Below are 67303 nucleotides of genomic sequence, written 5' to 3'. Positions count from 1 at the left end.
ATGGGAAAAGAGAGGGAAAACAGGAGTGGGAAAAGAGAGGGAAAACAGGAATGGGAAAAGAGAAGTGGGAAAAGAGAGGAATGGGAAAAGAGAGGGAAAACAGGAGTGGGAAAAGAGAGGGAAAACAGGAATGGGAAAAAAGAGGAGTGGGAAAACACGAGTGGGAAAAGAGAGGAGTGGGAAAAGAGAAGTGGGAAAAGAGAAGAGGGTAAACATCCATCAGTGGCACAGAGGTCACTCCACCGGGAGCTGCGGGTTTATTTTATTTCTGTTTTCCCCCTCCCAAGGAGGAGGATGAGCAGAGAGCCCCGCGTGCCTCCGATCGCAGCACTCAGAGCTCGCAGGGCCTCTTGTCCCCTCGAGTGCCGCTCAGCCATTAGCGCTAATTAATCCTCTCCGAGTCCCTTTTCAGGCGGGTTAAGAGGGGCGCTGGGAGCTGGAGAGGAATCCGGGAGCGCTGGGAGAGGTTTGGCTGCGGCTCCCGGCGAGGAGGAGCCAGGCACGGGCAGGAGACTCGGGATTTTTGGGATTTTTGGGATTTTTGGGATTGGGGGCTTGTTGGGATTTTTGGTATCACCTCCACCAGGTACCCAAAAACCGCCACAAATCCCTTTTTCCTCCTCTGGCCATTTTTCGACGCTCCTGTAGAGAACGTTCCTGGTTTTATCCAGGATGTCCCAACCACAGACTCGGAGCAGTGCCCGACTCCTCTGGGGGAAGAACCTTTCCCTGGTGTCCAGCCCGACCCTGCCCGGCTCCAGCCGCTCCCCGGGCTCTGTCCCTGTCCCAACCAGCTCGGGAGGAGCCTGAGGTCCCCCCCAGTGTCCGATCTCAGCTCCCACCCAACCCAGGCAGTCCCGGGCGGTTTCTCCCGGCTCACGCCGTGTCCCCTGTCCCCAGGCTCGGCGCTCCGGGCCGCAGCGAGGGCTCTGCTATGATCTGTGGGCGCCGGGAGCAGCATGGGCAGCGTCAGCAGCCTCATCTCCGGCCACAGCTTCCACAGCAAGCACTGCCGCGCCTCCCAGTACAAGCTGCGCAAGTCCTCGCACCTCAAGAAGCTCAACCGCTACTCGGACGGGCTGCTCCGCTTCGGCTTCTCGCAGGACTCCGGCCACAAGTCCGGCTCCAAGAGCAGCAAGAATGAGGATTTCTTTTACATCAAGGTCAGCCAGAAGTCGCAGCGGCCGGACTACACCGCGCTGGGCGGCGGCGAGCTGGGCGTGCCCGCCGGGAGCAGCGGGCTGGACTTCGGGACGCCCACACCGCAGAAGTTGATTCCCTTCCCCAGCCAGCTGGAAGTGGTGAGTGGGGAAAAGCGGCCCTGGGAGTGCGGGGATGTCCCGCTGGAGCCATTCCGTCCTCAGAGTGTCACCACGGGGCTGTGCTGGTTGTGGGCCATGAGGAAACTCGGGGAGAACAGGTGGGGGCAGCTGGGGCACCCTCTGCTTTTGGGAGTGTGGATCAGCACCGTGACCCGAAGGGTTTGCATCCTTTAATCGCCAAACCCAGCAGTTGTAGCCAGCAACTTCCCCCTGCCGAGCATCCCCCAGAACCCTCGGGGGACATGGGCACTGTCCCACCAGGGGGATGCTGTCCTAGGGATGCTGTCCCTCCATGGGGATGCTGTCCTAGGGATGCTGTCCCTCCATGGGGATGCTGTCCCAGGGCTGCTGTCCCAGGGCTGCTGTCCCAGGAATGCTGTCCCTCCATGGGGATGCTGTCCCTCCATGGGGATGCTGTCCCAGGGGTGCTGTCCCTCCATGGGGATGCTGTCCCAGGGGTGCTGTCCCTCCATGGGGATGCTGTCCCTTCACGGGGATGCTGTTCCACCATGGGAATGCTGCCCCAGGGGTGGGAGGACACCGAGGAGGAGCCGGGCTCGGTGCTGACGGGCTCTGCTGTCCCCTGGCAGGCCGGGGAGAAGCCGCTGCCTCGTCCCACGGCCTTCAAGCCGGTGCTGCCGCGCTCCGGGGCCATCCTGCACCCGTCCCCCGAGGGCGCCCCCCTGCCCCCGCAGCTGCAGCCCCCGGAGAAGGGCAAGGAGCAGGAGCTGCGGCCGCTGCCGTGCTCGGGGGGCCTGTCGGACTCCGGCCGCAACTCCATGTCCAGCCTGCCCACGCACAGCACCAGCAGCAGCTACCAGCTGGAGCCCCTCGTCACCCCCATGGGCCCCATCAGCCGCTTCGGGGGCTCTGCCCACAACATCCTGCAGTGTGCCATCATCCAGGACAGCAACATGATGAGCCTCAAGGCCATGTCCTTCTCCGACGGCGGCAACAAGATCCTGAACCCCGGCAAGGCCGCCCACCACCACCCCGGCGCCGAGAAAAGCGCCTGCGTGCGCTCGCCCATCGCCACGGATGAATCCACCATCCAGCAGCTGGAGCAGAAGCTGCTGGAGAGGGAGGGGGAGCTGCAGGAGCTGCAATCCAGCTTCGAGGAGAAGGAAATCAGCTCCTGCCAGGCCTACGAGGAGAAGCAGCGGCGCTGCAAGGAGGAGCTGGAGGGGCTGAAGCAGAAGTGCAACAGCAAACTCAAGCAGACGTCGCAGAAAACGCAGCGGACGCAGCAGGTGCTGCACCTGCAGGTGTTCCAGCTGCAGCAGGAGAAGCAGCAGCTGCGGGAGGAGCTGGAGAAGCTCGTGAAGGAGCAGAACCTGCTGGAGACCAAGCTGAGGTCCTACGAGAAGGAGAAGACCAGCTTTGCCCCGGCGCTGGAGGAGACGCAGTGGGAGGTGAGAGGGGGGCTGGAGCAGGTGGGGTGTAGAGAGGGAGGGCTCCAAACCCCCCCCAACCCTTCCCTGCTCCAGACCTGGGAGGGTTCCAGGCTGTTGGAAATGGAGGGGAAGCCCCAGCAGAGCCCCAGGCTGTCCCCCAGGGAGCTGGGATTGAGGTTCTCACTGCCCCCCTGAACCCTTCCCCTCAGCCAAGGGAACGAGAGCAGCACAGAACCCCTCAGGCATTAAAATAACTCGGCATTCCCGGCCTCCAGCTCGGGTTTTCCTGCCTCACAGGAGCTGTAAATTTCCTTCTCAAGGAAATAGGAACTCCTTGGCCGTTTGTTAGGGAGTAGTAAAACCTTCCACCCTCTGCTTTAGCTTAATTTACTGAATTTACCACTCCGTGGTATCACTGAGCAAACACCATTCATCCGCTGGAAATTCCAGTGTTTGATCAGAGGTGTTTGTAATATTAATTATTAATAATAATTGTAATTAATAAAAAATAATTGTAATAGAGTTAAGTTTGGGGTCTCCACATGCTGAACCCCAGCTCACAAGGGGTACCCTGGGCTTTCCCCTAACTCAGGTGTTCATCCCCCACCAGGTGTGCCAAAAATCCGGGGAGATCTCGCTGCTGAAGCAGCAGCTGAAGGAGTCGCAGACCGAGCTCACCTCCAAGACCACGGAGATCCTGAGCCTGAAGGCGCAGCTGAAGGAGCTGAGGCTGAAGATGGAGGGGCTGGAGATGAAGAGCCAGGAGCTGGAGGTGTCGCTGCGCACCAAGGCCATGGAGCTGGAGGTGTGCGAGAACGAGCTGCAGCGCAAGAAGAACGAGTCGGAGCTGCTGCGGGAGAAGGTGAACCTGCTGGAGCAGGAGATCCTGGAGCTGCGCTCCGAGCTCGCCGTGCTCCGCGAGCAGCTCAGCGAGGCCCGCGAGGGGCCCCGGCCGGGCGGGGACGATGCCCAGGCCCTGCAGGGGCAGCTGGAGAGGCTGCGGGCAGAGCTGAAGGCGGAACGCGACAACAACGAGCAGATGAGCTGCAGCTTCCAGCACGAGCGGCAGACGTGGAAGGAGGAGAAGGAGAAGGTGATCCACTACCAGAAGCAGCTGCAGCAGAGCTACCTGCACATGTACAAGAGGAACCAGAGCCTGGAGAAGATGCTGCAGCAGCTGGCGGCGGGCGAGGACGGCAAGGAGCCCATCGAGCTGGAGATCCCCGGCGCCGACGTCCCGTACGAGGACATCATCGCCACCGAGATCTGAGCCCTCACCCGAGCCCCTCGGCCCCCCCGTCCAGCCGAGCCGAGCCGCGTCCCCCCGTCCTTCCGTCGTGTTCAGAAGTGACCAAGCCACTCGTGCCAATGGTGACGTGCCCGCAGCTCCCCCGCCCCGGCACCGCCCCGGCGCTGCCCCCTCTGCCCCCCAGGAGCCGCAGTGGGGCGGGCAGGGACCAGGACTGCAGGGAATTCTCTGCCCTCCGTGCCCAGCGCCCAGGGGATGCTCTGCTGCAGGTCGGGGAACCTGGGCTGGCACGGGGCTGGGGATGACATGGCTTTGGGGGTGGCACGGCTCTGGGGGTGGCACGGCTCTGGGGGTGGCACGGCTCTGGGGGTGGCACGGCTCTGGGGATGGCACAGCACAGCCCTGCCTGTGCCAGAAATCAGCCCCAGTGTGTGCCCAGCCCCAGGAATGGCACAGCCCCAGTGTGTGCCCAGCTCTGGGGATGCCACAGCCCCAGGGATGGCACAGCACAGCCCTGCCTGTGACAGGAATCAGCCCCAGCCCCCTGGAGGAAGCTCCCACTCCTCCTCACCCTCTGCTGTGGGGTCACAGAGCCACCTCCTGGCGCTGCCACATCCTCCCCTCGCAGCCCCTGAGGGCCTCAGGAAGGTCCCACCTGCACACACCCCCCAAAAATCCCCGCTCAGTCCAAGCCCAGCCTCCCTGCACTGCTCCCCCTGCACCCACCCCGGCATTCCCAGCTCCCACCCACAAGGACTCCGTCCCTTTTCCTGGCTGCTAGGTCAGCAGCTGCATCCGAGAATTCCCAGCAATGTCCCAGCCACGTGTGACCAAGGGATGGGGTTTGTGTTCACCCCACAGCACTCACTGGGGTTGTCCCTCCTGGGATCCCCAGCTGCCTTATTTCCTCCCTGATCCCACCAAGGGAAGCTTAAAAAATTCCAAACCAACCACTTTCACCTTAATTTCTACCCCAGCTCTTAAAATTTCCTTGTGCCACCAGTGAGTGGCTCCATGGATGAGGAGGTGTTGCTGCTGGTGACCCTTGTGTCCCCCTGACTGGGGAGGGAACCAGCAGGACCCAGTTTGTGGGGTGGGGGCTCCAGCCAGGACCCCTCCGTGCCAGTGCAATGATAATTTTGCTGCAATTATTGACCCACTGCCCCATTCCAGGGGTCTTTGGGGGGGGGGGAAGGTCTTGCACAAACCCAACGCCGCCAATTCGGCCAAGGGCTCCAAGCTGTGCAAAATTCCGCGTCCCTCGCGCCATTCCAGCCTGGAAAGGTGACACAGGAACCAGTCTGTGCCTTCTGTGCCCGGCCCTGAGCACCCCAAACCACTGCCCTGTCCTCCCAGCTGGGCCTGGTACTGCCCAGTTGGGCCTGGTACTGCCCAGCTGGGCCTGGTACTGCTGAACTGGGCCTGGCACTGCTCAGCTAGGCCTAGTATTACCTAGCCAGTCCTGGTACTGCCCAGCTAGGCCTGGTACTGCTCAGCTAGGCCTAGTATTACTTAGCCAGTCCTGGTACTGCTGAGCTAGGCCTGGTATTGCCTAGTCAGCCCTGGAACTGCCCAGCTGGACCTGGCATTTCTCAGCCATTCATGACATTTACAGTCAGCCCTGGCACTGCCCAGCCGTTCATGGCACTGCCCAGCTAGCTGTGGCATTTCCCAGCCAGTCCTGGCATTTCCCAAGCATTCATGATACTTACAGCCAGCCCTGGCACCTCCCAGCCTGGCCTGGTACTGCTCAGCTGGACCTGGCATTGCCCAGCCACTCATGACATTCACAGCCAGCCCAGGCACTGCCCAGCTCGTTGTGGCATTTCCTAAGCAGCCCTGGCATTTCCTAACCAGCCCTGGCACTGCCCAGCCATTCATGACATTTACAGCCAGCCCTGGCACTGCCCAGCCATTCATGACGTTCACAGCCAGCCCTGGCACTGCCCAGCTCGTTGTGGCATTTCCTAGCCAGCCCTGGCACCGGCACAGCCGATCCTCACCCACAGCCCACTGGAAAAACCCAACCTCATCTTCCTGTGGGCCCAGCCCTGCCCAAGGATGCTCTGGAAAACAGAAGGGTCGGGGATGGCGAGGCCAGCAGGGATTTTGTGCATCCCCCAGGGCACTGCCCCGTGCCAGGGCTCTGCTCCCGGACCCTCCCAAGCCGAGGGGGGCAGAGCCCGTCCCGACCTGGCCCCATCCCGGCAATTCCCTGCTCCTGCTCCCGCTGGCCTCGGTGGCACCGTCCCTGTCCCTGTCCCCAGTGTCCCCAGCTCCATGATGTGATCTCCAGAGGCCTCGCCGTGCTGCCTTTGCACAACCTTTGCTCTGTGTGCCCGTGGCATTCCAGGTGTGTCCTCCAGGTGGGCACTGTGGCCCAGCCCTGGACAGAGAGTTATTTTTCTGCAGGTTTTTTTTTTTTTTTTTTGGATGTTCTTTCTGGTGACTGATGTAAACTACTGGTTAATTTTATGTTTTTATTTATAAATAAATTTTTTAAAACTTCCCCAGCCTCTCTGGGTGATTTTCCATGCTTGAGCCATAAGAATTTATCGCGGCTCACCAGGGTCCCCTCTGGGGACATCCTTGCACCTGGCCCTGCTTTCTGCAGCCCTGAGTTATCTCTGCTCTGCAGCTGGGATAACCCGAGCATGGAAAAGCAGGGATTGGGCTCTGGGATCAGGGAGACTGGGACAATGGGAGACTGGGATCAGGGGAGAGTGGGATAATGGGAAACTGGGACAATGGGAGAGTGGGATAACGGGATGTAAACTGGATACTGGGAGAGCACTGGGTTGTAAACAGGATACTGGGAGAGCAGCAGTGTATAAAATGAATACTGGGAATGCACCAGGATGTAAACTGGGTACACTGGGGATGCTCCAGGAAAGCTGCCACCCCGCTGCTGCAGGAGACGGAGCAGGAAGGAGCAGCAAGGCCGGATAACCCAGGGGAAATCATTCACTGGGGACAGCTCCAGCATGGCCGGGGTGGCTCTGGAACCACCCGGGGGACACCGCGGGCTCGGGTTTTGGGGGGCAAACAGGAGAACGAGCCCGGCTGGAGCATCCCGGGGCCGGGGGGTCCCTGTCCCGCTCCAGCTGCCGCAGGAGCAGCGCGGCACTAATGAGCCCATGCTAATGAGCCCATGCTAATGAGCCCCGAGTGGAGAAAAGCCGATTTGTGTGTCCTTTCATCGCCCCGCCGGCACCGCACGCGTGTCTGGCTGTGTGCAGGGCAGGGACCCAAATCCAACCCCAGCCCCAAATCCAGCCCCAAATCCAACCCCAGCCCCAAACTCAGCCCCAACTTCAGCCCCAAACCCAACCCCAGCCCCAAATCCAGCCCCAAACCCAACCCATCCTGGACGGGGGGATTGAGCGGAGCCACCTCTCGCTCGCAGGGCCGGGTTTGGGGTAAAAAAAGCCGCTTTTGATGTGCAAATGAGCCCCGGCAGCTCTGCCCAGCAGCCCCGGGCTGGCCCTGCCTCGCATCTGCCACCGGCCCCAAAGCCACCCGGCGCTGTCCCCTCCCCTCCCGGCAGGGACAGCTGGCGTGTGCCCGCGGCTGCCACCGGCTGCCATCCCTTGGCGAGGGGCTGAGCCCCCGGGCGCTGCTCGTTACTCATTATGGGATCAAAAATTCCCAATTTAAAAAAGCAGCCGGCCTGGAAAAGCCCGGCAGCGGCAGCTGGGAGAGCAGAGTGGCCCTTGGAGCCGGTACCTGCTGTCCCCAATGTCCCCAGCCGGGACAGAGCCGTGCTAGGAGCTGTCACTGCACTGCCAGGGACACAGGGACAGCCCACGGCCTTTGTGCATCCCACAGCGCTGAGCAGGGCAGGGGAAATCCTGAGCTGAGCCCCACAGGGGCAGAGGAGAGGGGAACCAAAGCTGGGTTTGGGCATTCCTGGGTTTGGTTTGGTTTGGTTTGGTTTGCTCATTCCTGGGTTTGGTTTGGGCACTCCTGGGTTGGGTTTGGCCATTCCTGTGTTTGCTTTGGGCACTCCAGGGTTTGGTTTGGTCACTCCTGGGTTTGGTTTGGGCACTCCTGTGTTTGCTTTGGGCACTCCTGGGTTTGGTTTGGTCATTCCTGAGTTTGGTTCGGGCACTCCTGGGTTTGCTTTGGGCACTCCTGGGTTTGCTTTGGGCACTCCCGGGTTTGGTTTGCTCACTCCTGGCTTTTTTCATTCCTGGTTTTGCTCATTCCCAGGTATGGTGTAGTCATTCCTGATTTTGTTCATTCCTGGTTTTGCCATTCCCATTTTCCAGGGCCCTGTGCCAGGCTCAGGCTCAGTCCCAACCCTGGGCCCTGCCCAGGAGAGGGGAAGGGCCTGGGCTCACTGACTGACCCCCCCCTCCCCTGCTGATCCTTCCCAAAACCCCAAACTGGGCCCTAAAGCTCATTTCTGGGAGTTCCAGGATTGCAGCTGCCCGTGAGGACACAGGATCACATTCCCTGCACATTCCTGCAAAGCCTTTCCTCGTGACTGCTCTGCTGAGGCTGAAGGTCAGACCCTCCTCCTCCTCAGCCACAGCTCCAGGGACACCGTGGGGGTGGCTGCAGTGACCTTTAATCCACACTCAAGTTACTCCATTCCCATTCCCAGGATCCCTGGGGACACGAACACCCCGAGTGATTTTTCACCCCCAGAATCACCAAAGCTCCCCATTTGTTCAACACTTTCCATATTTAATTTATTTAGAGATTCTCTACATTAAAGTATTTTCATGCCTCCCATCCTGACCTCAGGAAAAAGAGACTGGACACAGCTTTGGGTGGAATGCACTGGAATAAAGTTGCTGTTGCAGCCACAGAGAACACGGGACAAACCAGAGAACTGCACGTGGGAGATGTCAGGGAAAGCTGGAATTAGCACATTCCAGTCATGTTAGCACCTTCCCCGAAGGCGTGCAGGGAGGTGCAACATGCTCTGGTGAGCCAGACCAGAGCTCAGACTACAGGAAAAGCCTGGGAAAAGCATGGAATTGTGCCAGCAGCAGCAGCAGCAGCAGGCCCAGAGCCTCGGCTGAACCCGTTGGAAAAGGAACAACACGGAATTGCCCCGCCAAGATTGCAGAGTTTGGGAATGCTGAGCTCAGGGCTGAGGCAAATCCGTGCCTGGAGTGCAAACCACAACAGCTCCAGCCATGGCACGGGCCCAGCACACCTCGAGCAGGTCTGAAATATCCTTTCTCACAGTCAAAGCTGCCTTTTTTATTAATAACTCCTGGTGCCTGGTGTAGTACAGGTCGTGGTTGAAAAGCTGAGCTCACCTGGGCCAGGTTTTAGTTTGGTTTTCACCTCTCAGGATCCCCCTCAGCAGCAGCACAAAGCCCTGAACAGCTGTGGTGACACTTCTGAGCTCAGACTGAGCTGCTGGCTCTGTTTGGCATCTCCAAAATTCAACCAAAAAAGGGTGAGGGAGAAAATCTGCTCTGCAAACTTCAATTTAAAACCTGTAATTCAATATTTAAGCTTTATCCTGTTACTTTCAGGTAGCACCTCACTGGCCTTTGAAAGGACAAGGATTTTTCCACCTGTGCTCCCCACTGTCACCTCCCTGTTCTCAGCTCACACAAACCTTTCAGAATGTGCAGCCCTGCTCAAAAACCTGCATTTTTCACCGAGCAATGTTGTCCTGCAAGTCACATCTCCTGTCTCATGTTTTCTAACCCATGGTTTGCAAGTGAAGATTTGCACTTTCTGGTCATGCTCAGCCTTGAAAAAAACCCACAAAAGGAACCACAAAAGTCTCCTTTCAAAGCCCAAACCTCGTGGTGGCTATTGCACATTTTTAAAGCTGGCCTAAACATCCTCCTGGAGAGCCAGGCTTTGGGAGAAGGGATATTTTCCAAACTGCTCTCAGTGGCAACACTGCCCCAAGTGTCACCTGCTGCTGGTTGGAGCTGGGAGGGCCACAGGGAAACACCAACACATGGAAAAGGAAACCAAACCAGCATCTCACAGAGCAGGGGCACAGGGAGCTGGGCTAGTGCTTGGCATCCCGAGGGTAGAACTCGGCCAGGGTGCTCTGGGGGATCCTCTTGAGCATCTCCTTGGGGAAGATCCTGAGCAGCTGCCAGCCGATGTCCAGGGTCTCGTACACCGTGCGGTTCTCGTAGGGCCCTGCAGGGACAGCCCAGGTGGGGATGAGGGGCAGGAACGGCACAGGCAGCTCTGGGACCCTGCTCAGGGCTCAGGGATCCTTACCCTGAGCAATGAAGTTCTTCTCAAACTTCTGCAGGAACTCCAGGTACAGGAGGTCGTCCGAGGTCAGCGCTTCCTCGCCCACCACGGCCTTCATGGCCTGCACGTCCTTGCCGATGGCGTAGCAGGCGTACTGGGGGGGGGACAGGGCTTGGAGCCAGCTCAGGGAGAGTGGAAGGGCCTGCAGAGCCCTCAGACCTCCCCTCATGGCAGCCCTGCCATGGCAGGGACACCTCCTGCAGCCCCAGGTTATCCCAGCCCAGCCTTGGGTGCAGACAGGGATGGGGCAGTCATGGGTTGTCAGAATTCCAGCCCAGAATTCCTTCCCAATATTCCCCCTCTGGCAGTGGGAGGCCATTCCCTGTGTCCTGTCCCTCCATCCTTTCCCCTCTCCAGCTGTCCTGGAGCCCCTCAGGCTCTGAGCTCTCCCTGCACCCTTCCCTTCTCCAGGTGAGCACCCACAGCTTAGCTCTTCCCTCCTCTCTAAACACCCACAGTCCCTGTTCAAACTCAAAACCTCTCCCTGAGTGCTCAGACAATCCCTAAAGCAGCCTCAGGAATGTTCTGGATCCCAGTTGACCCTGGCCCCTGCTCCCAGAGGGGTTTTCACCCACCAGCTGGTTGGACACATCTGCGTGGTCCTTCCTGGTCATCCCCTCGCCGATGGCCGACTTCATCAGCCGGGACAGGGAGGGCAGGACATTGATAGGGGGGTAAATCTGGAGAGAGACCACCCAGGAGTTATCAGGAATCCTTAAAAAATCAGAATAACCCCAAGCACCTTGTGAGCAGAGAGGCACACACCTGCCTGTTGTGCAGCTGCCTGTCCACGTAGATCTGTCCCTCAGTGATGTATCCAGTCAAGTCAGGGATGGGATGAGTAATATCTGTAAAAAAAAACGTTTTGAATATTTTCAGCCCTTTTATATCCATTTCAGCACTGAGCTGCAGCTTTTTGTTGCCAGGTTACTTCAGCAGTTGTGACTTCAGCAATTACTCCCTGCACAAATCCCAAGCTCTTGGATCAGGGCTGTGAGCACCAAGCCTGAGGGTTCAGAGGGTGAAGGCAGCCAAACCCTGGGATGTTCAGGGAACCTGGAGCCCCCTGTGCTGCTGTGTGCCCCAAGCAGAGCTCTGTGCAGCCCCCCAGGCTGGACTCACCGTCGTTGGGCATGGTGAGGATGGGGATCTGGGTGATGGAGCCGTTCCTGCCCTCCACGCGCCCGGCGCGCTCGTAGATGGTGGCCAGGTCTGTGTACATGTAGCCAGGGAAGCCACGGCGCCCAGGCACCTCCTCCCGAGCTGCTGACACCTGGCACAGCCACAAAAACAGTGCCAAGGACTCACACCCTGCCCAGGGAGCTGCTGAGTGCTCCAACAGCTCCTCCTGCCACCCCCCCGGGTGTTTGTCAGCACGGCCACGTGGGACAGGGCAGGGCAGATCCAAACTGCTGCTCCATGGAAGGGAATTTAAATATCAAAATACCAGCCAGTGCCACCCCTGCCAGGGCAGGGACACCTCCCATGCTCCAATCCCATCCAAGCTGGTCTTGGGCACTGCCAGGGGTGGAATTGCCACCGGTGGAATAAATCCCAGCCAACCAAGGACCAACTCAAACCCTCACTGGCTGCTCCCACCCACTCCAGTGAATGTCAATTCCAACAGCTTGAGCAGCAGCTTCGCTCCTCACCCCACAGCAGCCCTTTCTGCCAACACCCAGCTCCTTAATAAACACATTAATAACACCTTATGAGCCCCCACCTCTCTGAGAGCCTCAGCATAGGAGCTCATGTCTGTCAGGATCACCAGCACGTGCTTCTCACACTGGTACGCCAGGAACTCGGCCGTGGTCAGCGCCAGGCGCGGCGTGATGATTCGCTCGATGCTGCAACACAGGCCTGGCTCAGGGGGCTGCAGGGACACCTGGGGCCACCCAGAGCCACCTGGGGCCACTCACAGCCACCCAGAGCCACACTGGGGCCACTCACAGCCACCCAGAGCCACACTGGGGCCACTCAGAGCCACACAGAGCCACCCAGGAGCCACCTGGGGCTGCCAGGAACACCTGGGGCCACACAGAGCCACCTGGGGCCACTCACAGCCACACAAAGCCACCCAGAGCCACACTGGGCTGCCAGGAACACCTGGGGCCACACAGAGCCACCTGGGGCCACTCACAGCCACCCAGAGCCACACTGGGGCCACCCAGAGCCACACTGGGGCCACCCAAGGCTGTCAGGGGCACCTGGGGCCACCCAGAGCCACCTGGGGCCACTCAGAGCCACCCAGAGCCACCCAGAGCCACCCAGGAGCCACATGGGACTGCAGGGACACCTGGGGCCACCCAGAGCCACACTGGGCTGCCAGGGACACCTGGGGCCACCCAGAGCCACCTCGGGCCACCCAGAGACACATGGGGTTGCAGGGCCACCCAGAGCTGCCAGGGCCACTCCAGCACTGCTGTACCTGCAGCTCCACCTGCACTGTTTCACCTGCAGTTCCAGGAGCACTATGGCACCTGCAGCTCCAGCCCCAACCCAGCCCAAGTGGCAGCTGCAGGACACACCCCCAGCTGGCCTGTCCCCCCCAGGCAGTGGCACTCACGTGGGGTCGTTGGCCAGGTTCAGGAACAGGCACACGTTGTCCATGGAGCCGTTCTCCTCAAAGTCGGACTTGAAGAAGCGAGCGGTTTCCATGTTCACCTAAAGCACAGCTCTGGGGTTAACCTGGCACATCTCACACCCAACTAAGGGCTGATGAGCTCATCAATAACCCACAGCAAAGATCTCCATCCATCAGGCTCCTCTACACTCCCAGAATGAACAAATTCTGGAATTCCAGGCTGGACATCAGGCCTGAGATGCTTTATCCTGATCAGCCAGGTTCTGTTAAGTGTCATGGAATTGTGGATGATTCTGACATGGAATTGTGGGTGACTTTAACAGGTATCATGGAATGGTTTGGGGGTGGGAAGGGACCCCAAAACCCCCTCCAGTGCCATGGCAGGGACACCTCCCACTGTGCCAGGGTGCTCCAAGCCTCCTCCAGCCTGGGACACTTCCAGGGCAGCCCCAGCTTCTCTGGGCACTCTGCTCCAAAGGCACATCCCAGCACTTCCAAAATCTTTTGGTATTTTCCCCCATCCTTTAACTCCACACACACAACTCCCTGATTCCTCCAGCCCCACTCCCCCAGCGCTGTGGGCTCACCCCCATGGCAGCAAAGACGATGGCAAAGTTCTCCTCGCTGTAATCCATCACATCTTTGGATTTCTTCACCAAGCCAGCCTGGCGACAGATCTGAGCCGCAATCTAGGCAAGAAACACCCCAGGCTTTGCACCTGATGCTGTCCCATGGCCCAGAACTCAATCCAGTTTTGGCTCCCAGCAGGTTCAGAGCAGCTCTGAGCCTCACCTCGTTGTGGGGCAGCCCAGCAGCTGAGAAAATGGGGATTTTCTGGCCCCTGGCAATGCTGTTCATGCCATCGATGGCTGAAATGCCAGTCTGGATCATTTCCTCTGGGTAGATCCGACACTGGGGGTTGATGGGCTGGCCTGTGGGGTTTTGGAGAGAACACAATGTTAACCCCTGGACATGGTGGGAGTTTCCTCAAACACCCCCTGATAAATGGGCACAGTGTGACACCAGCTGCACCTGGTCACACCTGAGCCTTCCAGACCCCAAGGCTCTGGTGTTAAATGTTGGTGTCAGTGCTAGAAGTGACTGCAAACCCTGCCAGGTTATCAGCATTTCACCTTTAGCAGCTTCCAAACACTCCAGAAAATTCCCTGCTCCCTCATCTCCCTGCACTTGGATAATTGATTTGGAATTTGATGCCACACACAAACTCAAAATTGAGATGAAGCTCCTCCCAAGTTGGATCTTGTGTTCTAAATCAAATATATGAATTCAGAAAGCTGAAACCCTCCAGGTTTGACTTTCCTCCCCCTCAGAAAAGGATTAAGAACAAACCCATGATGTCCAGGAAATCCTCAGCCAAGACAATGGGGCCTCTGTCTATGGGTTTTCCTGATCCATTGAACACTCTGCCTACAGGGAACAACAATAAAAAGAGAATTATTGTGAAATGCAGCTAATTTGGGACAAATCTGTTCACTCCTCACATGTAAATCCTCACCAAGCATGTCCTCTGAGACTGGGGTTCTCAGGATGTCCCCAGTGAACTCACAGGAGGTTTTCTTGGCATCAATCCCTGAAGTGCCTTCAAATACCTGCAAATGCAGCAGGAGAAATGAAAATAAATCACAGGACACAAGGTTTGTGCTTCACAAAGTGAGCCCTGAACGCTGCTTCAGCTGCAGCCCCAGGGCACAAAGCAGGAGCTGCTCTGCTCCAAGGGCTGGCAGAAAACACCACAAACCCAAATTCATGAATTGTATCAGCAACAGCCACCAAAGCTGCTGCAACTCCTCTGATCTCAAGTGTTTCCCCTCCTGCCAAGTCCTTCAGATAAAATCATGTGAGCAAGAAGCAGCTCTTGAGGAGAAACACCAGCACAGGGCTGAGCTGGAATCCAGTGCTGCAAATCCCAGGGGATTCCTTTAATCCAGCAGCAAAGGAATCCAGAGGGGTGGAAACAAATCCAGAGAGGTGGAAACAAATCCAGAGGGAGTGGAAATAAATCCACAGGGAGTGGAAATAAATCCAGAGGGAGTGGAAATAAATTCAGAGGGGTGGAAATAAATCCAGAGGGGGTGGAAATAAATCCAGAGGGGGTGGAAATAAATCCAGAGAGGGTGGAAACAAATCCAGAGGGGGTGGAAACAAATCCACAGGGGTGGGAACAAATCCAGAGGGGTGGAAATAAAAATGTCACCATGCACTGCCAGAAATCTCCTACAATTATTGATGTCACTTGGAATAAGTAGGTGATTGGTTGTTTTAATTTAAAAAGAACACATCTCCAGACAGGTTTGGTTTGTTCAGGGCTCACCCTGGTTAATAAATGATGGAAAAAGAGAACCCTGCTCCTACCTGAACCACAGCCTTGGAGCCACTGACTTCCAGCACCTGCCCACTCCTCCTGGTGCCATCAGGCAGGGTCAGGTGCACGATCTCGGCGTACCTGGGGAACTGAGGGGGCACAAGGAGGAGGAAAAGCATTAAAATCCACCCAGCAAACCAAAACCCCCAGCTCCAAACCTGCAAACAACTCGGTTTTTAAGAATAGTTTAATCATCAGAACCAAACTCCTCCCCAGGATATTGAGTTTCCCAGGTTAAAGCCATTTTTAAGGGAATAAACAATATTTGTGTGGTTGGAGCTGCCAGGATTAGCTCTGAAAGCTCTGAGTCCCAAACAGTGCCAGGAAGCCCCAGAGCAGAAGGAAAACCTGCAGCAGTTTTGCCCTTAAGAACCTGAAAAGAAGCCAGGAGTGTCCACAGGTTCCTGTTCCAGAGCACTGGTGTGGAAACAGAAAGGTTGGGAACAAAACCAAACAGGTTCATCTCAGCTCTGAGTTTAATCAGCGTTCCAGGGCTCTGGGGAAACTCAAACTCGGTTCCCTTCCCTTCCCCAGTAACTCTGCAGCCTTGGAGGGAGGGATTTCCACACTCCCATTTATCCCAGCAGTCAGAAATGTATCAAAATCCCCCTGGGGGGTTTCCCAGCAGTCTGGATTTTACCTTTCCCAGCTTTTCCTCTCAAAAAAGCTTCAGAGCAGCTGAGGATTTACCTTGACCTGGTCCAGGATCACCAGGGGCCCGTTCACACCTGACACGGTTTTGTAAGCTGCAAAAAACCCACAAGGGACAGGTCAGGAACATCCCAGAGCCCATTTCCCATTTCATTGCTGTCACCAGGGCTCTGGGGTCTGATTTCTGTTTATCAGGAGCTCCACAGGAAGGGGCAGGGGCAGGATTGGGTGTGCAGAATTATTCCTGCTCCCTGGAGTGACTCTGACACGATCCCAGTGTTTGCTTCTCCATGACAGGAACTCATGGAGCATTTTCCTGCTCCCTGAAGTGACTCTGAGGTGATCCCAATCTTTTCCATAATAAAAATTCATGGAGCATTTTCCTGCTCCCTGGAACTGACTTTGAGGTGATCCCAATCTTTTCCATAATAAAAATTCATGGAGCATTTTTCCTGCTCCCTGGAAGTGACATTGAGGTGATCCCTGTTTTCTCCATGACAGGAATTCATGGAGCATTTTCCTGCTCTCTGGAACTGACTTTGAGGTGATCCCAATCTTTTCCATAATAAGAATTCATGGAGCATTTTCCTGCTCCCTGAAGTGACTGACATGATCCCTGTTTTCTCCATAGTAAGAATTCATGGAGCATTTTCCTGCTCCCTGAAGTGACTCCCACATGATCCCTGTTTTCTTCCCCACAGCAGGAATTCCCAGCTCAGGTTGGAGGGGCCTGGAGCACCCTGGCACAGCAGAAGTGTCCCCAAGGTAGGGGTGGCTCTAGTTGGGCTCCAAGTCCCTTCCAACCCAAACCATTCCATGATTCCGTGATTCCAAGGGAGGATTTTGCTGTCAGCTCAGGGAAGAAGCATCACCTGACCCCCAGATGAGGAAATCCTGAGTCAGAGCTCGCTCAGGGTCACGAGGAGCTGGGGCTGTTCCTCACTGGGACAGCAGGGAACTGGGACATGCAGAGCCCAGCCAGGATCCCAAATTCCTGCAGCAGCTCCAGGAGTGGAGCAGGAGCCTGGCAGCTCCCCAGCTGCTGTCTGCACTGTCAACAGCCCCGTGTTTACCCTGCAATAAAACTGCTGAAACTGTTGCAATGTCAGAGCTTTATGGCAACAACCAAACTGCTCCGGGGCAGGGGAGCTGGGCTTCAACTCCAGCGCTCAGTTTGACTCTAAAATCCTACTCAACACCCTGAACAGAGCTCTGTCTCTCAATGACTTCGGATCAGCTGCAGCATCTGGGCTGCTGCAGTGCCCTGAGCAGGGAGATCCTGGGCCCAGCATTATCCAGAGGAATCAGCTCTGAGAGGGGGGTTTGGATAAGATCAGAACCCAGGGTTTGGATCAGCTCACAGCCTGAGGGTTTGCAGCCCTGGAAAAGCTGACCCTGAGTGAGACATTTCACCCCATGACTGTCTCATGAGCACTTCTTCCTTCACCAGTTCCATGACAAACCAAAAGCAACCCAGAACATTTTCCATCCCCAGCCTGGTGCAGTTCAGGGGAAAAAACAGAACCTGCATGGAAAAAGCTGGAGTCACCTTGGCTCCAGCCTCTGTTCCACAGTAAGATCTGGAATTGCAGGGATGGATTTGGCCTCCAAACCTGCCGGGTGTTTCCAAAGGATCCCTGATCCAGGGTGGGCAGCACCCTGCAGCTCCTGCTGCAATTCAGGGCACAGTTAAAGCCATTTCATGTCATTGCTGCCATAAAAAACACCTTCACACGCTCTGATTTCTCCCCACTGCAGAGGGGAGATTTTACCAAGGCGCTGCATTTCCCCTTTTTCACGCGATTTCTCAATTCAGGGCTCCACAGCAGGCTCCATCCCACCCCCATTTCCCGTTCCCGGCTTTGCGGGAAGGACACGGGACAGCCGTGCCACCACTGCCCCATTCCCCCCGCGTTCCGGGGCCTCATTCCGGTGCTACATTCCGGTGCTCCATTCCAGCCCGGGCTGCTCTGAGGGCGAGGCCGAACCGCGGCCTGCCCGGGCCCGGAGCTGCAGCCCCCGAGCCGAGCCGAGCCCACCCGGCCGATCCCGATCCCCTCTCCCCGCGTCCCCCCGCGTCCCCCCGCGCTCCCCGCACTCACTGAGGCGCGGCTGGGACAGGAAGTCGCGGGTCAGAGCCGCCGCCTGCTCGCGGGGCCCGCCGGGCCCGGCGCCGTTCACGGCCCCGCGCAGCGCCCGCACCGCCGCCATGTTGGACCGGCTCTGAGGGGACGGCCCTGCGTGCGTGGGTATAGCGAGGGGAGGGGCACGCACGGGCCACGCCCGTGACGCACGGGAGACGCCCACGCACGCAGGGGGCACGCCCAGCCACGCACGGGGCACGCCCACCGGCGGTGAGGGGCGGGGACAGAGCTGTCCCAGGTCCTGTAAGGAAAAAGGAAAAAGGAAAAAGGAAAAGGGAAAAGGGAAAAGGGAAGAGGAAGAGGAAGGGGAAGGGGAAGAGGAAGAGGAAGAGGAAGAGGAAGAGGAAGAGGAAGAGGAAGAGGAAGAGGAAGAGGAAGAGGAAGAGGAAGAGGAAGAAAAGTAGTAAATGGCTAAGAATAAATAAAAATGTAAAAGTCAAAAGGGGAAAGGGATGAGGAAAAAGGGTAAGAGAAAAGAGGAAGAGGGAAGTAAGGAAAAGGAAATAAGACAAATAAAATATTAAAATAATAAGAGACGGGAAAATAAGGATAAAAACAAAAGAAAGATAAAAAGGGAAAGAAAGTGAGAAAGACAGAGCAGTGACACAGAACTGCATTGGGGTTTTAAATCAATGCCCTCCCTCCTGCTGGTTCAGAACTGGAAATTTTTGGGGAAAATGTCTGCTAGGAGCTCTGGGTGATTCCCAAGGAGGGAGGAAACAGCAGAGATAATTCCACAGAAGGGATTAAATAAAGAGAAAGAGGGAAGAAAGGGAAAAAGGGGAAGGTTGAGAGCTGCTGGAGGAGGATTTGGGTCCTTGCCCGGCCTGGCAGCTCCGGGCTCCCGCAGCAGATGGTGCTGCTGCCCCACTCATCCCCTCGGCTCCAGACCTCAGGAAAGCAATTTCCAGTTCAATCCTCCACTCCTGAAATCCATTTAAAGGCTTCAACTCCCGCTCTAATGCTGGCCCGGGGAATTCCCGGGCAGGGAATCTCATCTGCCGTTATTGGCGATGGTTTTGGGGCCCGGCAGGAGGCAGATGAACGGCCCCAGTGGCAGATTGATGTGCCAGCAGAGGAAAGGTGAATAAATTCCAGATTTATTCCCTCTCCCTGCAGCAAATCTCCATGCCCTGGATGAAGGATGGTGATGGTTTGGGGTTTAAAAGGAAAATCACGGAGCCAAGTGTCAGAAGTTTAGGAAAACTGAAATGATGGAAGGAAACACAAAACCCCCACCAGGCCTGGGGGGATTTTCCACCCAGCTCTGCTGGGAGGAACCAGCCTGGCTGGGCCAGGGAACATCCCCTTGTCCCTGGAAAAGACATGGAGAGCATCCCAAGGGCAGGAGGTGCTGAGGTGAGGAGGGACCACAACCTGCTGCTCCCAACATCCCCCAGAGCTCTGGGATCCAGGCCAGGTGCTCTGATCCAGGCAGGAATCCCCCAAAGCTCTGGGATCCAGGCCCAGGTGCTCTGATCCAGGCAGGGATCCCCCAGATCTCTCAGATCCAGAGCCAGGTGTTCTGATCCAGGCAGGAATCCCCCAGATCTCTGGGATCCAGGCCCAGGTGCTCTGATCCAGGCAGGGATCCCCCAGATCTCCGGGATCCAGGCCAGGTGCTCTGATCCAGGCAGGGATCCCCCAGATCTCTGGGATCCAGGCCCAGGTGCTCTGATCCAGGCAGGAATCTCCCAGATCTCTGGGATCCAGGCCCAGGTGCTCTGATCCAGGCAGGAATCTCCCAGATCTCTGGGATCCAGGCCCAGGTGCTCTGATCCAGGCAGGGATCCCCCAGATCTCCTGGATCCAGGTTCTCAGGGAGGGATCAGCCCTGCTGGGAGCTGGCAGTGAGGTTAAACCTTCCTGCCCCCCAGCATCCCTCAGCCCAGCCCTGCTGATGCAGGGAGAGCTCCAGGACAGCCCTGTGAGGTTCCAATGAACGCTGCAGGGACCAGGGACACTCCTCTCCTCCCCTGGACAGCCCTGTGAGGTTCCAATGAGCACTGCAGGGACCAGGGACACTCCTCTCCTCCCCTGGTAACCGGGAATCGTAAATCCCGGGGCAGCAGAGCTCGGCGAGGCGGCGGCGGCAGCTCCACGCTCACATGGGTGCCGGGGTAAGAACGTTTTCCTCTGCTCCCCATGGCAGAGAAAGGGGACAGGGTTTGTACTGGGCAATTGTGTCTCTACTGCCTCTGCTTTCTCTGTCTTCAGTTTATTTATGTTTGTATTCCTCTGCATTAATTCTGGTGGTTGGTGCCTGATTGAGAAGCCAGCCCTGCTCTCCACCTGGTGTGGCACCTGATAAAGCATTTGGAGTGTTTGCTTTTGTAATTAAAACCTGACAGCTCCCATTGCCTGGGGTTTCAGGAAAGGCCAGGATTTTGGGGAAGAGGCAGAGCTCAGACTCAGCTCCATCCATTCTGTCACTCAGTCCCCAAGAGCTGAGGAATTCAATGGTCCATTGGTTGGTTTAATGCAGATTTTGGAGGGATTTTTTTGGGAGTGATGTTTCCTTGGAAGCCTCGACCTCAGTCCCATCTGTGAGGCTTTGAAGAGCCGTGCCTGGCCCTGCCATTCCAATCAGGAAAGGCACGGGAGGTAAATGAGTTTCCTTTGAGGCGCAATTGAACCTCTGAAGAACAAACAGGGAATAAAAGATGTCGAGATTACCTCGGATAAACTGAGGCTCGATCTGTGAGGAGACTTAAACGATGCCTTGGAGCAGGTACAGGATGTCTCAGGAGAGTGGGAATGGTGGGAGAACGCTCCAGCTGGGAATTTCAAAGCAGGATTGATGAAATCAGTGTTTTATAGCAGAGCTGGTGGTTCCAGCTCCTGGGGAAAGCTCACAGATCCTGGGGAAAGAACTCAGCTCTTGAGGAGAGCACCTAGACCTTGAGAAGAGCACCCAGACCCTGTGAACAGTGCCCAGATCAGGGGAATGGCACAGAGATCCTGGGAATGGCACCCAGACCCTGGGAATGGCACCCAGCTCCTGGGAATGGCACCCAGACCCTGGGAATGGCACAGAGATCCTGGGAATGGCACAGAGATCCTGGGAATGGCACAGAGATCCTGGGAATGGCACCCAGACCCTGGGAATGGCACCCAGACCCTAGGAATGGCACCCAGACCCTGGGCACACACTGAGTGTCCCCAGGAGCTGCTGCCCAAGGGACAAGCCATGACCCGTGGGAGGTTTAACCTGGAATATTCTCTGGGCAGGTTTGTGGAGGCCCTGACCCCTGAGCCCAGGAGCCCACAGGACCCTGGCTGAGCTCTGTGTCCCTGGCCGTGTCCCTGGCCGTGTCCCTGGCTGTGTCCCTGGCTGTGTCCCTGGCCATGTCCCCAGCCAGGTCCTGGCTGGCCTCGGGCAGGGCCTCGCCCAGGCTGGTGCTGGCCGTGGTGTTCGTGGCTCTGCTGCTGGACAACGTCCTGCTCACCGTCGTGGGTATGGCCTGGGGCTCTGGGGCACAGCGGGGACTTGGGGGGACAGTGGGGGGGTCCTGTGGGGCTGCCTGGGGGTGCAGTGTGGGGGTTTTGGGGACTCTTTGGGCTGCCACTGTGGGGTTCTTTGGGGACACAGCTTGGGGCTCTTCAGGGCTGCCCTGGCTGCTCTGCTCCATCGGTCCCTGGGTGATGCCAGCAGGTCCCTGCTCAGGTGACCTTCCAGGACCTTCCCCACCTGGCCAGCCCCGCTCAGTTCAGCTCCGTGCCAAGCCAGATCTGCAGGAAAATCCCCCCTGATCCCTTCCCCGGCTTTTTTCCAGTACCCATCGTCCCCACCTTCCTCTACACGACCGAGTACGAAGCTGCCAAGAGCTCCGTGAGCCCGGCCCTGCCCGAGCCAACTCCCGCAGCCCCCGGGGCTCCTCCTCTCCCCGGTTCTGACCCCGGCACCGCGCCCGTCCGGGGCTCCAGCAGCGCCGGCAATGGGACGGGGAGCAGCCCCCCAGGACACCCCCCAGGACACCCCTCCAGGGACCCCCCAGCCCCATCCAGGGACCCCCCAGCCCCACCCAGGGGCTGCCTGCAGGGTGAGGAGTTCCTGGCGCAGGAGAACACCCGCGTGGGGCTGCTCTTCGCCTCCAAGGCTCTGGTCCAGCTGCTGGTCAACCCCTGGGTGGGTCTGCTGACCAACAGGTAAGGTCCGAGCCGGGGGTTCCCGCGGTTCCAGGAGATTCCTCGGCTCCTGCCTGCTGCTGGAGTCACCTGGGGCTGAGCAATCGCGTGGAATTGCAGGCAAACAGCAAGAGGTGGAATTTATCCATCCAAATGGCAGGAATGTCACCTTTCCTAACAGCCTGCACACGGCTTGTGAGTTCATGTCCCGGCATAAAGCTCACCAAAGCTCTCCTCAGGTGCTGCCAGATGCTGTTCAACACCAGCAACCACGGAATAAACAAACACAGCCCGCTCTGGATGCATTAAATGTTCTTCTCAGGTTTTCTTCCTCTCCTGCAGATGCTGGGCTGGGCAGCTGGCTCTGTCCCTGGGGGGCTTTGCAGAGTTTCTGGGGGTCCCTCTGAGCAGCACTGTGGGCACATCACCCCCTCAGGAGCTGCTTCTGAGCCCTCAGGGGTTTCCCAGCAGGGAACAAGGAGCCCTCCTGAGCCGGGGCCTCCTTTTTGCCCCCTCCAGGATCGGATACCACATCCCCATGTTCCTGGGCTTCACCATCATGTTCCTGTCCACAGTGAGTGAGTATCGCCCTCCCCACCCTGCAGAGAGGGGCCAAAGCAGGGGTCCGGGCTCAGGGGAGGGTGACAAGGACGAGCTCTGTGCCCTCTGCCCCGTTCCAGTGCCAGCTGGGGCAGCCCTGCCCCGTGCTGCGGACCTCAGCTCTCCCTCCCTGTGCAGTGTTTGAGAATCTCAGCTCTCCCTCCCTGTGCAGTGTCTGAGAAGTCTCAGCTCTCCCTCCCTGTGCAGTGTTTGAGAATCTCAGCTCTCCCTCCCTGTGCAGTGTTTGAGAATCTCAGCTCTCCCTGCCTGTGCAGTGTCTGAGAAGTCTCAGCTCTCCCTCCCTGTGCAGTGTCTGAGAAGTCTCAGCTCTCCCTCCCTGTGCAGTGTCTGAGAAGTCTCAGCTCTCCCTCCCTGTGCAGTGTTTGAGAATCTCAGCTCTCCCTCCCTGTGCAGTGTTTGAGAATCTCAGCTCTCCCTGCCTGTGCAGTGTTTGAGAATCTCAGCTCTCCCTCCCTGGGCAGTGTTTGAGAATCTCAGCTCTCCCTCCCTGTGCAGTGTTTGAGAATCTCAGCTCTCCCTCCCTGGGCAGTGTTTGAGAATCTCAGCTCTCTCCCCCTGTGCAGTGTTTGAGAATCTCAGCTCTCCCTCCCTGTGCAGTGTCTGAGAAGTCTCAGCTCTCCCTCCCTGTGCAGTGTTTGAGAAGTCTCAGCTCTCCCTCCCTGTGCAGTGTTTGAGAATCTCAGCTCTCCCTCCCTGGGCAGTGTTTGAGAATCTCAGCTCTCCCTCCCTGGGCAGTGTCTGAGAAGTCTCAGCTCTCCCTCCCTGGGCAGTGTTTGAGAATCTCAGCTCTCCCTGCCTGTGCAGTGTTTGAGAATCTCAGCTCTCCCTGCCTGTGCAGTGTTTGAGAATCTCAGCTCTCCCTGCCTGTGCAGTGTTTGAGAATCTCAGCTCTCCCTGCCTGTGCAGTGTTTGCTTTCTCAGGCACCTACACCCTGCTGTTCATCGCCAGAGCCCTCCAAGGCATCGGCTCCTCCTTCTCCTCGGTGGCAGGTGAAGGTTTTGGCTGCACCTTGGCTGGGCTCTCCTCCTGCTCCTCCTCACTGCACCCAGCCAGGGAGCAGCTGAGCCCCCTTGAACCCCCAGATTGCAGAGAGGAGCCCCCAGGGAGGCAGCCAGGCTGAGGTGGGCTCTGTGTGTGCCCCCAGGCCTGGGGCTGCTGGCCAGCGTGTACCCGGACGATGCGGAGAGGGGCAGCGCCATGGGCATCGCCCTGGGGGGCCTGGCCTTGGGAGTGCTCAGTAAGGAGCCCTGGGCCCGAGGGGACACGGGGGACAGGGGGGACAGGGGGGACAGGGGGGACAGGGGGACAGGGTGGGATAGGGTGGGACAGGGGGGATATGGTGGGACACAGTGGGACAGGCTCTGGGGAGGTGGCACTGCCAGGCCCTGGGGACAGTGGCACTGCCAGGCTCTGGGGAGGTGGCACTGCCAGGCTTTGGGGAGGTGGCACTGCCAGGCTCTGGGGACAGTGACATTGCCAGGCTCTGGGGACAGTGGCACTGCCAGGCTCTGGGACAGTGACATTGTCAGGCTCTGGGGACAGTGGCACTGCCAGGCTCTGGGACAGTGACATTGCCAGGCCCTGGGGACAGTGGCACTGCCAGTCCCTGGGGACAGTGGCCCTGCAGGGTGTGACCCAGCCCCTCCCTTGCAGTCGGGGCCCCCTTCGGGAGCATCATGTACGAATTTGTGGGCAAAGCTTCGCCCTTCCTGGTCCTGGCCTTCCTCGCCCTCTTGGATGGAGGTGAGGAAGCAAAGGGCAGAGCCCTGCAAATGCAGAAATGATTGAAGTGTGGGTGTCAGGCAGAGCCTGAGGGGAGGAGCAGGCACAGCACCACAGTGGGTGATACCATCAGCACTGCCTTCTCCAGCAGGGCTAAATCAGATTTTTTGCCATCTCTGGATGACTGACACAGGAACAGAGCAGGAATTAATCCCTCATTACTTAATAACCCCCCTGATGGCTTTAAGGGCTCCAACAGCACATTCAGTAAAGCTCTCTGAGCTGTGAATTCTCTGGCAAGACACCCTGGTCTCAGCCTCGTGGTGCCACGAAGGGATCAGGCTCTGCCAGCAGAATTGGTGCCTCATTCTTGCTCCCAGAAGAGGCCACGGGAGCTTCCCGAGTTCCAGCCAGCAGGAGCTGTATTTGCAGTGGGAAGCACGGAGCTAATTAAATTACAGCCCCAATTACCGTCCTCGTCTGGCTGTAAAGCAGGAGCTCCTTAATGAAGCGTGCGAGAGCGGCTGGAAAATGAAATGTGGGCCCTGTGCCTCGCCAACTTCTGCTTCCACCCTCGGCTTTTCCTCATCCCAGTCCTGTCACGCTCCAGCTGGGGTTGACAAAACCTTTGCAAAGCTCCCAGGGCAGCTTTGCTGCTCCAGCCCAGGGGCAGAGGGAGGGCAGGGCTGGCAGTGGCAGCGGTGCCTGCAGGAGCCAACGGCCGCCTTCTGTCCCCAGCCCTGCAGCTGTGCATCCTGCAGCCCTCCCGCGTGTCCCCGGAGGTGAGCAGGGCTCTGGGAGGGCCGGGTGGGCACTGCCCGGGGCTGGGGGCTGTGCCAGGGCCTAGCTGAGGGCACACACAGCCCCCAGCCCAGCTCGCCCCCTCGGCAGAGCACTAAAGCCACGCCGGTGTCCACGCTGCTGCGAGACCCCTACATCCTGGTGGCCGCAGGTAAGGAGGGCCCTTCTTGTTAGAGTCCCTTGAAACAGCAGCAGAAAGGGTGAAAACGGAGCTTTTCTGCCTTTTCTCCCCTTTCCAGGGGCTCTGTGCTTCTCCAACATGGGTGTGGCCATGCTGGAGCCCACGCTGCCCATCTGGATGCTGCAGACCATGTGCCCGCCGCAGTGGCAGCTCGGTAGGTGCCGTGCTCTCTGCTGGGCTTCAGAGGGTTTGGAATTCCAGAAAAAACCTTCCTAGAGCCAGCCTGCGACTGATCCCAGCCCTGTGCCCAGCCCACAGCACTCAGTGCTTTCCTCAGACACTTCCAGGGAGCAAAATCTGTCTGGGCACTGCAGGAGGGATTGAATCATCTTTGATATCACTCTGAAAAAAAAAAATAAAACAAGGAAACATCTGCCCTCCTGCAATCCCAGGCTGGGCATGGCTCCAATTCCAGCTGGAAATGTCCTCAGTGGTGGCTGCTCTGCTCTGTTATTGAAAAGATTGTATGGAATTTGCTGCCCAGCTGAGCAATAACGGGGCAGGGAGGCAGCGGGGTGCCCTGGGAGCCCATCCTGTGCCAGGCTGGAACTGGGGAGGCCAGAGGGGCTCTGCAGAGGCAGGTCCTGTGAGATGAGGCAGGTCCTGTGAGAGGAGGCAGATCCTGTGAGATGAGGCAGGTCCTGTGAGATGAGGCAGGTCCTGTGAGATGAGGCAGGTCCTGTGAGATGAGGCTGTTCCCAGCACCCCAGGCAGGGCAGGATGTGCTGATTGCCTGGAAAATGGCATGTGGAGATAACAGCCTGTGCTGCTGCAAGAATACAGCAGGGGTGGTGATAAAACCCAAGTGGAGCAGGAAGGACCCGGGGGGTGCCCTGGGCTGCACTTAGAGCCCAAATTGGATTGGATTTGGGCTGGAATTGCTCCTGATCGAGTTATCCTCAGCAACAGACAGGCACTGAAAGCTTCCCTGGAGCAAGGAGGGGCGAGGGGAAAGCGGCACAGAGGGATCCTGGGCTGGCAAAAGGGACAGAACCCAGGGAAAAGCACTCAGGGCTGCCCTGCCACCGCTGCAGGAGGTGATTTTTGAGAAGAAAATCCCAAATGTATTCCCTAAGGTGTTCAGGTACCTGAGATTTGAGACACCAACCCACCCCTCTCACGAGCTGCTCTAAACTCAAGGGCTTTGTTTTGTCTCTTCCTCCCATAATTCTGGGAAAAACAACCCAGAAGAGCTTGGGCTAAAGCTGCAGGATTAACCCTGTTGTGTAGCTGTGAGAGGAGAGGAAATTAAACACAAATCAGCGTGTTCCAATAAGGAAGCTGTCCCAGGGAAATGGAGCTGATCACTTTTATTTATTGTCAGCAGGAGAGGATATGAAAAATAAACAACTGGCAAAGCAGCAGGGAGAGCAAATATTTAATTGTGAGCTACACAGTGATCCCCGAGCTTTTTACTTAAGCAGCTTTATTCCTCTTTATTTAGTGAGGGGAAAGGGGGGAAGGTGGAAGAGGGAGGAATTGTGACAGAAGAAATTGTGACAGATGTTCATGTGCCTGGCCTGGCTCATGATATTCCCCAAATGAGGTGTTTGGGGGGGTGAAAATTTGTTCAAATCTGTATTTTCTTGGCATTTTTAATCCTTTCTGTGTGCCAGGGATGGCGTTCCTGCCTGCCAGCATCTCCTACCTCGTTGGCACCAACCTCTTTGGGATTCTGGCTAACAGGATGGGCAGGTGAGCGGGACATTAAAGATTTTGGCTCAGCCCAGCCCAAATTCCAGCGTGTTCTGCTCCAGGCTGAGAACTCCTGCGCTCTGCTCACGTTGCAGGTGGCTGTGCTCCATGATTGGGATGGCTGTGGTGGGAATCAGCCTCCTCTGTGTGAGTAGCTCAGGGGAATCCAAGGTGTCTCTGCAGGGATTTTCACTGCCCTGGCACGGCAAATGCTCAGGGGTTGCACCTCTGGATGGGTTTTGCAGATCTGGGAAAGGTCTCCAGATCTTCAGGCTGAGAGATTTGGGATTGTTCAGCCTGGAAAAGGCTGTGGGTGACTGAATTCTGCTGCAGGGAAGATGGGGAGGGAGGATTTACAAGGGATGGATGGACAGGACATGGCTTCAAAGTGACAGAGGGCAGGGTTAGGTGGGATATTGGGGAGAAATTCCTCCTTGTGAGGGTGAGGAGGGGCTGGACTGGAATTCCCAGAGCAGCTCTGGCTGCCCCTGGATTGCTGAAAGTGCCCAAGGCCAGGCTGGGATGAGCTGGGACAGTGGAAGATGTCCTGGCCATGGCACGGGGTGGCACTGGATGTGCTTTAAGGTCCCTTTAATCCAACCCATTCCATGATTCCATGCCCTGTGTCCCACCTCCCACTGCCCTCACATTCCTCTCTCCCCTCCAGGTGCCTCTGGCCACCAACATTTACGGGCTGATCGGCCCCAACGCCGGCCTGGGCTTTGCCATAGGTAAGTTGGGGTGCTCTGGGCAGCTGGCCCGGGGGCAGCGGGCACTGAGAGCCCCCGATGGCCGGGCAGGAATGGTGGACTCGTCCATGATGCCCCTCATGGGCTACCTGGTGGACCTGCGGCACACCTCAGCCTACGGCACCGTGTACGCCATCGCCGACGTGGCCTTCTGCATGGGCTTCGCCGTGGGTAGGACTTTTACTGGCGCTGTGGCTCCTCAGGGCGTGTCTCCCTGGGGTTTTATCCCTTTTGGATGTTGGGGTTTGCAGGTCCCTCCACGGGCGGGGCCATCGTGCGAGCGCTGGGTTTCCCCTGGCTGATGGCGATCGTCGGGGCGCTGAACGTGGCGTACGCGCCGCTCTGCTGGCTCCTGCGCAGCCCCCCGGCCAGCGAGGAGAGGATGGTCAGTCAGGGGTGCTCCGCTGTGCTTTTACACCCCGGGGATTTGGGGGGATTGAGGATAAATCTGCCCTCAAAACTGGACCAAAAAAAAAACCTCAGATGAAATCGGGGAAGTTGTGAGGGTCCTTCCCTGCACTCACAGCGTGTGTTGGCTGGGGAAAAGTCAGCTTTGGTTTTTTCCCAGTGTGATACCTCTCCTGCTAACTGCTCAAATGAATCTTTATTTTTACTAAAGCACGGTTTCTGCTCTGCTCCACCCAGGCCATCCTGAGCCAGGAGCGCCCTGTGCACCCCAAAAGCTACACCCCGAAGGAAGCCCAGCAGGAATTCCCCCTCACAGAGGCAGAAAACGTGGAATAGGCAGGACAAGGAACGCGTGTCCTGCTTTGGAATTTTAGTTATGGTTACAGAGCAGACACGGCCTCCCCCCGACTCGTGGGAGGCCGAATTTCTTCCCCAACCACCAGGATTTGGAGGCTCCATTCATTTGGTGGAACTTGAGCATGGAATCAGCTGGCATAAAGATGTCACTGCAATGTCCCCGCTCCTCTGAGGACACTAAAAAATGTTTATTTGTGTCTTGGTGTAGTCTGATGTATTGTGCTGTGTCTGTGCTACTCGGAGCTGCTCGTGTGTCCTTCCCAACATATATTAAATGAATTTATTCGTTTGAAGAGCTCTAAATAAACTGAGGTGGGAGTAAGGTTTAGACTCAGGCGACAAAGCCGGTTAGATCACTGTATTTAATGCGGGTACACCAGGTGCTGCAGCTGGGGAGTCTCTGAGGGAAGACTTTGGCAGAGAATCTGCAGCTCCTCCCATAGCTCCAGCGTGCAGCATTAACATGCCCCAAACACATCGCTGGGGGCTCTCAGAGCGTGTTTGTGCCAGGCTTTACTCGATCTCCGCCCTGAGGGGGCGCGCTGCCGCCGCCATGACAGCGCGGCCCCCTGCTCCTTCCCGCCCTTTTCCCGCCCTCAGGGCGCCGCTCTCGCGAGACTTCGCGCGCCCGCCCCTTCCGGTAATGGCGGCGCCCTAGACCGCGCGGCCGGGCCCTCATTGCCGCCAGTCCCCGCTGTCCGCGCCACCGCTGCCGCCGTCACTGCCACCGCTGTCAACTCTGTCACCGCTGTCACCTCTGTCACCGCCACCATGCATTCGGACGATGTGAGCCCGCCCGTTCTTTGGGCCCCGTGTCAAACGGCCCCACGTGGCAGGGGTTCCCTGGAGGGGGCAGCAGGCCCGGGGGTGTCATGGGGACCGGGCAGCGGCACAGGGGCTGTGCCTGCGCTCTCCCTGCCTCGGCCACACCGAGAAAACCCCAATGTTTGTGGGGTGTCCCCCGTCAGAGCCGCGGTGGAGGCGGGGAGGATGATGGGGGCCGGGTGAGCGGTGTCCCCAGGTGCCAGGCGCTGTTTGTCCCCGCAGGTTGTGTGGAGCATGCTGGGGAACAGGCAGTTCTGCTCCTACAAGATGACGTGAGTCTGGGGGCACGGGCTGGGCTGAGCCCGGGGGGCTGCGGGGATCCAGCAGGGACAGGAACGGGAGGGACATCCCCGAACCCTCAGTGTCACCTCCGCGCCACCACGGCCGCAGGGGAGGTCACAGCTGTTAGAAGTGCGTGACATACTGGTGGCTTTTTGCAAATATTGGGATAAATGCTATATGTATAATGCTAAAATAGCTTTACTGTATGAATATAAGCTTTTTTTCTAATAGCAAAAGTTGGACATAAGTTTTTTTAAAATAGTATACTTAAACTCCCCACTTAGTTAAAATAACAGCCCATAAATGTGTGATAAAAACCCTGCAGCTGACACAACAATTATCAACACTCACCAGCTGCAAAAGGCCGGGACCACCCCCCAAATTAAAAAATAATAAAAAGAAAATTAAAACCACAAACCAAAAAACATGCTCTAAAAAAAGCAAACCCAAAAGTAACCATGTTAAACAGTTCCCAAAAAAAGTTTGGCTATACATAAAAAACTGAATATGCAACAAGTTAATGTATTGTAAAATGTATTTAAAGGGGGTTCCCAAACTGTTTCAATCCTTTGCTTTATGTTTGTCTCCTATTGTCTTTTCATTAAACCTTTCTAAATTTTACCTAAACAGTAAAACCGTGTTTTTCACACATGGGGTGAGCAGCAGGGTTTTCCTGCCCTTCCCTCATTCATTCCCTGCCCCGTTTTTTCCAGCACCAAGACGCAGAATTTCTGCAGGAACGAGTACAACCTGACGGGGCTGTGCAACCGCTCCTCCTGCCCGCTGGCCAACAGCCAGTACGCCACAGTCCGTGAGGAGAAAGGTGACAGCAGGGACAGCAGGGGAATCCATGCCTGGGGAGGGTGGCCAGGCCTTGGGAAGAGCTGCCCAGGGGGGTTTGGGGTCCCTGTCCCTGGGAGTGTTACGGGAATGCCTGGATGTGGCACTCAGTGCTGGGGATCGAAGGTTGGGTTGGGTTTGGGAATCTCTGCCAGCCTGGGTGGTTCTGGGACGCTGCTGTGGGCAGGGAGGGGTGGTGGCTGTGCCTCAGGGAGGGCTCAGGGGGTTTGTTCCTGCCCCAGGTCGCTGCTATCTGTACATGAAGACGATCGAGCGCGCGGCGTTCCCCCGGCGCCTCTGGGAGCGGGTGAGCTCGGGGCACGCAGGGACAGCAGCTGTGTCCCCACAGAGGGGAGGGAGGGGAGGCTCAGCTTGGACAGCAGGAGGGATTTCCCCTTGGGAAGGGTTGGGAGGTTTGGAATGCCCATCCCTAGAGGTGGCACTGGGGACAAGTCTGGGATCCCCCTTGGAGCGCTTTGCCTTGATGATTCCGTCACCCTGGGAGCGATGCAGCCCCTCCCAAACGTCCCTTCCTTTGTCCTGCTCTGTCACCCAACCCTTCCCTGTCCCTGCAGGTGCTGCTGAGCAAGAACTACGAGAAGGCTCTGGAGGAGATTGATGAGAACCTCATCTACTGGCCCCGCTTCATCCGGCACAAGTGCAAGCAGAGGTTCACCAAGATCACGCAGTACCTGATCCGCATCCGCAAGCTGACCCTCAAGAGGCAGTAAGGGACATGGAGTGACCATGGGAGTGACCACTGGGGGCTTCTGGAGCCACTGCCCCTCTGTCACTGCTGGGACACAGAGCTGGTCCTGTTTTCCTGAGGGTTTTGGATGGATCTGACATGGATCCAGTGTATAAATGCACTGAGGGAATGTGCTGAGCTGGAAGGGCCTGCAGGGATCATTGATTGGGCAGTGCCCAGCACCCTCTGAGAGAAGAATCTTCCCCTAAAATCCAACCTGAGCCTGCCCTGACCCAGCTCCAGCCATTCCCTGTCCCTGTCCCAGAGAGCAGAGCTCAGAGTGTCCCTCAGGAGGAGCTGCTCCTCCTGTGGCCCCTCCAGACCCTTCCCCATCATTTAGATCTTTCTTCTCCTGAGGCACCCACACCTCAGGCTGTTCCCCCTGCTGGGAATGCTCCAGCTGCTGGCTGTGTCCCAGAGGCTGTGAGATTCCAGTGCCTGTTCCCTGCAGGAGGAAGCTCGTCCCGCTGCGCAGGAAGATCGAGAGGCGCGAGAACAGGAGGGAGGTAAGGACAGCTCAGTGTCCCTGCTGTGTCCCTGCTGCTGTCCCTGGGCCTCACAGGGCTGCTCTGTGTTCCTTAGGAGAAAGCTCTGATCGCTGCCCAGCTGGACAATGCCATTGAGAAGGAGCTGCTGGAGAGGCTGAAGCAGGACACGGTGAGTGGGGGTCACACAGAGCTCACAGTGCTGCCCTGGGCTGCTGCCTGCCTCCCCAAAACACAGGGAGCCCCAAAGCATGAGGGCTCCCTCCTATCCACAGGAAATTCCAAACCATGAGGGCTCCCTCCTATCCACAGGAAATCCTAAACCATGAGGGCTCCCCAAAACACGAGCTGTTCCCTGTTCCTGCTCCGAGCAGGACTGTGGGCTCAGGTTCCTGCCCTGTGCAGGTTTCAGTGCCCCCCCAGCCCAAAGTCCATCCCCCTCCTGTGGTTACAGAAAATGCCAATTTTCCTTTCAGTATGGAGACATCTACAACTTCCCCATCCACGCCTTTGACAAGGCCCTGCAGCAGCAGGAGGCAGAGAGCGAGAGCGAGTCGGATGCAGAGAGGGAAGAGGAAGATGAGGATGATGAGGTAAAACTTCCAGCCCTGCCCTGCTGAGCTGGGCTGCCCCTTTCCCTTTTGGTGGCCTTGGTGGCTCTCCCATGGCACTGCTGTGCTCAGTCCCTGCCTCTGTTCCTTGCAGGATGTGGACAAGAGGGAGTTTGTGGAAGCAGAGGACAGTGAGCTCAGCGACTTTGAGGTGGGTGAAGCACCAGGTGCACACTGGGCACCTCCACCCTTGTCTCTGGGGATGGGTGAGAGGCAGCAAAATCAGAGCTGTGAATGGAATTGTACAGTGAGAGCCCAGCCCAGCTCCTCTGGGATTGTGGAAGGGGATCACACACAGGGGATTTTGAGGAGAGAGGAGGTTTAGTTACACAGCCTGCTCTGACATCACTCTGCTCGCTCAATTCTTCCCAGGACATGGATAAGCTGGAGACAAGCAGTGAAGAGGAGCAGGAAGAGGAGGAAGAAGTGGAGAAGAAAGCCTCCCACTCCAAATGGAAAGGGAAAACGCCCCTGAAGGGCCCAGCCAGGAGGAAACGTCCCTACATTGAGATAGAGTACGAGGAGGAAACAGAGCCTAGCACCAAGACAAAAACAGCCTGAGCCCTGCCTGGGCCCATCTGGCACTGACTGAGAACTCCAGCTGTGTCACCAGAGAGTGAGTGCAGCATCTGCCACCCCCAGCCCTGCTCAGGACCCTCAGAACTCCTGCTCTTGTACTCCACACATCTCTGCAAGAGCAGCAGGGTTTCTGTCCCGAGCCCAGGCAGCTGCAGTGACTTTGTTCAACTCACAGATCTGTGCAAGCACAGGAAGCTCAGCCCAGACTCTGCTCCAGGAGGAGCTTGGGGGGCTCTGCTGCTTCCTGTAAGGCTGCAGAAACCTCAGGTGGCCCTGGGGGCACCTGGATGTGTCTGGGGGAGGTGTGGGGCTCACAGGTGGGACAAGAACGACAGAACTCTCCAATAAAAACACCACATTTATTGTGTGAAGGGGCTGAGCAGAGTCAGGCCCCTCAGGTGCTCTCCTGCACCTTCCTGAGGCACTCCCTCACCCTCTCCTCCTCACAGCAGCTGTGCACCCCCTGCAGCAGCACCTGCAGGGACAAAAGCAGCACTGCCAGTGCCCTGGTGTCACCCACCCTGCACCACCCCTGCCCTCAGACCAACATGGGATCCCTGCACTGTCCCTTCTGGGGCTGTGTCTGCCACCATGGAGCAGCATTCTGGGAGTTACTTGTTTTGGAAAACAAACAGACCAAAATGAGCAAATGCTCACCAGCTCTGCCTGGGTTAGGCCTGGTAAGAGCACAAATGTAACAGGCAGCAGTTTAGTGTGAACAAAAGATGAAATTTGTTGAGTCCCAGGTGCAGCACAGGACATTGAGTTTGTGTTTGGCTGTGATTATTTGCAAACAGCTGCTGAGAACAGACTCAGAAAGTCCAACAACATGATGATGATAATAGTAATAATAATAGTAATAATAATAATAATACAGCAGTGTGAACATGATAATAATAATGTGTTCACAGCCAGGCCACAGCATGTCACACACACTGATCCCTGAGTCACTTATCCATTGATTATTGACACTGGGCAGGGGGGAATCCAAAATCCTGCTGGGCTGAGAGGGAAGAGGGCTCACCTTGAGCTGGCCCTGGGAGCAGTGATCCAGCAGGATGAGGCACTGGGTGGCCCTGTGCAGCAGGGCAGCTCTGACGGGCTCTGGGGTCGGGCCCCGCTCGGTGTGAACGTCCCAGAGCAGCCTCAGCAGGGCCTTGAGCAGCACTGGGAGCCTGCAGGGCATCCTGCAAGGGAAACAGCTCCTGCCAAACCCTGCCTGGGCCAGGGGTGGCTCAGCCTGGGGCCAGGACAGAGCTGGACACGCAGGAAGCCCCCAGAGGTACCTGGGCCAGGCGTGCTCGATGGTGCACTGCAGGGTCTCCAGGATTGCCAGCCTGGCCTCTTCCCTGGGGCCATCAGACACCTCCAGGTAGCCCAGGATGACTCTCTCCAGCCTCTTCAGGTGCCTCACGATGAGGATGCCGAGTCTGGAGGCACAAACACACCCTGAGGAGGGAGGAGAGAGACCCCTGGATCCCAAACACACCCTGAGGAGGGAGGAGAGAGACCCCTGGATCCCAAACACACCCTGAGGAGGGAGGATACCCTTGGATACCAAGCCCAGGGCCTGTCCCTGGGCTCTCACCCTCTCAGGCAGGTGGGAATGACCCCAGGTCCATCTCTCACCCCCTCAGGAAGGTGGGCACAGCCCCAGGTCCATCTCTCACCCCCTCAGGAAGGTGGGCACAGCCCCAGGGACATCTCTCACCCCCTCAGGAAGGTTGGAATGACCCCAGGTCCATCTCTCACCCCCTCAGGAAAGTGGGCACAGCCCCAGGTCCATCTCCCACCCCCTCAGGAAGGTGGGAATGACCCCAGGTCCATCTCTCACCCCCTCAGGAAGGTGGGAATGACCCCAGGTCCATCTCCCACCCCCTCAGGAAAGTGGGCACAGCCCCAGGTCCATATCCCACCACCTCAGGAAGGTGGGCACACCCCCCAGGTGTCCCTGTGCCCTGTGTCTCACCTGCTGACGAAGGCAGGCAGGCTCCCTGCGTACACCCTGCGCAGGGCCAGCCCGTGCTCTGCCTCCATGTGGGTCAGCACCAGCTGCAGCACCTGGTCCCAGGGGGACGTGGGCCTGGCCTGGCCCTGGTGCTGCTGGCACCGCTGCAGGATGGGCAGCAGGTCCAGCAGGCACAGCAGCACTGCCTGGTTTGGGGACAGACGGGGAATGTGAGCTCCTGTCCTCAGCACAAAACAACAAATCCCACAAACAACAAATCCCACAAACAACAAATCCCACAAACAACAAATCCCACAAACAACAAATCCCATAAACAACAAATCCCAACCCTGTTGCCACCCACAGCGAGCTCCTGCCCCCCTGGGATGGTGCAGCAGAAAGGGCTCTTCTCTCTGGGGAATTTTCTGGAATCTACCAAGCTGCTGACAGCCTGGCTGGAATTAAAGCTCAGCTTTAAACGAGGGACTGTCACCAGCCCCAGGCACCTCAGAGCTGTGCAGCCATCCCACCTGGATGAGAGCAGCCTCCCGTGAGTACAGGTGGTTGTAGAGGGCGTGGAACACCACCTGGGCCCTGTTGAACTGGCATAGATCCGCTCCTGGCTGCAACAGAGAGCAGGGAGTTAATCCTGGCAGGGTGAAAACCCCAGGAAAGCCCAGACTAAGGGAAACAGAGCCTGGGAAGAGTGAGGGGCTGTAAATGCAGGGCTGGAGCTGTGTCAGGGCAGGATTTTCGGATAAGCTCTTCCCCACAGAGTGCCCAGGGAATGGGCACGGCCCTGAGGCTGCCAGAGCTGCAGGAAACTTCCAGGGATGATTGCTGGGGGCTCTGTGACACCCTGATCCCTGCAGCTCAGCACAGTCTGTGCTTGTCCCTCCCTCACACAGGGCTCCAAGGGCTCCCTCACCACGTTGAGCACGATGTGGTGCAGGCAGCGCACGCCCAGCACTTTGTTCTCCTCCTGGAAATCATCGGAGAGGAGCAGCGCGGGCGGCAGCACCCGCTCCAGGTGAGGGCACAGCCAGGGCCGGGACACACGGAGCAGGGCCCAGCAGAACACGTCCTTGGAGGCAGGGTTACACTTCCAGGTGTCTCTGCAGGGACAGACAGGCTCAGGGAACAGAGCTCGCCTGCCAGGCACTGAGGTTCTCAGCTGGCAGCAAACTCTGAGTTATCCCAACACTTCCACTGTTGCCATTTGTGACAATGATTCCCCAACACTTCCAGTGCTGGGCATTTTTAACAACCATCCCCAACATTTTCCTGCTAGGCATTTGTGACAATCATCCCCAACACTTTCAGTGCTAGGCATTTGTGACAATGATTCCCCAACACTTCCAGTGCTGGGCATTTGTGACAATCATCCCCAACACTTTCAGTGCTAGGCATTTGTGACAATCACCACCAACACCTTCCACTGCTGGGCATTTGTGACAATCATCCCCCAACATTTTCCTGCTGGGCAATTGTGACAATCATCCCCCAACATTTTCCTGCTGGGCATTTTTAACAATCATCCCCAACTCCTTCCCCTGCTGGGCACTTGTGAAGCTGCTGGTTTCACATTTATCATCTCTGGAGCTGAGCTCCGTGTCCCAGTGTTTCCTACACGCCGCCCTCCCCTCCTCACTCACTTGGTTAACTCCTTCTTCAGGAGCCCCATCACGGCTCCGAACGCTCCATCCTCACCCCCCTCCTTTCCCCGCAGGAATTCCTCCACGGAGCCGCAGCCTGCGGCCCGGACCAGCCGCTCCAGCAGCTCCTGGGCCAGCTCGCGGCTCCTCGCCGAGGTCCAGGGCCGCTGCTCCCGGTGCGTGACAGCGAAGATGAACGCGTGTCCCTGCAGCCGCCGCAGCCCGGGCCCCACCGCGGCCACCCCCGGCGGCTGCCGCTCCCCGGCAGCCTCCAGCTTGTGCAGCAGCAGCAGGAACGCGGCAGCGACGCGCTCCGCCCGCTCCGCCACAGCGCCCAGCGCCGCGTCCTGCCCGCGGGGCTCGGCCCCGTCCGGCTCCCGGCGCGGCGGGGCCGCCAGCTCGCCCAGCGCGGCCGCCAGCTCGCCCAGCGCCGCGGGCCCGCCCGAGCCCAGCAGCGAGCGCGGCTCCACCGCCTGCAGCAGCGCGCTCAGCTCGCCGAGAGCGCCGGGCTCGGCCAGCGCCAGCCGGGCCCGCAGCAGCAACTGCTCGGCCGAGGGGGCGGCGGGCGGCGGAGCCGGGCCCCGCTCCGGGCTGGGGCTGCGGGCAGACATGGCCCGGCACGGCACGGCACGGCTCGGCACGGCACGGCACGGCACGGCGGGACCTGCCCGCCCTGAGAGCCTCACACACACATCGCGGGGAGCACCCCCGGGACCCCCTCAGAGACCCCCGAGCACTCCCGGCCCCGTCGCGGCGGCGCCGCCGCCACCCGCTCCACGCGCGGCAAATGTCGCAAAAAGGCCCCGCGTGCCGTAAAGGCGACTGCCGAGGGGCGTGGTTTTGTGTGCATAAATTAGCATTGCTAATTAACTACACCGGAGCGGGAAAGAGCGGCGGTGCGGGGCGGAGAGAAAGAAATCGGGGACGGGAGGGGCGGGTAGAATTGTTCAAAAGGGGTAGAAGAAGAAGCAGGGAAAGCTGGGTGGGGAAAGGGATGTCGCCATAGCCACAAGAGCAGAGGCGCGGCACTAGGTACGGACGCGGCACTCACAGCTGCGATCCTTCCGGTTCATGGAAATGATGAATGGGAGCGGCACGCGGCTGCGTGACGTGTGCACCCTGCGTTACGACATTGCACAGTCCCATCTGACCGCCGGGGGGTCCTGACGTCACCGCGACGTCATTTCCTGTAAATCGTTAAAAATAGGACTGGGTGGTAAGGCCAACGGTGCAAGGGAGCTTCCCCCCACGGAGAATTGCCGTGGGACCACGGTCTGTGGGGCTTCGGCAAGAATCGTCAATCGATCGCCGAATCTTCGATCAGCAGGCATTACCGATCGATCGCCGAGCAATCGATCGGCAGGCATTATCGATCGATCGCGGAGCAATCGATCGGCAGGCATCACCAATCGATTGCCGAATCATCGATCGGCAGACATTACCAATCGATCGCCGAGCAATCGATCGGCAGGCATTACCAATCGATCGCCGAGCAATCGATCGACAGGCATCATCAATCGATTGCCGAATCATCGATCGGCAGGCATTATCAATCGATCGCCGAGCAATCGATCGGCAGGCATTATCAATCGATTGCCGAGCAATCGATCGACAGGCATGAGCAATCGATCGCCGAGCAATCGATCGGCAGGCATCACCAATCGATTGCCGAATCATCGATCGACAGGCATTACCAATCGATCGCCGAGCAATCGATCGACAGGCATTACCAATCGATCGCCGAGCAATCGATCGGCAGGCATTATCAATCGATTTCCGAATCATTGATCGGCAGGCATTATCAATCGATCGCCGAGCAATCGATCGGCAGGCATGAGCAATCGATCGCCGAGCAATCGATCAGCAGGCATTGTCAATCGATTGCCGAATCATCGATCGGTAGGCATTACCAATCGATCGCCGAATCATCGATCGGCAGGCATGAGCAATCGATCGCCGAGCAATCGATCGACAGGCATGAGCAATCGATCGCCGAGCAATTGATCGGCAGGCATCATCAATCGATCGCCGAGCAATCGATCGGCAGGCATTATCAATCGATTGCCGAATCATCGATCAGCGGGCATTGCCAATCGATTGCCGAATCGTCGATCGGCAGGCATTACCAATCGATTGCCGAGCAATCGATCGGCAGGCATTACCAATTGATCGCCGAGCAATCGATCGGCAGGCATTACCAATCGATTGCCGAATCATCGATCGACAGGCATCACCAATCGATCGCCGAGCAATCGATCGGCAGGCATTACCAATCGATTGCCGAATCATCGATCGGCAGGCATCACCAATCGATTGCCGAATCATCGATCGGCAGGCATTACCAATCGATCGCCGAGCAATCGATCGGCAGGCATCATCAATCGATTGCCGAATCATCGATCGACAGGCATCATCAATCGATTGCCGAATCATCGATCGGCAGGCATTACCACTCGATTGCCGAGCAATCGATCGACAGGCATTATCAATCGATCGCCGAATCATCGATCGACAGGCATTATCAATCGGTTGCCGAGCAATCGATCGACAGGCATCATCCGTCGATTGCCGAGCAAATCGATTGGCAGGCATCATCAATCGATTGCCGAGCAATCGATCGGCAGGCATTACCAATCGATTGCTGAATCATCGATCGGCAGGCATTTCCAATCGATCGCCGAGCAATCGATCGGCAGGCATTACCAATCGATTGCCGAGCAAATCGATCGGCAGGCATTACCAATCGATTGTCGAATCATCGATCGGCAGGCATTACCAATCGATTGCCGAGTCATCGATCGGCAGGCATTACCGATCGATTGCCGAGTCATCGATCGGCAGGCATTACCAATCGATTGCCGAATCATCGATCGGCAGGCATTACCGATCGATTGCCGAATCATCGATCGGCAGGCATTACCGATCGCTTGCCGAATCATCGATCGGCAGGCATTATCAATCGATTTCCGAATCATCGATCGACAGGCATCACCAATCGATTGCCGAGCAATCGATCGACAGGCATTACCAATCGATTGCCGAATCATCAATCGGCAGGCATTACCAATCGATTGCCGAATCATCGATCGGCAGGCATTACCGATTGATTGCCGAATCATCGATCGGCAGGCATTACCGATTGATTGCCGAATCATCGATCGGCAGGCATTACCGATCGATTGCCGAATCATCGATCGACAGGCATTATCAATCGATTGCCGAATCATCGATCGACAGGCATTATCAATCGATTGCCGAGCGATCAATCGGCAGACATTATCAGTCTATCACCGAATCAGCGATCAGCAGACATCATCGATCGATCGCCGAGCAATCGATCGGCAGGTAGTAGCAGCTGAGCACTCAATTGCTAGGCATTAGTAATCGAGTTCTAATCTGTTGGTTGATTGATTGGCAGGCGTTAGCAATCGATCCTAGAGTGTTTGATTGTCAGGCATTAGTGATGGATCAGGAGGGTGGTTTCCAGGTGTGCTTTGGGGATCGCCAGTGAGATTTTGGGGGTCCCTGGGAGGATTTTAGGGGTATTTTCGGGCACCCAGAGGAACTCTGTGGTGTCCCAGGGGGTTTTGAAGCAACTTTTTGGGGACATTTTGGAGTTGTTAAAGATTTAGGCAGATCCAAGAGTGAACTTCCCCAAAAAAGGCAAAAAGAGAATTTTTTATTTTTTTTCTTTTCCTTTCTTGTACTGCTCAACAGCCTCCTGGAAGGGGAGGGGCTTCCTCTCCCCCACCCCTCCTCCCCATGAAAAAAGTCATGGAATTCCACCGGATTTAGGAAATTCATGGGAAAAAAATATTAAAAAAATATTAAAAATTGAGGGGTGGGGGAGGGGCCCCAAAGGAGGAGGGGCCCGGAGCTGTGCCAGGGGTGGGGGGGGGGGACCAGGTGAGTCTGGGATTAACTGGGAGGGATCTGGGATGGACTGGGAGGGAAGAGGGATGAACTGGGACAAACTGGGATGGACTGGGAACTCCGGGGGGTTCAAGGCCACTGCTGGGAATTTTTTTTTTTTTTTTCCCAAAAAGTCCAAAAATCGGCACCGAAATCCTGGAAATTGAGAAAACACCTGGGGGGCACAGGTGTGCGGGGGGATGGGTGCAGGTGTGTCCAGGTGTGCTCAGGTGAGCACAGGGGAGGATCCAGGTGTCTCCAGGTGTTCTCCAGGTGTTCCCCAGGTGTGTCCAGGTGTGCTCAGGTGAGCACAGGGGAGGATCCAGGTGTTCTCCAGGTGTTCCCCAGGTGTGCCCAGGTGACTCACATCTCTCAGGTGGGGTCACTGTGATGCTCTGTGCTGTCAACTCCCCGTGACAGATGCCAGCCCAAGCTGTCCCCAGCCCTGTGATGAGCTGTCCCCAGCCCTGTGACAGATGCCCCATGAGCTGTCCCCAGCCCCACGAGCCGTGCCCAGGCTGTTCCTTAGCGCTGCCTTTATTCACAGGGTGACACGAGGCACGGACAACACCCGAACACATGACAGGAGCTGAGCCTGAGCCCACACACCAGGCCTGACATCACCACAAACACAGGGGACGCGTGACAGGGGACACACGGTGCTGCAGTGTCCTGGCACAGAGGGACACAAATGCCAGAGGGGACAACAAAGCCTTGGAGGCTCCCTGGAGGCCGCAGGGATGGAGGAACGGGTGAGGTGGGGCCGGGATGGGAGCCATGGCCAGGCCTGCTTGGGGGGCCCTGCAGGAGCAGGAGCAGGGCTTGGGCTGGCCCAGGGGCACCCCCAGAGCTGGGCAGGGCTCACGGTGCCCTCAGGAGCTCCTCTTGAGCCGCAGGGCATTGTCCAGGGCCACCAGCTGCCGCAGGAAGCCGCGGTTGGGGATGATCCCGCGGTGGTCCTTGACCGTCTTTATGGCTTCCACCAGGGGCATGTGGTGGCGGATCATGAGGTAGGCGAGGACCAAGGTGGCCGACCTGCTGACCCCGACGGCGCAGTGCACGAGGATCCTCCCTGGAGGGACACAGGACACAGCGGCTGCGTCAGCACGGCCCGAAAATCGCCCATGGGAGAGCCCCTGAGCACCCAGCCTGGAGCACCCCGAGCTCTGTGGGGCACCCAGGGGTGTCACCAAGGGTGGCAGTGTGTCCTGGTAGCCACAAATGGACAGAGCAGGCCCAGAAGCAGCTCAGGACACAGATGGGGGCTGTGAGCTGAGGGGACAGTGCTCTTGTCCGGCCTGTTCCCTCTGGGGAGGAGGTGACCCCATCGAGGGGACACCATCGAGGTGATCCCATGAGGAAAAACCATTGGGGTGACCCCATGAGGGGACATTATTGAGGTGAACCCATCCAGGGGACAGAATGGAGGTGATCCCATAAGGAGACACCATCGAGTTGACCCCATGAGGGGACACCATTGGGGTTATCCCATCCAGGGGACACTGCTGGGGTCATCCCATGAAGGGAAACCATCGAGGTGACCCCATGAGGGGACATAATTTAAGTTATCCCATCCAGGGGACACCATTGGGGTAATTCCATGAAGGGAAACCATCGAGGTGACCCCACGAGGGGACACCACTGGCGTTATCCCACAAAGAAGCACCATTGGGGTTATCCCACAAAGAGACACCACCAGGATAACCCCACAAGGACACCCCACCCCATCCCCTTTATTTCCCACAATCCCCAACCACAACCACACCATCTCCCACCTCCCTGGGCCAGCTCCCCCACCCTCCTCCCTCTCCTGTCCCCCTTTGTCCAGGGACCTTCGTTGAGGGCCTGGTGGATGAAGTCGGCGGCGGGGTAGAAGTAGGGGCTCATGTCGAAGGAGGGCGAGTCGTGGGCCTCGATGCCCAGGTAGCGGATGCCCGTGCCCTCGTAGTAGTCGGCACCGCCGCGCCAGCGGCAGTGAGAGGCGTTCAGCACGTGGGTGATGCGCAGCTGCAGCAGCTCCCACCGGTTGGACGCGATGTCCCTGCAGGGACAGCGGGGAGGAGCAGGGAGGGGACACCTCAGGTCAGTGAAAGTGTCCCCAGCACCATGGAAAGGCCGTCCTGGGTAAATGGTTCTGATTGAGAGAGCTGGATGTAAAAATCTGGTGGATTTTTGAGATTGTTGGGGTTTAGGGTGATCTCACAGTCCTGGATTCATGGACAGCCCAGCTGTGACCTCCCTGCACAGCCCTGTCACCTCCTTCCTCTTTGTCCCAGCTAAATCTCTGCAGGGACAGCAGAGAGGGGACACCTCAGGTCAGTGGAAGTGTCCCCAGCACCATGGAAAGGCCGTCCTGGGTAAATGGTTCTGGATGAGAGAGCTGGATGTAAAAACCTGGTGGATTTTTGAGATTGTTGGGGTGTTTAAGGTGATCTCACAGCTTGTGGACAATGTACCTGTGCCCATCTCAGCTCAGCAGAGCTGGGACCTCCCTGCTCACCTCCTCTTTGTCCCAGCTCCACTCCCATCACATCCTGCTGTGCCTCACCTTCCCCACAGAACCACAGAATCATGGAATCTCAGAATCACAGAATTACACCATCAGACAAAATCTATCACACAGAATCACTGGATCACAAAATTACAGAATCTCGGAATCACAGAATCTCAGAACCACTGAATCACACAATCACACAATCACTGAATCACTGAATTAGAATCTCAGAATCACCAGGTTGGAAGAAATCTTTAAGATCATTGACCCCAACCCAGCCCAACACCTCAAGTAACCCGCAGCACCCAGTGCCACATCCAATCCTTTTCAAACACATCCGGGGTGGTGACCCCACCGCCTCCCTGGGCAGACCATTCCAGTCCTTCATCCCTCTTCCACTAAAAAACTTTTTCCTGACATCCAACCTAAATTCCCTTGGTGCACCTGGTTCTGTCAGCGCCTGGACAAAGAGCCCAACCCCACCTGAGCACAGAAACCTTTCAGGGATGTGTGGGGGGTGACAAAGTGCCCGTGTCCCCACCCCAGTTGCCCCCAGCCCCTTTCCCTGGGCACACTCACTGGTCTCCCAGGTAGAGGCCAGGCCACACCTCGTCGGCGTGGTTGCAGGCGGTTTTCCCGGTGTACAGCAGCCGCTCCAGCTCGAAGACGCTGAGGATGGGGTGGCTCCCGCGCTCGTCCCGCGGGGCCCGGCTCGGGGAGCGGCTGCTGCTCCTGTAGAGCCTGGACAGGAAAGCCATGGGAGCTGCCCAGACCCACAAGGCATGCCTGGGGGGGCGGGGAGGCCGGGCGGGGGCCTGGGGGTCACTCCTGCTGCTGCTGCCACCCACGGTCCTGTTGGGAAACAGTGGAGGGGTGTCAGGAGAAAAGGTCATCAGTGAGGTGTCCAGGGCAGGGAATGGGGCTGGGAAAGGGGCTGGAGAACCAGGAGGGGCTGGGGGAGCTGGGCAGGGGCTGGAGAATTCCTGAGGGAGCTGGGAAGGGGCTGGAGAATTCCTGGGGGAGCTGGGAAGGGGCTGGAGAATTCCTGAGGGAGCTGGGAAGGGGCTGGAGAATTCCTGAGGGAGCTGGGAAGGGGCTGGAGAATTCCTGAGGGAACTGGGAAGGGGCTGGAGAATTCCTGAGGGAGCTGGGAAGGGGCTGGAGAATTCCTGAGGGAGCTGGGAAGGGGCTCAGCCTGGAGAAAAGGAGGCTCAGGAGGGACCTTGTGGCTCTGCACAAGTCCCTGCCAGGAGGGGACAGCCCCAGGTCGGGCTCTGCTCCAGGAACAGGGACAGGAGCAGAGGGAACGGCCTCAGGCTGGGCCAGGGGAGCTCAGGGGGGACAGCAGCAGGAATTTCCCCATGGAAAGGGGGCTCAGGGATTGGAAGTGCCCAGGGGGGTTTGGAGTCACCACGGAACAACTGGAGGTGGCTCTCAGTGCTCGAGCACTGGGCACAGCTTGGATTTGATGGCCCTGGAGGGCTTTTCCAACCCCAGGGATTTTGGGGTTTTGTGGTGTCGCTATCTGGGATCTCTCACTCCATCCCAGAGCAGCCGGGTCTCACCCTGCTGGTGTTGGGGGCTGAGCATTCCCTCCATCCCAAGCATTCCCTCCATCCTGAGCATCCCCTCCATCCTGAGCATCCCCTCCATCCCTTCCCTCCATCCCGAGCATTCCCTCCATCCCTTCCCTCCATCCCGAGCATTCCCTCCATCCCTTCCCTCCATCTCGAATATTCTCTCCATCCCAAGCATTCCCTCCATCCTGAGCATTCCCTCCATCCTGAGCATTCCCTCCATCCCTTCCCTCCATCCATTCCCTCCATCCTGAGCATCCCCTCCATCCTGAGCATCCCCTCCATCCCTTCCCTCCATCCCGAGCATCCCCTCCACCCTTTCCCAGAGGGAAAACTTCTGGGGATAAATTCCTGCTGCCAGGGCTGTGGAGGCAGCCAGAGCCCTCCCAGCCGCACGGCTTTGGGCTGAGGCCGCCTTGGCAGGAGATGCCCGGCCCGGGACCACCTCCCGTGCCTCCTCTGCCAGGGCACGGTGCCAGCTCGGCGCTGCCAGCCCGGGGGAAGGCGGCCAGCCCTGGGCACGGCACCAGCGCTGGGGAGGAAAAGCCCCCAGACAGGTGGAGGGTTCCAGATGGCACCAGGCAGCCTGGCCAGGGCCCAACCTCCTCCAGAGCGGCACAAAAAACCCTGCAGCGAGGCCGGGGCAGGGTTAACCCTCGCTGGGCAGCGCCTGCAGCTGCTCCGGGGTGTGCAGGGCTGCTCTGGGCTGGGAAGGGTTAACCGCAGGGCTGGGAAGGGTTAACCGCAGGGCTGGGAAGGGTTAACTGCAGGACATGAGAAAGCTGCTTTCACCGAGGAAGCTCCTTTTACCCAGCAGCTCCTCCTGCTCCCAAAGCTGCGCATCATTCGCTGCTGCTGTCACACATCTGCAAGGACCCTCCCCCGGGCGGCTCCAGCTGCGTCCAGATGTGCTCGGAGAGGCCTTTTTGTGCTCCCTCCCGAGGAGAAATTCTCCTTCTCGCCCCACTGCTGATGTCCCCGGTGCCCTGGAGCGTCCCCTCCCCTCCCAGCGACCTTGGGCTGGCCTGGCCGGGCACCGCCTGTCCCTGCTCGGTGACGTTCCCGAGGCTCAGAGCCTCCGGAGCCTCCGGCTGTTTCTTGGCAACGCAGAGAAAAACACGGCAAGGGCAGGGGGGAGCTCGGAGGGAGCTCAGGGATGTCCCCTGCCCGTTCCCTGTGTCAGGAGGGGCAGCTCAGAGCCTGCCCGGCACCCCCGGGTGCTGCCAGCCCTGCCCGAGTGTCACCCTGTCCCCAACCCGAGTGTCACCCCAGCTCTGCCCGAGTGTCCCCCGGCCCCCAGCACGGCTCAGCCCGCTCCGGGCTCTTCCGGGCTGGGAATTCGGGCTTGGCAAAGCCCAGCAGGGAAACCTTGTGTGACCTTGGCTGCAGCAGGGCCACGCGTCCCCAGCCCCGGGCAGCGCTGGGATCATGGGGAGGGGTGGAACAGCGAAATTCCAGCCCCAGGATCACGGAGAGGGGATGGAACAGCCAAATTCCTGCCCTGGGATCATGGAGAGGGGATGGAACAGCCAAATTCCTGCCCTGGGATCATGGAGAGGGCTGGAACAGCCAAATTCCAGCCCCTCCGATCGCCACAGCTGGCTGGAAAAACAACAATCCCCTCCCAGCCCCTCCGATGGGCACAGCTGGATGGGAAGGCAGCGCCGGGCGGGCCCGGAGCCGCTCCAGCCCCCGAGGGCTCAGCACGGAGCTGGGAACGGCCCCGGAGCGCTCCCGGCACCTCCCGGGCGGGGCTGGACCGGGAGCGGGGCCGGGGCTGGGGACCCTGCCGGAGGGAGGGGAGGGTCCCCAGGGGTGCGGGGAGAGGTGCGGGATTCGGGAATGATCCCATGGGATTGAGGAATCACCCCGTGGGATTCAGGAATGAATCCTGCGGGATGCAGGAGTGATCCCATGGGATTCAGGAACGATCCCACAGGATTCAGGAATAATCCCGTGGGATGCAGGAGTGATCTCAAAGGGTTCAGGAATGATCCCAAAGGATGCAGGAATGATCCCATGGGATGCAGGGAGAGGTTCAGGGTGCAGGAATGATCCCGTGGGATTCAGGAATGATCCCGTGGGATGCAGGGAGAGGTTCAGGGTGCAGGAATGATCCCGTGGGATTCAGGAATGATCCCGTGGATGCAGGAATGATCCCATGGGATGCAGGGAGGGGTTCAGGATTCAGGAATGATCCCATGGGATGCAGGGAGGGGTTCAGGATTCAGGAATGATCCCATGGGATTCGGGAATGGTCCCGTGGAGGCAGGGACAGGTTCAGGGTGCAGGAATGATCCCCAAGGATTCAGGGATGATCCCATGGGATGCAGGGAGAGGTCCAGGATTCAGGAATGATCCCGTGGATGCAGGAATGATCCCGTGGGATTCAGGAATGATCCCGTGGGATGCAGGGAGAGGTCCAGGATTCAGGAATGATCCCGTGGATGCAGGAACGATCCCGTGGGATGCAGGGAGAGGTTCAGGATTCAGGAACGATCCCGTGGGATTCAGGAACGATCCCGCGGGACGCCGGACGGAGCCGTGCCGAGGCTCTGCGGCTCAGGGACACCCCGGGAGCCGCGGGAAGGGCCGGGCCAGCCCCGAGCGTACCTGGGCGAGCGCCGGGAGCCGGGGCAGGATCGGAGCGGGATCAGCTCCAGTCGGCCATGTCTCGCTGCTGCCGCCGCCGCTGGAGAGAGGCTGATGTAGGAGCAGCTATTTTAAGGCATGACATGGCCAGAGGCAGCGTTGTTTGTGCCAGGCTGGGCGCGGAGGGGACCCGGCGACACCGCGGGCACCGCGGGGCGGCCCCGGCCCCGGCGACAGCAGCAGCAGGGTCCCCAAATGCTCCGGCAGCTCCTGTCCCTCCTCCTCCTCCTCCTCCTCCTCCCGGAGCTGCCCCAGCGGTGCTGAGGACGTGATTTCCCTCCCCGGGGATCTGCAGGATCCAGGAGACTTTTTTTTTTTTTGTAATTTTTCCCCCCTCTTCTCCCTTTGTACATCCAGGGCTCGGTGAGGATTTTCTCCGTTTGCAAAGAAAATAAAAACCTCGGGTTGATGTGGGGATAGCAAATCAGAGAATGGCGTGGCTTGGAAAGAGCTCTAAAAATCCGTGGTTGCATGGCTCCGTTCCAAATTGAGACAATTTACAAATTCCTGTCGAAGTCACGGAATATTAAAAAAAAAAAAGAAAAAGGGAACTCACGACTGAAGCTTTTTTGTTGTTGTTTTGACAGCTTCTAAACGCCACCATTCATTTCACAAGTGCTGCGATGTTTCAGTTAAACATTTTCCAGGCAGAATGTGCAGAACGTGCTCCCGGTTCCCTTTGAAGCGTTCCCGGAGAAAAGTTTGAGTCAGATCACAAAGTGGGAGTGGGGTGGGAAAAACAACCCGAGGAAGGAGAACCGAGCTGTTCCCGGCTGAGCATTCCGGGATTCCCTCCCCCACTCCTGGCTGGTACCCAGGAATTTCTCCTGGATTGTTTTGCAGCTGAAGCTGGGTTTATATCGGGATATAATCCCGGGATTATCCCAGGATTGAGCAGGGTTTGGGGCGGGCGCTGCCCTCACTGAGCCCGGGGGGTTTCGCAGCGCTGGGATGCTCCAGGAAAACCCACCCTGAACCCTGGGAAATGGGGTTGGGCATCCTTACCTGCAGAAAAATTGAGTTTTCTCTTCTGCCTGGCCGCACTCCTCCAAAAACCAGGCATGGAGAGGAAATTTGTGAGTTCTGTCGGGCACTTCAGCAGCCCCGGGGGTTCGCATTGTGGAAAAGTGCCTGCAAGCCCCGGCACAAAGGGTTAAATCTGAATTTAAATAAATAAATAAATAACAACAACAAAAAGCTGCGCGAAGGGAAAGGGGGTGGATAAATGTTTTGGCACAGCGCTGCCTGCAGGGAGCTCGCCGGTCAGTTCAGCGCAGGATTAGTGCTTGTTGTGGTTTTGTTCCGGGAATAACGCCGGGATTGCTCCGTGGAGCAGCCAGAAGGGCCCAACACAGGCAGGGAGGGCTCTGGGGTGGGGGAGGAGAAACATCCCGGGATTGTGTAAACACAGCTCCTGGGACAGAAACATCCCGGGATTGTGTGTGCACAGACACAGGGACAGAAACATCCCGGGATTGTGTGTGCACAGCCCTGGGACAGAAACATCCCGGGTTTGTGTGTGCACAGACACAGGGACAGAAACATCCCGGGATTGTGTGTGCACAGCCCCTGAAACATCCCGGGTTTGTGTGTGCACAGCCCAGGGACAGAAACATCCCGGGTTTGAGTGTGCACAGATCCTGGGACAGAAACATCCCGGGTTTGTGTGTGCACAGCTCCTGGGACAGAAACATCCCGGGATTGTGTGTGCACAGCTCCTGGGACAGAAACATCCCGGGATTGTGTGTGCACAGCCCCTGGGACAGAAACATCCCGGGTTTGTGTGTGCACAGCCCCTGAAACATCCCGGGTTTGTGTGTGCACAGCCCAGGGACAGAAACATCCCGGGTTTGAGTGTGCACAGATCCTGGGACAGAAACATCCCGGGTTTGTGTGTGCACAGATCCTGGGACAGAAACATCCCGGGTTTGTGTGTGCACAGACACAGGGACAGAAACATCCCGGATTTGTGTGTGCACAGCCCCTGGGACAGAAACATCCCGGGTTTGTGTGTGCACAGCTCCTGGGACAGAAACATCCCGGGTTTGTGTGTGCACAGCCCCTGAAACATCCCGGGTTTGTGTGTGCACAGCCCTGGGACAGAAACATCCCGGGTTTGTGTGTGCACAGCCCTGGGACAGAAATATCCCGGGTTTGTGTGTGCACAGACACAGGGACAGAAACATCCCGGGTTTGTGTGTGCACAGACACAGGGACAGAAACATCCCGGGTTTGTGTGTGCACAGCCCTGGGACAGAAACATCCCGGGTTTGTGTGTGCACAGCCCCTGGAACATCCCGGGTTTGTGTGTGCACAGCCCTGGGACAGAAACATCCCGGGTTTGTGTGTGCACAGACACAGGGACAGAAACATCCCGGGTTTGTGTGTGCACAGCCCCTGGGACAGAAACATCCCGGGTTTGTGTGTGCACAGCCCTGGGACAGAAACATCCCGGGATTGTGTGTGCACAGCCCCTGAAACATCCCGGGTTTGTGTGTGCACAGCCCTGGGACAGAAACATCCCGGGTTTGTGTGTGCACAGCTCCTGGGACAGAAACATCCCGGGATTGTGTGTGCACAGCCCCTGAAACATCCCGGGATTGTGTGTGCACAGCCCCTGAAACATCCCGGGTTTGTGTGTGCACAGCCACAGGGACAGAAACATCCCGGGTTTGTGTGTGCACAGCCACAGGGACAGAAACATCCCGGGATTGTGTGTGCACAGCCCCTGAAACATCCCGGGTTTGTGTGTGCACAGATCCTGAAACATCCCGGGTTTGTGTGTGCACAGCCCTGGGACAGAAACATCCCGGGTTTGTGTGTGCACAGCCCCTGAAACATCCCGGGTTTGTGTGTGCACAGCTCCTGAGACATCCCGGGTTTGTGTGTGCACAGCCCCTGAAACATCCCGGGTTTGTGTGTGCACAGCCACAGGGACAGAAACATCCCGGGTTTGTGTGTGCACAGCCCTGGGACAGAAACATCCCGGGTTTGTGTGTGCACAGCCTGGGACAGAAACATCCCGGGTTTGTGTGTGCACAGCCACAGGGACAGAAACATCCCGGGATTGTGTGTGCACAGCCCCTGAAACATCCCGGGTTTGTGTGTGCACAGCCCTGGGACAGAAACATCCCGGGTTTGTGTGTGCACAGCCCCTGAAACATCCCGGGATTGTGTGTGCACAGCCCCTGAAACATCCCGGGTTTGTGTGTGCACAGCTCCTGAAACATCCCGGGTTTGTGTGTGCACAGCCCCTGAAACATCCCGGGTTTGTGTGTGCACAGCCCTGGGACAGAAACATCCCGGGTTTGTGTGTGCACAGCCCTGGGACAGAAACATCCCGGGTTTGTGTGTGCACAGACACAGGGACAGAAACATCCCGGGTTTGTGTGTGCACAGCTCCTGGGACAGAAACATCCCGGGTTTGTGTGTGCACAGCCCTGGGACAGAAACATCCCGGGTTTGTGTGTGCACAGCCCTGGGACAGAAACATCCCGGGTTTGTGTGTGCACAGCCCCTGAGACATCCCGGGTTTGTGTGTGCACAGACACAGGGACAGAAACATCCCGGGTTTGTGTGTGCACAGCCCTGGGACAGAAACATCCCGGGTTTGTGTGTGCACAGCCCTGGGACAGAAACATCCCGGATTTGTGTGTGCACAGCCCCTGAAACATCCCGGGTTTGTGTGTGCACAGTCCCTGAAACATCCCGGGTTTGTGTGTGCACAGCCCTGGGACAGAAACATCCCGGGTTTGTGTGTGCACAGCCCCTGGGACAGAAACATCCCGGGTTTGTGTGTGCACAGCTCCTGGGACAGAAACATCCCGGGTTTGTGTGTGCACAGCCCCTGGGACAGAAACATCCCGGGTTTGTGTGTGCACAGCCCCTGAAACATCCCGGGTTTGTGTGTGCACAGCCCTGGGACAGAAACATCCCGGGTTTGTGTGTGCACAGCCCCTGGGACAGAAACATCCCGGGTTTGTGTGTGCACAGCCTGGGACAGAAACATCCCGGGTTTGTGTGTGCACAGCTCCTGGAACATCCCGGGTTTGTGTGTGCACAGACACAGGGACAGAAACATCCCGGGTTTGAGTGTGCACAGCCCCTGGGACAGAAACATCCCGGGTTTGTGTGTGCACAGACACAGGGACAGAAACATCCCGGGTTTGTGTGTGCACAGCCCCTGGGACAGAAACATCCCGGGATTGTGTGTGCACAGACACAGGGACAGAAACATCCCGGGTTTGTGTGTGCACAGCCTGGGACAGAAACATCCCGGGTTTGTGTGTGCACAGCTCCTGGAACATCCCGGGTTTGTGTGTGCACAGACACAGGGACAGAAACATCCCGGGTTTGTGTGTGCACAGCCCAGGGACAGAAACATCCCGGGTTTGTGTGTGCACATCCCGGACTCTGCCCAGATTTCTGATTTATCCTCTTGGAAAAGCTCCTGGAGCTGCTCTGGGGTCAGAGCCTGGAGCTGGGGGCACAGACACCCCCGGGCTTTGTGTCATTGTCACCTTCCTGGTCTTTGTGTCATTGTCACCTGCTCCTCACCCTTTGTGTCATTGTCACCTGCTCCTCACCCTTTGTGTCATTGTCACCGGGTCCCAACCCTGCCCCTGCAGGGCCTGGAAGGGAAATCCTGACATGGAATCCCCGCGGGACAGGGAACCCCAAGCTCTGCCCGCTCCTGGCAGTGTCCCCTTGGAAGCTGCTCCCTCTGGGAAGCTGCAGGACAGGACACAGGAATGTCAGGTGGTGTCACCTCCTGTCCCCGAAATGTCCTGTGACCTGTCCCAGAAAGTTCCTGTGCCCTCCTGTCCCTGCCAGCTGCAGGACATGTCAAAGCAGCGGGGTCTGAGCAGGGAATTGGGGATGGGGCCGGCGGCGGAGGAGTCCTGTGGGATGGGATAATGGGATTTATGGGATTTATGGGATTTATGGGATGGGATGGGATAATGGGATGGTAGTTTGGGATGGGATTTATAGAATTTATGTGATCCATGGGATGGAATGGGATCCATGGAATGGGGTTGATGGGATTGGATGGGATAATGGGTTCGTATTTTGGGATGGGATGGTATTTATAGGATTTATGGGATCCATTGGATCCGTGGGATTTACGGGATGGGATCCATGGGGTTTATGGGATCGATGAGATTTATAGGATCCATGGGATTTATGGGATGGGATTTACGGGATTTACAGAATTGATGTGATTTGTAGGATCCATGGGCTTTTTAGGATGGGATTTATGTGATTTACAGGATCCATGGGATTTATGGGATGGGATTTACAGGATTGATGAGATTTATGGGATCCATGGGATTGATGGGATGGGATCCATGGGATTTACGGGATTGATGTGATTTGTAGGATCCATGGGATTTATGGAATGGGATTGATGTGATTTATGGGATCCATGGGATTTACGGGATGGGATCCATGGGATTGATGTGATTGATGTGATTTATGGGATCCATGGGATTGGTGGGATGGGATCCATGGGATTTACGGGATTGATGTGATTTGTAGGATCCATGGGGTGGAAGTTCCCGGCTGCAGCCGCTGGGGGCTGCTCTGGTTGTTCATAAATCACCTGAGCTCTGTCAGACCGGAGCCCTCAGCCCGAGGAGGGCAGGGCAGGGGAGCCGCCCTTTCCCGGCTTTGAACTCAAAATTAATTTTATTCAACTTTGAAAAACGTTTTCCCCACAGCCGAGCACAGCGCAGCTCCTCAGGCAGGGCACAAATGGCACCAGAGCCTTTGCAGAGGCCGAGCTTACCAAAGCCAGGCCTAGGCTGGGTTTTAGTCTCTGTTTCACCTCCCATCCTCTGCCCCTGCCTTGGAGGTTTCCTCACAGCGAGGGATTTATTTCCATTTTCAGTTTGAAGCACAGCAATATCTCATTTTGGGGGGATGAAAAACTGCCCTCAGGAGAACTCAAGGTGAATCAGGGATAACTCAGGATAATTCAGGATAAATGAGGATAATTCAGGATAACTCAGTATAAATCAGGATAACTCAGGAATAACTCAGGATAAATCAGGATAACTCAGGATGATTCAGGATAAATGAGGATGATTCAGGATAATTCAGGATAAATCAGGATAACTCAAGATAATTCTGTATAAATCAGGATAACTCAGGATAAATTGGGATAATTCAGGATAACTTGGGAATAAATCAGGATAATTCAGGATAACTCAGATAACTCAGGAATAACTCAAGGATAACTCAGGATCATTCAGGATAACTCGAGATAAATCAGGATAACTCAGGATAACTCAGGATAAACCAGGATAAATCAGGATAAATCAGGGATAACTCAGGGAAGGGCAGCTGGGTCTGGGGCCTGCAGGACCGGCTGCACCCACCATTGAATACAATAAAGAGCATTTAAAATAATAAATAAATTGCTGTATCATTTGGATATAATGTGCAGCATTTAAAACAATAAATCAATAAATTGCCGCATCATTTGGATACAACAAACAGCATTTAAAACAATAAGTAAGTAAATAAGTAAGTAAATAAATAAATAAACAAATTGCTGCATCTTTTGGATACAATAAACATTATTTATTATTTTAGCATTTTTGAACATTATTATTATTTAAAATAATAAGTAAATAAGTAAATAAATAAATAAATAAATTGCTGCATCTTTTGGATACAATAAATATTATTTATTATTTTAGCATTTTTTAACATTATTATTATTTGAAATAATAAATAAATAAATAAATAAATAAATAAATTTCTGCATCTTTTGGGTTTCCCGTTCCTCATTTTAGGCTCTTGCAGGAGGGATGGGGAAGATCCAGGACTGGTCTCTCCTCCCTTCCCCTGCTGGGTTTTTGTCACCCCTGGGTTTTTTGTCGCTGCTTCATCAGCGCTCCCTTTCCTCGTGGAAAGCGCTGACGTGTAATTATTGCCGTGATTAACGCTCTTGTGTGCTAATTGTAATTACACCTCCTCATCCTCAGCCTCAATTACTCATCCTTGCCTCAGCCCAATGTTTTCCTTCCTGCCAGTTTCTGGAAGTTGTCTGGGCTGGATAAACACGGCAAAATCCACCCCAGCATCCCGAACTGCTCAGGGATTCATCCCAGGCCACGGTAACGAATCGAGGGGCTGCTGTAAATCAGAGCTGGGATTTACAGAGTGTCATTTACAGCTGGGACATCCCAGGATATCTCTGAGATTTTGGTGTCATCTGTCCTAGTCTGGAGGACAGGTGTGTGCTGAGAAAGGCCAGAGCCTCTTTGAAATGGAGAATGTAAACCCCTCCCTCCAAATTATTATCATTATGAAATCCAGGGACCCTCAGGCAGAGATATGGGAATAGGAATAACAGTTCTTTACTAGGGAAATTAAAATAGAAATACAGAATTCCAAAGAACAACCCCAAGCCCTGGCAGAGTCAGAATCCAAGCTGACAGCCGTCAGTCAGGCAGGGTGTTGGCAGCAGTCCCATCCCATGGTGGCTGCATCCTCCTGCAGTGACAGATGTGGCTCAGCTGGAGCAGTGCTCCTGGACAAGGTGCAGTTTCCCTCTGGAGCTCCAGGGATGATGTGGAAGGGTCTGGTTTTCCTCTGGGATCCAGTGGGAAAGGCTGCTCTGATGTTCCAAATCTGAGCTCTGGGAGTCCATCCCAGCACTGAGAGCAGGGAAATGATGGATCTCATGGAATATCCACGGGATTGGGTTCTCCTCACCCCAGCGATGGCCATGGACAGCTCAGGGAGCTCAGGACATCACAGAGAGCAGGGAAATGATGGATTTCATGGAATATCTACAGGATTGGGTTCTCCAGAGCTCAGGGATGGCCACAGACAGCATAGAGAACAGAGAAATGATGGATTTCATGGAATATCCCTGGGATTGGGTTCTCCAGAGATCAAGGATGGCCACAGACAGCTCAGAGAGCAGGGAAATGATGGATTTCATTGAATATCCCTGGGATTGGGTTCTCCTCACCCCAGGAAAGGCCATGGACAGCTCCAGGCTCTAGAGCTGGGGGAAATCCCGCTCCAGTTTCCCTGCTGGAAGGGTTCATTCCCACAGGGAATAAGGAGCAGAGCAGTTCTGTGCCAATCTCAGCCTCCAGCACCTCGAGCCAAGTTTTCCCTCAGTCTTAAAAAAGAATGGATTAACCTTTTCCAGTTAATTTCTCCAAACTCCAAACTAATTATCTTTTCATTCTTCTCCCATCCTTTCCCTGCCAAATCAGGACAGCACTCCTGGGCTCTCTAAATCCTGCAATATTTATCACCTGGAGCCTTGTTCCCGACAGGAACTGGGGCTTTTGTGCTGAGATGAAACCAGCCAGGGACAGGGGACAGCGCTGGGAGCATTGTCCTGCGGCCAGCCCCGGAGGGAAAAGGCAACTCCAGCCAGGAAAAGCAGAATCACTCTCTGAAAGTCAGATTTCTTTTTGTTGTTGGTTTTTTTTCTGAGCAAATACCCAGAAGAGGGAGAGAGCAGCAGGAGGGAGGTGGGAGAAGAAGGAACAAGGAAAAGCTTGAATAAACAAAAATAAGGAAAGATTTTGGGGGGAAAAAAAAAGCTGCACAGAGGGATTGGGATTGCAGCCAGCTTTGTCTGCAGCCTTCCAAAGCCTGTGATCCGTGCAAGGGAAAGGCAGACAGCACATCTGAGCAAGCCTTACAGGTGGCTGAATTAATTAGCTCCGAATCCCAACACCCCCAAACATCAGGCGCTGGGATTCCGGACCCTGAGCTGGTTTGCTGCCGAATCCCAAAGCCCAGAGATTGTTTGGATTCCAGTTGGAAGTGTTGCAGATGGGTTTGTTCAGGGAAGGGGAGAGCTGTCTGTTCCTGTTCTGCCTTCAGCTAAAGCAGAAAGGTTCCCTTCTCCTTCTCCTTCTCCTTCTCCTTCTCCTTCTCCTTCTCCTTCTCCTTCTCCTTCTCCTTCTCCTTCTCCTTCTCCTTCTCCTTCTCCTTCTCCTTCTCCTTCTCCTTCTCCTTCTCCTTCTCCTTCTCCTTCTCCTTCTCCTCCTTTCCCTTTCCCTTTCCCTTTGGAATTGGGACCCCAAATTGGAGGGACCCCCCAAAATTCATCCCCGAGGCTCCTGCCTGCTCCAGGGAACTTTCCAGAAGAAACAAAGAAAAGGGATAAGCCCTGAGCGTTCTTTGTCGCTTCTCAGCTCTTTAAAAATCCCCTTCCAGGTGATCCCAGACCTCATTCCACACCAACGCTCCCAATTCTTTCCAGCTTTTGTGCCCCTGCCCGGCGCTGATTGCCGCTCTCCGTCCTTTGTGCATCCCCGATAAATCCCATCGCCTTCGGGGCGCAGAAATTCCCACCTCAGCGCTTCTGCCGGGCCGCCAGAATGGGAGAAAAAAAAAAATAAATCGACTTTTGAAAGCATTTCAGAGTGAGAAAAGGCTCGGCTCGTCCCCAGGCAATCACTGCTGGAAGAAAGGGCGATCTCCATCCTTTGGAGATGTTTCACTCCTCATTTGTGGGGACTTGGGGCAGTTCGGGGCTGCTCCAAGAGCACGGAATTGCTTTGCTTTGGCTTCGTTTATTCTGGTTCAATAAAAGTCTTTGAGAGCCTTGGGGACTGAGGTTCTTCCTCTCCTGCAGAGTTTCCTCCTCCTGCAGGCCCCGACTGCCACGGCTTTCCTGGTGCACAGAAAATGGGATTTATTTATATATAAATATCCACACACCCCCCTCAGAGCTTGCTTAGCGATTTTTTCCATGCAGGAAAACACCAGGAAATAATCGGGGGTGACATTTCCCCCACTGAGCCAGTGTCCCATCCCAGGGACACTTCCAGGACCTTGATCTGGATCCCAAAATCCCATCCCAGGGGCAGGGACACTTCCAGGACCTGGATCTGCCCAAAATCCCATCCCAGGGGCAGGGACACTTCCAGGACCTGGATCTACCCTAAATCCCATCCCAGGGGCACTTCCAGGGCCTGGATCTGCCCTAAATCCCATCCCAAGGGCACTTCCAGGACCTGGATCTGGATCCCAAAATCCCATCCCAGGGGCAGGGACACTTCCAGGACCTGGATCTGCCCAAAATCCCATCCCAGGGGCAGGGACACTTCCAGGACCTGGATCTGCCCTAAATCCCATCCCAGGGGCACTTCCAGGACCTGGATCTGCCCTAAATCCCATCCCAGGGGCACTTCCAGGACCTGGATCTGCCCTAAATCCCATCCCAGGGGCACTTCCAGGGCCTGGATCTGCCCTAAATCCCATCCCAGGGGCACTTCCAGGACCTGGATCTGGATCCCAAAACCCCATCCCAGGGGCAGAAACACTTCCAGGACCTGGATCTGGATCCCAAAATCCCATCCCAGGGGCAGGGGCACTTCCAGGACCTGGATCTGGATCCCAAAATCCCATCCCAGGGGCAGGGACACTTCCAGGACCTGGATCTGCCCAAAATCCCATCCCAGGGACACTTCCAGGACCTGGATCTGGATCCCAAAATCCCATCCCAGGGGCAGGGACACTTCCAGGACCTGGATCTGGATCCCAAAATCCCAGGGGCAGGGACACTTCAGGGATCCATGGAGCAGCCACGGATTCTCTGGGAATTTTCCCAGCACCCTCACAGGGAGGAATTCCTTCCCCAAATCCCATCTATCCCATTTTAAACCCATTTAAACTTTTAATTCCATCTGGAGAAAACGGGGGCTTTTATTTGAGAGCAAAAAGAGAGAGCAGGAATTACAAACTTGGTTCCCACCAGGACCTGCCCGTGGGTGCTCTCAGCCCATCCTGATGTGCAGGAAAATCTCTTTTTTCTGGGATTTGGGCCTGGCTGGTGTGTGAGAGTGAAAAATGCCTGGTTTGAGCTCCAGCAGCTGCTGCCTTCGCCCCGATAATGATCGATGGGCGCCGTGCAGATGGGCTGCGCTCCCGGGAAGTTCTTTTATCAATTTTTTGCATTCCCTAATCGATACAGATAATCACCGGGGATTTTTTAAATTTTTTTTTGAGCTTCTGTGCAGCCTCTGATGGCGGGGCTGCGTTGTTCAAGGCGTTTATCACACCCACGCCAGCACAGCAGCGACTCCCACCTCATTCACGGGAGCTTTGTGCTCCCAAAATCGGCGTTTTCCGGGTGAGATTCACCTCGAGCAGGGAGAGAATTCAAGGTCACTGCGGCTCTCAAACCCCGAGCCAGACTCGGCATCTGGAGGAGGAAAGGATGCAAAGCCCAGCCTGAATCTGCATCCCGGATCTGCATCGGGGGAGGTGAGGAATTCTCCACCCCCAGAAATCATCGCAGCCTTTAACACGGCAGCGGTTGAATTGTTGAAGTGTTTAAAGCCCTGAGCATCGCAGAGTGTTGGCTGCTGTGGTTTGCTCCTGTCACCACCCAAAAGCTGAATTTCCAGTTCTGATTTCGGAGGGGGCTCTGCTCTGCCTGGATTCATCATTCCGGGAGGACAAAAAGTGGAATTAAAATAAACATTTTCCCTAAACGGCCTCGGAGTTGGTCCCATCCCCTCTCTGTCCTCCTGGCTGTGGGGTCATCACGGAGCCTTGGGGCCGGAGCTTCAGCTCTGCTTTTGGACAGGCAGAAAATGAAATAACCGCCTCCAAAAACAATTTCCCCATGATTAAAGATCCGCTGCTGCTAAAAATATTGAGAGCAGGAATCAGGCCGAATAATAGACTTGGCAGCGTGCAGCAGAGCTGACAGAAACTGCTGGCACCGTGCAGAAAACAAACATCAAAAGACAAAATAGCCTCAGACGCTCTGAAGCACTGGAATTTAATTTTTTTTTCTTCCGTCCCTTTTTGCTCATGCCATTTTGCCAAGGTTTTTTGTGCACCCCTGTGTAATTTCAACTGATTTTTGCCAAGGTTCTTTGTACACCCCTGGGTAATTCCAGCTGATTTTTGAAGTTTTGAGTCTCCCTGGGATGGCTCCTGCCCTTGGGTGCTTCTCGCTCTGCTCTGAGCCGCCCTCGTGGTTCTGAGTGGGTGCAGAACTGAGTTGAAGATTTTATTACGCCTAATTTATTCCTTAAAATGCTCACACATCAGGCACAACCCCTGTCTGTGTCCCTGTCCCTGTCCCATCCCTGTCCCTGTCCCATCCCTGTCCCGTCCCTGTCCCTGTCCCTGTCCCTGTCCCATCCCTGTCCCTGTCCCTGTCCCTGTCCCTGTCCCTGTCCCATCCCTGTCCCTGTCCCTGTCCCTGTCCCTGTCCCTGTCCCTGTTCCATCCCTGTCCTTGTCCCTGTCCCTGTCCCTGCAGAACTCCCGTGTACGTAGCGCTGTTTGCACAAACACCAATGAACATTAAAAAAACTCCAGCAGAAGTAATTAATTTAATTTTTTAAACATTTATTACCGTCAGTGCATCCAGGGAGGGACATTCCTGACCACACCGATTTCCCCCACTAAGAAACACAACAAAAAGCCGAGGGAATGAAGGGAACGCCGCAGCTTTCATCGGGGAAGGTGGAATCCAACCCTTGTTAGCCCCTGCTCCTTCCCTGGGCTGGGAGCTCACTAATCACCCCGAGCAGCACCGCGCTGCTGCTAACAAGCTCCAGACTCACAGCAGGATTTGGCAGCTCCACCAAGGCTCAAAGCCTTGACACTTTTGGGGTCATTATCCCCTGACCCTGGGAAAACCCTCCCCGCCATCCGCGGGTCCTAATTGCACATTTGGGGTGTGAGGAGCAGCTGGCAGGGCTGGATGCGCTCCCGAGGATCTCTGTGCTGACAGCAGCAGGAATTCTGGCGAGGAGCGGGATTGGAGAAGGACAATCCACCGGGGGTGCTGGCAGGATCCTGCCCTGCCCGGGAAATCTCATTAAATTAAATCCAATTAAAAATCTTCATCAGCGCCTCCCGCCGCGGCCCGCGGGTGGCGCTGCGCAGTCGCCGCAAGCTCCGAAAAAAACGCGGATTTGGGGAAAGAAAAGCTGAAATCCGCTCAGCCGGACATAAAGCCGGGCCTGGCTAAACTCCAGCAGCCGCGGTTAAGCCTGACAGCAGCGTGAGAGCCTTGGTCATAACGCGCTGGGGGCGACATTGCCAGGATTTGTGGTGACATTCCGGGATTTAGGGTGACATTGCCAGGATTTGGGGTGACATTCCCGGGATTTGGGGTGACATTGCCGGGATTTTGGATGACATTGCTGGGATTTAGGGTGACATTCCTGAGATTTGGGGTGATATTCCTGGGATTTAGGGTGACATTCCCCGGATTTGGGTGACATTGCCGGGATTGGGGTGACATTCCGGGATTTGGGGTGACATTCCCAGGATTGGGGTGACATTCCGGGATTGGGGTTGACATTGCCGGGATTTTGGATGACATTGCCGGGATTTAGGGTGACATTCTTGAGATTTGGGGTGACATTCCGGGATTGGAGGTGACATTCCCGGGATTTGAGGTGACATTCCTGAGATTGGGGGTGACATTACGGGATTTGGGGTGACATTCCGTGGATTTGGGGTGACATTCCGAGATTTGGGGTGACATTCGTGAGATTTGGGGTGACATTCCAGGGATTTAGGGTGACATTCCGAGATTTGGGGTGACATTCTGGGATTGGGGGTGACATTCCCAAGATTTGGGGTGACACTCCCAGGATTAGGGTGACATTCCGGGATTTGGTGTGACATTCCGGGGATTTGGGGTGACATTCCGGGGATTTAGGGTGACATTCTGAGATTTGGGGTGACATTCTGGGATTTGAGGTGACATTCCCAGGATTGGGGTGACATTCCGGGATTTAGGGTGACATTCCAGGATTGGGGGTGACATTCCCAGGATTTGGGGTGACATTCCCGCCTCCCCACCTTGGCCAGGTGTGATCCCAAACTCCACGGGCAGGACAGACCCTGCAGACTCTCCCGAGGTCACAGAGGGGGATCAGAGCTGCGATGTCTGGGTAAAAATAAAGTTTAAAAGGAAAAACAATCCATGAAAATTGAAAAAATCACCCCACGCTGCATCTCCTCCTCCAAACCCAAAACAGTTTCAGTTCTGAGATCTGCTCGTGCTGTGACGCCCACGAGAATTCGCTGACGGAGCCTTTTGCTCTCGTTTATTTTGGGATTTTGGCTGCTGCAGGATGGACCGGGGCGTTCGGGAGGGACAAGGACAGGAGGGAGGAGCAGGGAGGTGTCACAGGATCAGAGGGGGCTCTGCACAGGGAGAGGGGGCAGGATTTTCTGTCGTTCAGGGCGGTGCAGGAGGCGTCCCCAATAACTCACAGCTGTACTGATAACCAAGGAATGGAAACATCAGTGCCCGCCCAGTTTGGGGGATGGAAAGGAGAGGGGCAGCTTCCATCAGGCAGAGAGACTTGGAGATGGAGATTTAGAGATCAGAGGATGGATGGATGATGGATGGATGGATGGATGGATGGATGATGGATGGATGATGGATGGATGGATGATGGATGGATGGATGGATGGATGGATGGATGATGGATGGATGGATGGATGGATGATGGATGGATGGATGGATGGATGGATGGATGATGGATGGATGATGGATGGATGGATGATGGATGGATGGATGGATGGATGGATGGATGATGGATGGATGGATGATGGATGATGGATGGATGGATGGATGGATGATGGATGGATGGATGGATGGATGGATGATGGATGGATGATGGATGGATGGATGATGGATGGATGGATGATGGATGGATGATGGATGGATGGATGGATGGATGATGGATGGATGGATGATGGATGGATGGATGATGGATGATGGATGGATGGATGATGGATGGATGGATGGATGTGAGGAGGTAAGGGAGATGTGGTGGTGCAAGGGGAACACCTGCAGCAGGGAAGGAATTTATCCAGTGAGCTCTGAGGATTATTGAAGCTTTCCCCAGTGAAATGCAGCAATGTTTTTGCTGAAATAGTCCCCGATGATCACAAGGGGGATTTGTTTTGAACTGGTAGAAACTGACACATTACAGAGAGCGTGGCTGGGCAGAGATGGAAACAGAGATGGGATCTGCCCCAGGGTTTGTCTGCTTTGATTACAGGTGTGGAAAAGAAAAATAAACTGGCTGGGAAGGTGATCAGCCCTGTTGTGGATCATTCCTGTGTTATTTATTGGCTCCCAAAACACAGAGGGGTGTAGCAGGAAAATTGGGAATTCTGAAATTGTTCTTCTCTCTCACAGCACTGCCCTCACCCTGTGAAGAGGCTGAATCCTGCTGCAGATAAGTTTATTAATTCATTTATTTCATTTATTCTTCATTTATTAACCCCTTCCTCACTCTGGGCTGGGGACAGAGCTGATCTCCCCTCAAACAGCCCCAAGGAGGCTCCTCCTGCCCCAAGAGCACGGAAATCCCTCTGCACCCCCTGAGTGGGGACCCTGATAAAGATTCTGCTCACTTTTCTCCCCTTGTCAGATCTTAATGAGCCCAAATTGGTGGCTGGTAATCAGCGTTGGCCTTTTGGTCTCGGCAGGTTTTGTTTACAAGAAGCTGATTAGAGCCGAGCTCGGTGATGTGCGGGATGGCTCCGGCGCTGCTTAACGACCCGAGCAGGCGGCACAGAGCAGAAAATGAACCAGAAACGGTGATTAAAGGAAGGATTCTGCAGGTGAACAGAGCCTGAGCCTCCCCACTGCTCCTGAACGTGCCAGGAATCCGCTGGGATCCATCTGAGCTCTGCTGGCACAGGGGTCACAGGATTTCTGCACGGTTTGGGTGGGAAGGGGACTGAAACATCCCGTGCCACCACCAGGGACACCTCCAGGGGCTCCAGGGACACCTCCAGGTGATCCAGGGACACCTCCAGATGCTCCAGGTGCTCTAGGTGATCCAGGTGCTCCAGGGGTACCTCCAGGTGATCCAGGTGCTCCAGGGGCACTGCCAGGGATGGGGCAACCCCAGCCAGGAGTGCGTTTTGGGGTTGGGAATTCACGATGAGCACCAGGAACTTTTCCATGGGCTCCAGGAAGGAGCTGCCTCCAGTTCTCTCTTTATCCCAAGGGTTCGCTGTTCTGGGCTCCGTTTCCTGCTCCAAAGCTGCTCCCGCCAAGCTGGAACTGCCTGGAGGAGTTCGAGGGGCTGGGACAGAGCAGCAGATCCTGGGAAAAGCCATCGCTGAGCCCTGGACGTGTCCGAGGGGCTGCGAGAAAGAAAATCCTGGGAAAAGGCTCTGATGTTCCAAATATCAGAATTTTTATCCAAGTATTCCACAAGTCTATGGTGTCTATGTGTTGTGTGACACCGGGTCATGTGACATCATGTCATGTGGTGTGTCACATGATGTTGTGTCATGTGGCATCTTGCCACGTGATGCTGTGTCATGTGATGTCATTCTGGAGAATAATATATTAATACTCTTATAATTAATATATATTATATATTAATTATATTTATATTAATTATATATTAATTAATATATTATATATATAATTATAATAGAAATAACACATAAATAGTAAATAATAAAATACATATTCTAAATATAATACAATAATATATTCATGGTATAATAATTCATGTACAAATAGATATTCTATAATTATGTAAATGTAATATAAATAAATGTGAATATAACTATTAATATTAATATGAATATAATAGATATATAATGTGTAATATGATACATTCCCACACTTCTGTGCCGTTCCCCTGGGATCAGGAAGGCTCCAATGAACACGGGGGCCTCCTTAAACACCAAGGAGTTCAATCTATGTTCCAGACAGAGGTCAAGGCAAACCCCAGGAGCAGTCCTTGATCTCCTTGGCCATTCCAAGGCCATTCAACCACTTTTAAAGGACGCAGCGACAAGCAAAAAAAAAAAAAATTATTATATAGTCAGTCTTGCTAAATTAGTTTACCTAAAATTGTATGTGTGAGTGATTTTAATCAAAATCTAATTTCCCCCCTCTTTTTTAGAGTAACCGAAATGAGATTTTTCTAATTTACTTTTCGCGGTTCAAGTTTCTCATAATTCTTCTGTGGTCGTGACAGCGCCGTGAAAAGCGTCTGCTGCTACAAAGCATTAAAAAAAATTAGATTTTCAAATTGATGTGCTAAATTAAAAATGTTTAATGTTTCTCATCAAAGGCACAGGAGTGTGCACAGGGCCCTTGGTACAGTTTGAGGCACCAGACTTTTTTCATCTGTTTCTTTAATTCACGTTGCAAAGGCAACTCTGCTATGAAAATTAACGAGCTACAAGAGGAAAGTGTTGTAAAATTCTGTCTGCAGAGGAAATACCTTTTCATTCCTCCCCTCCCCAGTGCTGCTGTGACCTTAAGGATGTCATAATAAAAATAAATGTTCTGTGTTCTGCTTCTCAGCGACTTCAGATGGAGTTCTACCCAATTCTGGCAGGGAATTGATTTATTTATTCTCTTAATTCTCTGGGCTTTGCTTTATAATTCCCATGATTTAGGAGATTGTGTTGTTTCTGTGAATTGATTTAAAATTATGGATGCAGTCAAATCTGGGCTCCTGATTCCAGCAGCTGCTTGGGAGGTGGCTCTGAGCTGGGCTGGGACCTCTGGGGGTGTTTTAGGAGCCCCAGTTTCTGCTGAAACTGAGTTTTCCTTGCTGAAAATTGAACTTTTTCTCAGTTTAATTTTCAGGAAAGTGCTCGGGAGCTGCAGGATGAGGAGCTGGGAAAGGGGGAGCAGGTTTGGGTTTATGGCGGGGGGGAGGTTCTGCTGGGCTTAAAGGGGAAAAAGGGAGAAGATCCTAGAGGAAATGGAGAAAACCCTCAGGAAATGAAAAATATCCTCCAGGAAATGGAAAGATCCTCCAGGAAATGGAGAAGATCCGGCACCAGGCTCGTGGTGCAGAGAGCAGCAGAGCAGCTTCACACCCAGCGTGGAAAACCTGAAACCACCAAGTTTGGGAAAATCTGGATCCTTTTTCACCATTCCTGGGATCTCTGACACTCCCTGAGGGGCTGGGGGCTGCGAGGGGTCACGTCCAGGGCTGATAATTTTAAAATAAACATTCCAAACAGCACCCGGAGATAATTTGCAAGGTGGAGAGGCAGAAAATGAATCCCTGTCAAATACTGCCTGGCAAATTAAAAGACATCATTGATTCCATTAGCTAATTTTCCAAATTAAGTGTTGCTAATTGCCCGAGATAGCGTTTGTTTGGAGCAGTCACTGCACCTAGGCTGGGCTGGGTTTGCATGTTGACAAATTTGCTGGGTTTTGTTTTTATTTCTCCTCCAGGATTTGTTTCCAGGATATCCAGGACAGCCCTCAGGCCACCCCTGAGCTCTCAGCACACTGAGAGCTTCACTCATCCCAAAAAATAAGGAATTTCTCCATCCATTGTGGGTTTTTTTCCAGCAGGGATAACATTTTCCAAGCTGGACTCACTAATTAACAATATCTGGAACCGGTTTCATTGAAAACCAGTGATAATTCTCATTATCACTTCATTGAGTGTGAGAGATAAAGGAAGAAAGGGAAACAAATTCCTGGGGCTGGTGGAACAGGATCTGCCCCCCTGGAAAAGTCTGTGCTGAGCCCTGGAGCTCCCAGGACCCAGGACTGGGTTGTGGGCAGTGAGAGGAAATCTGGATTTGAGCTCAGAGCTGTGCTTAATGAAATAAACTGGGCCAAGAGAGCAGCTCCTTTTGTGAGGGTTTTATGGAAAATCAGCGTGGGTGGGGAGCGTGAGGGGTTGTGCACGCCACCGATGGACGAGCCGGAGGAGGAGCAGTGGGGCTGGGGCTTTGGTCCTTGCAAGAATCCCCCAAAAAAATCAAAACTGGCTCGTTGTTAGGGGGTGTCAGTCTCCTGATGAATGAGCCAGAGAAGGAGGAGCAGTGAAACTTTGTCCAAAGACAGAGCTGGGGCTTCCATCCTCGTGAGAATCCCAAAAAAATTAAAATTCACTCATTGTCAGGGGTGTAATTCTAACCATGTGCTGTTGCAATTGTGGTGATGGAGTGAAGCAGCTCACAGTGATAAATTCTTGTTCTGCACTGTTTTCCCAACCTGGGAACACTGTTTTCAGTTCCAGATGTCATTTGGGCTCGTTGTTTTAAGGGGTTTTTAACTCCGAGTCGTGTCCCAATGTCCTTTGCACCCCTTCATTTGCATACAGATAAATGATGTCACCCTCCTCCCAGGTGCCATTTCAGGCAGAGGCGTTACCCAACGGAAGGGAAAGGGCACAGAGGTGAGAATTGGGGCCTGGAACAGAGTGAGGCCAATAATTCAACATTAACAATTAACATCAATTAGCGATCAGAACAGGTTAAGGCTCGGAATTTAACATTAACAATTTAACATGGAAACCGAACAAACTTAGGAACTGTTCCTAACACTAAGAGCACCAGGGGATGAATTCTCCTAATTGCAGTATTAGTCTCAGTTACACAGAGCAATCACCACAGGCTGCCTCTGTTTTCATTAGAGATTTAATTAAGTTTATCAATGTTCAGCTTCTCTTGTTTTGCAGCACCTTCCCCAGGCTTTGCTTTGTTTAATCAATGTTTGCAGGGAGGGAGGTGGGAGGGAAATGTTTTTCCAGTGCACTTTGGTTTTCATTTCTCATTTTTTGCCCCTCCTGTTGGAAGCACAGGAAGGCAGGGATTCGCTGTTTGACTCAATATAAGAAGTTTTAAAGAAGATTTTTTATTCCAGTTACCCTCCAGCAGTCACCAGACCCTTCCCCCCGCACCCTTGACATTTCCGACCCCATTTCTCCAAAATTTTGGTAAACTTCAAGGCCCCAAACAAAACCCAAACCACCAAAATCAGAAATTTCTGCACAATTTTATCCCAGACAACGATTCCTGAGGTGTTCAGCTCCCCCTGAGTGCTGGACCTTGGTGTTTAATGGAGTTTGGGGCTCATTTTTAAAAGTTTTGCTTCTATTTTTGGCCTGAAATACTGTGGTAAATCAGCAATCTGAGCAGAGCTTGGGAATTTTGGGCAGGACTTTTGGACAGAAAAGAATGCAGGAACTTTTTGGGAAGTGGCTCGTTTGAAAAGCTCCAGATGGGTTTTTTTGGGGTTTTTTTTGTTTGTTTGGGTTTTTAATATTTTTTCTTTGCTTTTTTTG

The 67303-nt window shown here is 55.6% G+C and overlaps 6 protein-coding genes and 1 non-coding gene across 8 annotated transcripts in view; 4 read left to right on the top strand and 3 right to left on the bottom strand.

The window, feature by feature from the left end:
• Positions 1-4428, top strand: part of LZTS1 (leucine zipper tumor suppressor 1) — a 16651-nt gene extending 12223 nt beyond the window's left edge. The window contains exons 2-4 of one of the 2 annotated variants that reach the window (XM_033081371.1): positions 901-1301; positions 1913-2734; positions 3327-4428. In XM_033081371.1, the coding sequence (XP_032937262.1) occupies positions 960-1301; positions 1913-2734; positions 3327-3986 (1824 nt within the window). In that variant the 5' untranslated portion in view covers positions 901-959 and the 3' untranslated portion in view covers positions 3987-4428. Of the gene's footprint in view, positions 1-565; positions 1302-1912; positions 2735-3326 lie in introns of those variants that run through there. The other variant, XM_033081372.2, reaches the window with a different exon arrangement.
• Positions 4429-8636: 4208 nt separating this feature from the next.
• Positions 8637-18058, bottom strand: ATP6V1B2 (ATPase H+ transporting V1 subunit B2). The gene is made up of 14 exons (XM_033081385.1): positions 17935-18058; positions 15872-15927; positions 15172-15270; positions 14315-14408; positions 14149-14226; positions 13591-13730; positions 13386-13487; positions 12781-12878; positions 11938-12061; positions 11337-11487; positions 10980-11062; positions 10790-10894; positions 10179-10308; positions 8637-10094 (listed from the first exon to the last, which is right to left on the bottom strand). Exons 1-14 carry the CDS (start codon positions 18041-18043, stop codon positions 9958-9960), a joined length of 1506 nt encoding a protein of 501 aa, XP_032937276.1. The 5' UTR covers positions 18044-18058; the 3' UTR covers positions 8637-9957.
• A 3266-nt stretch (positions 18059-21324) lies between these two features.
• SLC18A1 (solute carrier family 18 member A1) lies at positions 21325-28983 on the top strand. Its single transcript, XM_033081070.1, has 15 exons — positions 21325-21433; positions 21753-22125; positions 22624-22682; positions 23632-23715; positions 23871-23963; positions 24380-24469; positions 25187-25230; positions 25340-25400; positions 25489-25584; positions 27047-27125; positions 27221-27272; positions 27793-27856; positions 27926-28045; positions 28126-28259; positions 28520-28983. Exons 1-15 carry the CDS (start codon positions 21325-21327, stop codon positions 28616-28618), a joined length of 1557 nt encoding a protein of 518 aa, XP_032936961.1. The 3' UTR covers positions 28619-28983.
• A 273-nt stretch (positions 28984-29256) lies between these two features.
• On the top strand, positions 29257-33380 carry MAK16 (MAK16 homolog). Its single transcript, XM_033081410.2, has 10 exons — positions 29257-29425; positions 29687-29736; positions 30460-30569; positions 30829-30893; positions 31162-31313; positions 31786-31840; positions 31917-31991; positions 32296-32412; positions 32525-32581; positions 32803-33380. Exons 1-10 carry the CDS (start codon positions 29411-29413, stop codon positions 32989-32991), a joined length of 885 nt encoding a protein of 294 aa, XP_032937301.1. The 5' UTR covers positions 29257-29410; the 3' UTR covers positions 32992-33380.
• On the bottom strand, positions 33355-37223 carry TTI2 (TELO2 interacting protein 2). Its single transcript, XM_033081069.1, has 7 exons — positions 36613-37223; positions 35886-36072; positions 35488-35580; positions 34979-35163; positions 34296-34439; positions 34034-34196; positions 33355-33484 (listed from the first exon to the last, which is right to left on the bottom strand). The coding sequence occupies exons 1-7, from the start codon at positions 37221-37223 to the stop codon at positions 33404-33406; spliced, it is 1464 nt and encodes a 487-aa protein (XP_032936960.1). The 3' UTR covers positions 33355-33403.
• Positions 37224-37670: 447 nt separating this feature from the next.
• LOC117007987 lies at positions 37671-37764 on the top strand. Its single transcript, XR_004420237.1, has one exon. It is a non-coding gene; the product is annotated as a small nucleolar RNA U13 (small nucleolar RNA).
• A 3279-nt stretch (positions 37765-41043) lies between these two features.
• On the bottom strand, positions 41044-47444 carry DUSP26 (dual specificity phosphatase 26). The gene is made up of 4 exons (XM_033081423.2): positions 47209-47444; positions 43598-43870; positions 42357-42565; positions 41044-41596 (listed from the first exon to the last, which is right to left on the bottom strand). The coding sequence occupies exons 2-4, from the start codon at positions 43774-43776 to the stop codon at positions 41397-41399; spliced, it is 588 nt and encodes a 195-aa protein (XP_032937314.1). The 5' UTR covers positions 43777-43870; positions 47209-47444; the 3' UTR covers positions 41044-41396.
• Positions 47445-67303: the final 19859 nt, after the last annotated feature.

The sequence above is a fragment of the Catharus ustulatus genome, chromosome 27 (genome assembly GCF_009819885.2).
Source record: "Catharus ustulatus isolate bCatUst1 chromosome 27, bCatUst1.pri.v2, whole genome shotgun sequence".
In the NCBI taxonomy this organism is placed as follows: Eukaryota; Metazoa; Chordata; class Aves; order Passeriformes; family Turdidae; genus Catharus; species Catharus ustulatus.
The sequence above is the reverse complement of the archived record's forward strand: the minus strand, read 5'-3'. Positions and strand labels throughout refer to the sequence as shown.

Bases quoted from the DNA above. Each gene is read 5' to 3' on its own strand.
- ATP6V1B2 (XM_033081385.1), bottom strand. From the start codon at position 18,043: ATGGCGGCGGTGCGGGCGCTGCGCGGGGCCGTGAACGGCGCCGGGCCC. The intron at 12,062-12,780 runs GTGAGTGCCACT...CCTGTGTTGCAG, and splicing joins AACCTGGCCAACGACCCCAC to CATCGAGCGAATCATCACGC. The intron at 11,488-11,937 runs GTGGGGGCTCAT...TGGCTGTGCCAG, and splicing joins ATGCTGAGGCTCTCAGAGAG to GTGTCAGCAGCTCGGGAGGA.
- SLC18A1 (XM_033081070.1), top strand. From the start codon at position 21,325: ATGTCCCCAGCCAGGTCCTGGCTGGCCTCGGGCAGGGCCTCGCCCAGG. The intron at 27,273-27,792 runs GTGAGTAGCTCA...TCTCCCCTCCAG, and splicing joins TGGGAATCAGCCTCCTCTGT to GTGCCTCTGGCCACCAACAT. The intron at 28,046-28,125 runs GTAGGACTTTTA...TGGGGTTTGCAG, and splicing joins CTGCATGGGCTTCGCCGTGG to GTCCCTCCACGGGCGGGGCC.
- MAK16 (XM_033081410.2), top strand. The intron at 30,570-30,828 runs GTGACAGCAGGG...TTCCTGCCCCAG, and splicing joins CACAGTCCGTGAGGAGAAAG to GTCGCTGCTATCTGTACATG. The intron at 31,841-31,916 runs GTAAGGACAGCT...TGTGTTCCTTAG, and splicing joins GGCGCGAGAACAGGAGGGAG to GAGAAAGCTCTGATCGCTGC.
- TTI2 (XM_033081069.1), bottom strand. From the start codon at position 37,223: ATGTCTGCCCGCAGCCCCAGCCCGGAGCGGGGCCCGGCTCCGCCGCCC. The intron at 36,073-36,612 runs GTGAGTGAGGAG...CTGTCCCTGCAG, and splicing joins CTGAAGAAGGAGTTAACCAA to AGACACCTGGAAGTGTAACC. The intron at 33,485-34,033 runs GTGAGCCCTCTT...TTGTCCCTGCAG, and splicing joins GCTCCCAGGGCCAGCTCAAG to GTGCTGCTGCAGGGGGTGCA.
- DUSP26 (XM_033081423.2), bottom strand. From the start codon at position 43,776: ATGGCTTTCCTGTCCAGGCTCTACAGGAGCAGCAGCCGCTCCCCGAGC. The intron at 42,566-43,597 runs GTGAGTGTGCCC...CTGTCCCTGCAG, and splicing joins GGCCTCTACCTGGGAGACCA to GGACATCGCGTCCAACCGGT. The intron at 41,597-42,356 runs GTCCCTGGACAA...GTGTCCCTCCAG, and splicing joins CCACCAGGCCCTCAACGAAG to GGAGGATCCTCGTGCACTGC.